At 62.9% G+C, this 68,881-nt stretch overlaps 1 protein-coding gene across 5 annotated transcripts; it reads right to left on the bottom strand.

Moving 5' to 3' along the window:
* Positions 1-15,363: 15,363 nt before the first annotated feature.
* WNT7B (Wnt family member 7B) lies at positions 15,364-65,373 on the bottom strand. Of its 5 annotated transcripts, none has more exons than XM_026019780.2 (4): positions 64,835-65,373; positions 38,890-39,116; positions 23,691-23,962; positions 15,364-17,789 (listed from the first exon to the last, which is right to left on the bottom strand). In XM_026019780.2, the coding sequence occupies exons 1-4, from the start codon at positions 64,903-64,905 to the stop codon at positions 17,310-17,312; spliced, it is 1,050 nt and encodes a 349-aa protein (XP_025875565.1). In that variant the 5' UTR covers positions 64,906-65,373; the 3' UTR covers positions 15,364-17,309. The 5 variants fall into 5 exon arrangements, with proteins under 5 accessions (XP_025875565.1, XP_025875562.1, XP_072599085.1 ...); XM_026019777.2 differs by having other exon boundaries at positions 38,894-39,116; positions 64,835-65,047; XM_072742984.1 differs by lacking the exon at positions 64,835-65,373 and adding an exon at positions 60,637-61,060 and having other exon boundaries at positions 38,894-39,116.
* Positions 65,374-68,881: the final 3,508 nt, after the last annotated feature.

The following is a 68,881-nucleotide window of genomic DNA, read 5'->3' as shown; positions in this document are numbered from 1 at the left end:
TTGGGGCTGCCCCAAGGAACCCCATGGCCACCTCGAGCCAGGCCCACCCCCCTCCAGGCCCCCCTCTGTGCCCTGAGCCAGGAGAGGACAGGGGACATGCCCGTCCCGCGGCACCCCTGCTCCCCCCTGCAGCTCGGCCTGTAACCTTCGGCCCTGACCTCTCCTGACCTTGGTGGCCTCGTTGCCCACACCAGACATGGGCCCGGGCACCTCCTGCTCTGATCATGGTTGTGGACAGTGATGGTGGTGGCTGCGGTCGGGGGTCCACCCGGGTCACCGCCAGGGGAAGGCCCCAAGGAGCAGGGCAGGAAGCAGGAGGTTCAGAATGATCCTAGGCCCACCGGCCTGGTCCAGGGTCTGAGGCCTGAAGGGGGCCATGGTCCAGTCCTCAGGGCTTTCCCTCCCGTCTGCGTCTCCTCTCCCTTTCTCCCTCCTTCCTTCCTGCTTTCTCCCTCCTATCCTTTTCTCACAGAAAACCTTTCAATGTCTCCAAGCCAGCTGCCTTCTATGGACGGAGGGCACGGGCAGGAACAGCCCATTCTCCCTGGCCGGCGTTTGGGTCGGTGACGGGCACTCCGGGCAGGGGAAGGGCGCTCCAGCTGATGAAGGACACACCAGGCTGGTAAAGGGTGCTCCGGGCAGGGGAGGGATACTCCGGGCCAGTAAGGGATGCTCCAGGCAGGGGAGGGGTGCTTTGGGCAGGTGAGGGATACTCTGGGCAGGGGAGGCATGCTCTGGGCAAGGGAGGGATGCTCTAGGCATGGGAGGGATGCTTCGGGCAGGTGAAGGGCGTTCCAGGCAGGTAAGGGATGCTCCAGGTAGGTGAGAGATGGTCCAGGCAGGTGAGAGGTGCTCCAGGAAGGTGAGGGGTGCTCCAGGAAGGGGAGGGGCGCTTTGGGCAGGTGAGGGATACTCTGGGCAGGGGAGACATGCTCCGGGCAGGGGAGGGATGCTTTGGGCAGGTGAAGGACATTCCAGGCAGGTGAGGGACATTCCAGGCAGGTGAGGGATACTCCAGGCAGGTGAGGAGTGCTCCAGGCAGGTGAGGAGTGCTCCAGGCAGGTGAGGGGTGCTCTGGGCCCTCCCCAGCTCCTCATTTACAGCCTGCACTAAAGCCTTGCCTAGAGCCTGGCAGTCCCGAAGTGGTCCCCTGTGCTGGGCCTGGGGTGGGCCCTGAGTCCTTGGAGATGCTTCCAACCTGCCTGGGGACAGATGGGGACAGACATGAGCTGGAGAGAGGAGGTTTGTAGCCCAAGCACCACTGTGAGAGCTGTGTGGGCCGGGATCTCACATGAGAGGCTTGTTTCAGGCGCGGCTTGTCTCAGGGGACACTTGTCTCGGGGAGGCTCTGCCGGGAGGACTTATCCTGAGGCCGGGGTGCGGATGGCGAGGGGAGCCTGCCAGCCAGAGGCGTCGGCCCAGGCACAGGTTCACAAGTGTGTTGTGGCTGGAACGGGCCGGGGGAAGCGTGCCTGCCCAGGGCTGCAGGGGCTCCAGGAGGCCGGGCGGCCCCGAGGCTCACCCTTGCTCTGGGGTATGATGAGGGAGGGGCCGGGGGGCTGAGCAGAGGGGCCTGGAGGGGCAGGGGCGGATCAGAGGGCAACCGGAGGCCCTGCTGGGTTCCCACACCGGACAGTGAGGCAGGTGTGGCCTCAGGGTCAGCGCGCCGCGGGAGGCTGGGGAAAGCCCGGGTGTCTGGCCGGGGCAAGCTGGCTAGAGCCTCAACCAATTAACCTGCAATCGCCCGGGGAGATGCTAAGGGGATTTGCCTTTTGTCTGGCTAATTATTCTGCATCTACACTTTCCCTTTCCTAGGGAGCTCAGACCCTTTGCAGAGCTTTAATTAAAAGGAAGCCGCTTTCTCAATTACCCCAAGGGTGGGGCAACCAGTGAAAACCCCAGAGGTCGCCCTCCCGGGCCCAAGCAGAGGCTCTGGGGCACCTTCCCAGGGCCCGGCTCCAGCTCCCACAATGCTGGTGGGGATTATCTGCCTGGCGAGGAGGAGGAGGCCAAGGCCCCAGAGGGGAGCTTCTGTCCTGGGGCCGGAGGCCCACCAGCACTGGTCCTCCCGCCTGCCTGCCCCTCCAAGCTCCGAGGCATCCCCAGGAGAAGGCGGGAGGCCCTTCCAGCTCACAGGAGCGGGGATGTCTGGCTGTGAGGCCTCACAGAGAGGACCTGGGACTCTCCCAGGCCTGTGACGACAGGGCCACTTCCTGGACCCACCAGACCCGAGGGGCACGAGGCAGGAGTCGGGTCCAGCCTGCGAGACCCCCACACATACACCCACCCCCCAGCCCTACTGGGCACCCAGAAGGCTCAGAGAACGTTCACTGCGTCAAGAGGAAAGATGGGAGGCCACAGAGGCCACATGGCCCCATTAACACTGTTCCAATAGCCGCCATCTGCGCGGGGCCCCTAGGACCTCATGCAACCCTGATGTGACCCTGCAGGGTGGCCACAAGCCCCATTTGCAGATGAAGAAACAGGCCGGTGGGTGTGAAGGAATGGCCGGGTCAGGCTCATCGTTCTGTGTCACCAGGGGCTTCCTCTTGGGGCGTGCACAGACCCCAGGCTGATGGGGACCTGGCGCCCCAAGGGGCTCGGGGCTGCTGGGGCTGGGGGCCACAGGGCCGGGGGCGGCAGGGTCAGGTGCAGGGGGGAACGGCCTCCCATGGGGAGACCTGGCGGCTGCCATGCGTCGCTCACACTCTCAAGTTCCATGTGTCCTTGGGGTTTGAGTGCCCCCTCTTTGGGAAGTGCCTCCTTCACAGCTGCTGCGCCTGGCACTCTTCGTCACCCGGGCCATCTAGGCCTCATGGAACGGAGCTTAGGTCCCCACTCGGCAGACGAGGAAGCTGCGACTTGCAGAGGTGAGGCCGCCCAGCCCGGGGCCTGTGCAGACGTAGAAGGCCGCACACGGACGGAGAGGCCACATTGCCCCGCCACGCCAGGCCCTCGCCCTGGTCCGTCCCGTGGTGCCTCGTGTGCAGGAGTCTCTCCCCTCAGGAGCGAGCCCCCCAGACTCTGCTCTGGGCCTGCGTGGTGCCTGGGGCTGGTGCTGGCAGACTGTGGAGCCCCTGCTCTTGCCCTTGTTGCCACAGCATAGGAGACTTCCTGGAGGAGGTGATGCATGAACGGGCCTTGAAGGATGTGTAGGGGTTTGCCCAACAGAGAAGACTGGAAGGTCACCCTAGGCAAGTGAGCCAGTGGGCCCGGGGGAGCAAGGGGGGCAGAGAAGGAAGGAGCTTGAGGTCCTGCGGGTTTGAGTAGGGGCTCTTCCAGCTGTATTCACAGGCCCTGCAGGGAACCTGCTGGAACCCAGCAGTCAGCGAGGCCCTGCAGATCGGAGCCTGGGCTGAGCCCTGTCTGGCCCCTGGTGCTGCAGGGCTCATTCATTCACTCATTCATTCATTCCCTCATTGATTCACTTGCTCCTCCTTTGGCTCATCCTTCAATATTTTATTCTTTCACTCATCACCCTTGGGAGGCCTGGGGGCAGGTGCTGGGCGTGGGGTCCACGGAGAAGAGGCCTTCCTGACGAGGTTGACCATCAGCAGTGGCTGAAAGCATGCACTGATTTAACCCCCAGGTCACCAGGCCACGGCCACGGTCACCAGGGGTAGAAGCAGAGGAAGCAGCCCAGGCTTGTCGCTCAAGGCCCTGCAGACTTAGAGCCAGACCCCTGCTGGCCTAGGGACCCTGGGGCCTCCCGGGGCTCTCGTTCCCTGGGGGCACCCAGAACTCCCACATCAGGCCCTTGAGCTCTCCGGGCTTTCCTGCCCTCATCTTTAGCTCGGGAAGTCCTTGCCCCATCACTGCAGGCAGATCTCGAGGGTTGAATTCTGCTTTGAAAGCTGGGGGTGGTTCTCCTTGTCTGAGCCCCTCTCCCCAGACGCCTCTCTCTGGGCCCTGGATCTTTGGTCTCTCGCTGGCAGCTACTTCCGGCAGTGCCAAGCCTTTCTCACTCCACGGGGTCCAGACAGGGGGCCTGGGGTCTCAGGGCTGTTGGGTGAGCGGCTCCACTGTCGCCTCATGAGACGGATCAGCATTGAGCCCGCCCCAAGTCACGGGTCCAGGTGGCCAAGCTCCCCTCTCCATGGGACGACACCCAGCAGTGGACAGCGGCAGCCAGACCTCCCAGGAGATGGGAGGTGTGTCCTTGACCGTACTCCCAGGGAAGCCAGCCTGCACCCCCTAGCAAGGACTTCAGTGACCAATTAACATGCCTACAAAGTTCTCGAAGCATTTCTGGAACTTGTTTTTTGTGTGATGGTTTCACTCAGGAACATTCGAGCGCAGAGTCTCCTGGCTTTTTCTTTCCACTGGAACCTTCCCTCCGGACCTGCAGCCAAGTGCAGGGCGATGGGATCAGAGCCCGGCTGCTCCGTCCCCGGCCAGCACCCAGGAGTTTGAAAAGTCCAGCTTCAGGGAGCCTTTGTCTGGGGTGGAGCCGGGGACTGGTGCAGACGGGGTGGCCTCGGGCAGACAGGGTCCCTCCCTCTCTGAGCCCTGCGTACCTTCCATAAAACTACAGGGATGGACTCCCTTTGTGCTCTTCTGACTTTTTTTTTGAAGATTTATTTTTATTTATTTGTGGGAGGAGGGGGAGGGAGAGGGAGAGAGAGTCTTAAGCAGGTTCTGTGCAAAGATGCAGGGCTCGATCTCACGACCCCGGGATCACGACCTGAGCTGAAACCAGGAGTCAGATGTTTGACCGACTGTGCCACCCCGGCAACCAGGTTTTCTGACGTTTATAACAGCAGAGCCCCATTGTCAAACTAACCCTTCTGTGGAACCCCAACTGGCAAAACCAGCCACAGCAGAGGCGCTCAGTGGAGGTGGTCAAGGGCCAGAGCCCCTGCCCCTAGCAGCCCCTGGACACCTGCTCGGAGCCCTAGGCTCCCGAAGCACATGAGAACAGCCGCCTGAGGCACACCCCCATGTGCCAACGTCCCCGAAAAGACGGGCGAGCCCCAAAGAGCTGCTGGTGATTCAGGCCTCGGACTCCTCTTCCCTCCAAACACACGTCCTGTGAGGTGAAGAACACTCCTCGGAGGTCCACCTGGCTGTGTGCCCAAGGATGGCGACACCCCTGCCTCAGTTGTCCTGCCTGGCCTGGTGCAGAGGTCCCTGAGCCCGACAGCACGCCCAGCTCCAGGAGAGGACCTCGGGAAGACGTCCAGCCTCCCGTTCTTCTCCAGAACGACCTCCTGGACCCTGAGGGTGGGCTTAGGGCCTGGTGCAGCCCCCAACCCAGGAACGTCCCTGGATCTGGCACTTGGTACACACGGTTCACTGGACAGTCTTGGCATACAGCGGGTGCTTAATAAATGCACTCATTGGACCAAGGCTCTACCCAAGCTCCTGATCTCGTAACCTGAGTCCAGCCAGGGCCTCCAGGCCCAACCCACCCTCCCAGCCCTGCCCCCCAGCACGGAGGGATTGGTGGAGGGGCCTCACTGGGCCCGCCAGGCAGTCTGGTGGCTCCTGCATTCACTCTGCCAGGCACCACGGTTTCATCTTTACATTGTTTTGTGTATTGGTGGCATTTTCTCGTCATCAAACCAATGTTGGGGACGTTTCCATCCATTGGGTCAACAAAACATGGCTGTGCTTCTGCTGCACCCCAGGCCCTGTCACTGGGACACGATGGTGAAAAGCCAGCAGCAGTCCCATCCAAGGGCACATGTGCTGATGGAACGTACCGGAAGCCCGGGCCATGAGCTCTGTGAGAGGCCTGGGGGACAGACCGCTTCTAGGTTTGGAGACTAGAGAGGTCTCCGAGTCAGTGACCACCAAGCTGAGGCCTGAGGAGCAGGAAGGAGGCCACACAGGGGCCTTTAAAAAGAGCACCCCAGCCAGAGGACACCCCACCTACCCCACAGACAGGTCGGGAGACAGGAGGAATTCCAAGGTTCCTGGGCAGGCCCTAACCATGTAGGTGAACCAGACAGTCCCGGGTGGGAGGGATGGGTGGGGATAGAGAGACCACGGGGATGGTAAGAGCCACCCCTCCCTGAATATTTACCAGGACAACACCTGGAGAGGGGGGCCTCAGAACCATGGACCGTGGCGCCCCCACCGGCTTCTTGCGGGACTGTGAGCGGCGCTAACCCAGGATGCGCCACCCCGGAGGGACCTCGTGTGCAGGGCAGTCTGGGATGCAGCCAGGAGCTTGCGTTTCTCCCCAAACCCAAATTCTGGATGCAGCAGCTTCTGGTCTGCCATCTTCCTTGGTGGATCCTGCCCTGCTCTGCCCTCTTCTCCTCTGGGAGAGTCTGTCCTCATGGACACTTCACGGGGCCTATCAGCCTCAGGGACATCCAGGTCCCAATCCCACAGTCTGTAAACGTTTCTCTCTATGGTCCACACAATTTTTTTTTAAAGATTTTATTTATTCATGAGAGACACAGAGAGAGGTAGAGACATAGGCAGAGGGAGAAGCAGGCTCCCTGGGGGGAACGTGATGCAGGACTTGATACCAGGACCCTAGGATCACACCCTGGGCTGAAGGCAGATGCTCAACTGCTGAGCCACCCAGGCGTCCCTGGTCCATGTGATTAAGGAAGGGTCTTGAGAGGGAGGATTACCCTGATTGTCCTGGCCCCCAAGTGTGATCCCAGGAGGGACCTTCTGAAAAGGGAGCTCTGATGTCCGCGGAGAAGCAGGCCACCGAAGAGGAGCACAGAGACATGGGCAGATGCTGGCCTTGGAGGGCTCCCGAATGACACAGCCACAAGCCAAGGAAGCTGGCAGCCACCAGGAGCTGCACCAGTCCTCCCCTCTAGTCTCAGAGGGAGGTGCACCTGACTTTGGACTCTGGTTTCAGAACCACGAAGAAGTAAGTGTCTGAGGTTCAAAGCTGCCTGGGTTGCTGTCATTCGTCGAGGCGGCCCTGGGAAGGCCCCCAGCACCCAGGGGAGCGAGTTGCCATCCTCATAGGGCATCTCAAACATCCCCATGCCTCTCCCTGAGGTGGGGAGCACCTTGGGGATGGCTGCCTATGGCCGCTTTCCTGGGACCCGTCTCGGAAGGTGACATGGAGCAGTGACAATGGTGCCCCTGCATAGGGCCATCTGTCCCCCCACTCCCACCCCCGCTCCGAGGTGGCTAATGAAGGGCCAATCGGAGGCTACGGGGAGTCCAGAGCAAGGGAAGGCTTCCACAGAGCAGGACTTTCTAGAAGGCTGGACTTCCATGCTGGCCGCCCCATACAGAGGGGCAGGCTGTCAGGGCAGGAGGGACACCAGGCTGAGCAAGGCGGGAAGCGGGAAGTTGCCTGGCTAGTTCAGTGAAGGACAGCCAGGGTGGGTGGGGCCCCAGGGAGGCTCCTGGAGCCTCAGGGTGGGGTCTCGGGGAGGGAGCACAGGGTGGGGCGCGTGGGGCAGGCCAGGCTTCCTCCCAGCCAGCGTGGCTCAACCAAGCGTGTGCTGCAGGCCCCAAACCCGCCACCCGAGCCCTGTTAAGAATAAAAACAAATATTTGTGTTGCATGTTGTGTGTGTTGGGGTTTAGTTTTCTTCTGGAGGCTAAAAATAGGTTCATCTCTGCGTCCCTGCGGGGATTCCACCCCCTGCCCCCACTGGCGCCCCACCCCGCGCCGTGCAAGGCCTGGCCTGGCGCTCTGGGGCTTGTGCCAAGTTTTGACTTAACTGCCGGTGACGGGGTATGCAGGTATCAGAAGATGATTATGGGATGAAGGTGCCCATTACGGCTGCGCAGGAGGCACGTCCTCGCTGGCTGGCCGCACCCAGGTGGGCAGGCGGCAGGGCCGGGGGCGCCCAGTCGTCACCCGACACTAAGAGTAATAACCCACTCACATTTCAGAGTAAAGGAAACAACAGCACAGGCTGAGGAGGGTAGCACGGAGCACCTGGTGCACCCCAGGGCGCCCCAGGAGAAGTGACGTCAGGGTGTCCCGGAGGGAGGCTGCAGGGTCCCCGGGAGGGATCCGTGGAAAATCTGCAGGCCCGTGGGAGCTAGGGGGGAATGCAGAGCTCGATCGGCCCGTTCAAGGGCTCTGAGCGGGTTGGGGGCGCGCCTCAGGCCTCAGGGACCCAGCTACATGAGGCAGCGTTCCAGGGCTGCAGTTGGGACCTGGGATCCTCGCGTTGGGGGTGGTGGGGTCTGCCAAGGAGGAGTCCAGGGTAGCCTGTGGATCAGGGAGCCCCAGAGGGACAGACGCAGCTAGGAGATGTGCCGGGTGCTGACGGAGACAGGAGGGGGGGTCTGGGGTCCCTGAGGCCCGGCCTCATCAGGGGGCCCCAGGAGGAGCTGGAGAGGGAGGGGCGGCCGCTGGATGGAAATCTTATAGACCAGGGACAGGCTGGGGCCTGGGGCTCCCAGGCTCTGAGCCAGGAGATAGTCCTAGGGAAATCTGTAAACTGTAAAGGGCAGTGAACACAGGAGGGCAGGGGGCTGCCCCGGACCTCTCAGCAGCCCTAAGGCCGGCTCCGGTGCCTGCCCCTGCAAGGCGTCTGTCCACAGGCCGACCTCCCCAGTCGGACAGCCCAGCTTTCCCATCAGGGAAGGACAGGAGGGGCTGCGGGTCCCTACACCCCCCTCCACTTGTGAGCCTGCGCAAGGGAGGGGACACGGAGCAGGGGCTGGTAGAGGGCTTCCCGGCACTAATGCTGGCCTGCCGGCTCGGGGGGCACGTACGCCCTCTGCTCCTCAGGTTGGCCTGGATGGTGAGGAGGGGGTGCTGGGCGAGGGGACGGCTGCCGAATTCTGCTCCTCATCACTGGCCATTCCCTGGACCCTCCTCACAGTCCCTAGGCAAGGACTCCCATCCTATCTTACAGAGGGGAAACTGAGGCAGAGTGGGGCCCAAGGTCACCTGGGCAGGAAGTAGGGGACCCCGAGCCCCAGTAGGCTCCCGGGCCCAGCTGTCCTGGCTGCTCCTTTGATTCACAGGCTACACAGGCGAAGAAGGGGCAGGTGCTCCTCCAACCTCCCCGTGAGCAGCAGGCTGGCCCAAGTCCTGGTTCCTCTGGGTGCCCTGTGTGTCCCGGGATAAGTGATCCCACCACTGTCCTCGAGGGACAGCTGGGGTATCCAGCCCGGGCTCAGCATGCCACTGGCCTTCCCTGGCCTTCCCCTTTCTGGGGATTCCCGCCAAGGCCTGAGCTCCCCTCAGGCCATGCCGCTGCTCTGCCTGCAAAATGCCCCCAGAATCCCCTGCTTCTCCCTTGGCATATGCCACCTGGGCTGCCTCAGCTGCCCCCTCACCCCGTCTCCTGGCTTCGGGCTGCAAGGAGGAGCCCCTCAGACTTTCCCAGCAGAGGATCCCCTTGGAGCTGCAGGTAGACCACAGCCCCGCCTGCCGAAAACCTTCGGGTAGGAAAAGCTCAAGACCTCACGTGCGCCATGGCCTGGCGCTGCTGCTTCTGTGCTCTCCCCTCCCTTACTCTGTTCCAGCCACTGGCCACCCCCAGCTCCCCGCCCCACGCCTCATCGTCTCTCCTCCACGCCTCTGGCCTGGCTGCCCCCTCCACCTGGACCTCCCTCCACGTCCTCCCCCCTCCCACCTGGCCCATCCACGTGGCCCACTCTGACCCCACGCATCCTGCCTAACCTGCCCTGGCTTTTTCCTCCTGCCGTGCTGAATACTTCACAGCTCATGATGCTTCTCCCATTCTTCGTAGACGCTTATTGTCGCGTGCCCCCTCCAGACTGTCGGCTCTCCTTGGCAGCTTCCCCGGCACCTGGCATGGGAGGGGTGTACAGTATTTGGGGAATGAATGCACAAAGGTGAGGCAAAGAGATGCTCACCTCCAGAGGGAACTCCAGTGTCAGGACAGGAGGGGAAGGCAGCCTTCCCTGAACCTGCCACAGGCTGCCCTCCACCCCCCGCCCAGGACTGTGACACCTCCCAACCGCAGAACCCAGAGTCCATGAACCCCAGCTATCATGGCACAGACTCTCCACATCTAAGAATCGTGTAATCAGAACAGCATAGAGCAGCACACCCCGCTCTCTCTTCCATGAGGATCAAACTATGCTTGCATTCCTCTAGTCACTGCCATGAACTCCTTCTTATAGCTCTGGCCACGAGAAAGTTCTCCTCATCCGTCCTGAGGCCCGCCCTCTGCTGGGCCTCCTAGGGCTGCCCCACAGTCTCCTCAATGAGGCAGTGGCGTACTGATGGCCTGCAGGCCCCTCCACTGGAGAGTGGCCCTTTAAGTTAAGGGAGCACCTCACCCTGCTGTGGGCACTCCCCTAGCTCCCAGGGAGAGTCTCAGTGACTCAGATATGCTGCCACCAACTTCCCTGCCTCTCCCAGACCAGAGTGCTTATCTCTGAGATCTAATAAATCCCTCTTTCCTGGAAACCCAGAAGGGGAAGCGGGCATTACTCACCCCGCCCATGTCAGGACACAGCGACAAGGCCATCGCCACTCTCTGAGCAGGCAGGGTGCCCCCTCCCAGGTTGGTTAACAAGGAGAAGCTCCAAGTCCTGGCGTGGCCTTGTTACCCCCAAAGAGGGCAGGCTGGTAGTGGCCGGCTCAGGGCTCACCCAGGCCACGCCCATCCCGGCTCTGATGGGGACCCTGGGGTCAGCCAGTACGGACAGATAGAGCAACGGAGGCCCAGAGGAGGCCCACAGAGGCCCCTCCTCGAATATTTTCATTGAGCTGATGAGATCTCATAAAGCAGCCCAAAGGTGGCAAACTGTTGGTAGCCAACAGCCCTGGTCCCTATCCCAGCAGAGGGGCCAGGATGGACTGGGAGTGACCTCAGGAGGGACCTCGCTCCCCACACCCTTCACAGCCCGAGGACTCTTATTTGTGATACTTTTCTACTGGAAAACAGGGGGTCCAGACAGCAGCCTGGGTGTCAGCGAACCAGTTGGCAAACAGGCCCTTTGTCCAGAAGGCATGGGACTATGTTGGCCACAAGAGGTCGGGGGGTCCAGAGTGTCCCCACCAGATGCTGGAAACCATGAGGCTCAAATGCAAGGTTCCCTATGATCTTCCAGAGCCTTCTGGAACCCTTCGGGAGTGAGGCAGCTCTTCAAGCTCTGTGCTCCCTGCTGCCCAGCTCCCCAAGCCCTGTGCTTCACTGTCTGCACCGTTACCCCCAGGCTACGTGGGAGCCTCTTTCTCCAGTCCCATGCCCAAAGTGTCTCTTCCACCTCCTTTCTTTCTTCCTTTTCTTCTGGGCCTCAGCCTGGATGCCAGCTCCTCCTCCAGGAAGCCTTCACTGACTACCCTCTGTGTCCACCCAAGGCGGATTCCACACGCCTCTGCACTCCCAGACCCTACTACTCTCCATTGCAGGGCTGGGTATGGTGGGGTGGTGGCTGAAGGGACCTATTTGTTCACCGTTCTGTCTCCCCATCCTCGCCAGGGGCTATGTCGGAGAAGAATTCATTTCACATTCAGCTCTGGAAGCCCCCGATGCCGCGCCAAGCTCTGGGCACTGAGGAGCTCGGCCAGGATGGACGAGTGGACAAAAGAATGTGTGAGTGAATGGATGCCACATCCTGTCATGTTTGGTGGAAGAGCCAGGGGTTCAGGAACCAGAAGTGAGGGTTTGAGCCAGAAACCAGGGGACCCACCTGGGACAAAGCTTCTCCCCAATGTGAGCCCATATAGGAGCATGGGGTGGGGTGCACAGGCCAAGCCAGCAGAATGGCCCCAGCTGTGGCCTAGCCCCAGCAGCTCAGGCAAAGGACTTCTGGAGCTGCAGACCCCTGGAAAGGCGTCCCCAGGTGTCCTGCTCACAAGTGCCAGCCCTGGCCCCCCACTGGCTCAGTCCTGGAAGGACTACCCTCAGGCCTCGAGGTGGGTGGGCTGGCCACCCACAGGACACCAGTGGCCCCAGGAAGGCCACCTGTGTCCAGCATCTGGAGGGTCCCAGCCCTGCCCCACCAGCCACTGGCCTCTGCCTGCAGGCAAGTAAGCAGACCCCTTATCCTGGACCTCCTCAGCCAGCATCTGGGCTGCTTCCCTGCAAGGCCATGAGGGCTTTCTTTTCTACATCGTCCCAGATGGCTGTAGCATTCCAGCTACGTCCAGAGAGGCGCGAGGCCCAGATCATAAGGCGAAGGTCCAGGCGGGGGACCTGGCCAGGCAGCTTGGGCCGGGGTGCTGCTCACCTCTGGGGTCCTGGGAGCAGTGCTTGCCTGGGGCAGGCCATCCATGAGCCGTGGGCCCCGGTGACTTCGCCAACCACCTGCCCACTCCCCAGGCCTCTGCTGGGCACTGTGACGACTGTCAAGCCTGCAGCCCTCTCGGGCGTCCTGGACCCACAAGGGCCTGGGACTCACAGGCCAGACTGCTGAGTCCCTGGGCCCTGCAAGGCCAAGGACATGATGGGTGGGCAGACGGCATCCCGAGAAAGAAGGTGGGCGCTGCTCAGACCCAGAGGAGGGAAAAGGGCCAGGCCAGCAGTAGGCGAGCTCCAGGCTGCCATCCAGCTGAACTTCCTGGCTCCTGGCAGCCCTGTTCCGGGCTGCTGCTCCACTCCAGGGAACTCACACTTGTCCAGTTTGCCCAAGCGCAAGGAGCTCCAGCCTCCACTCGCCTCCCTTCCCCAACCCGCCTGCCTCCCTGCTGTGGGAGTTGTGAAGTTCACCCAGATGTCTAACCCAGACCTGCCTGCTGCCTTCAACCTGCCCTTTCCTGTTCCCTCCTCGGTGAAGAGAGAGCATTGCTATTGCCTCCTCCCCAGGACTTGCCTCAACCATTCCCTTCCTGCTTGCCTCTATACACCCTCAGGCAAGGTCTCAGGGCCTCAGTTTCCCCTTGTGGGAGGAGGTATGTGAGTTGGGTAGAAGGAAGACCCTGGAGGACAGGAGTTCGAATCCTGATTCTGACTCTGGGCTGTGTGACCTCGGGCAGACCACTTTGTTCTCTATGCCTGGGTTTTCCCATCTGCAAAGTAGAGTCAGCGCTGACCCACGTAGGGAAGGGGTGTTATGAATACTTGTGAACCAGACCCTGTGTCTACAATGACAGGTGGTGGTGGGGTGTTCTGTGTTCCATGGAACCTCTCACCTTTCAGGCCCCTGGGCTGGCCAGGGTGCAGGGACAATCAGCAGTGACACCCATCTCTGTCAGTATAAAAGCTGGTGTGTGTGTGTGTGTGTGGTGGGGGGCGGGGAAGGGGGGTGAAGGAGAGAGCAGGACCCCAGCAAGCTTGCTGGGAAGGTGAGTACTATGGGCAGGAGGGGTGTGGGCAAGGGAGATGGTAGCAGAAAGGCCTTCCTGCCTGAGGGCACTGCTGGAGCAGACGCTGGGCGGGGGCAGGGGCCAGGGTGAGCAGGGTGCAGATGGGCTGCAGGAGATGAAGAGGATGAGGAGGGACTCTGAAGGCCACACCAAGAGTGAACTTCTAGCTTCCGGGGCCACAGGACCCCGTGAGCTCTGACCACAGACAGCAGCACTGGGTTTACAACCCGGGCAGCCTTGGGGAGGGGGTGGCAGGTTGGGGGGGACAGTCCTGGTGCTAAAGCTCAGCTCGTGAGCAAAGTGTGGGCAGGCCACGCAGAAAGAGGGAGGCAGGCTTGGCGGGCGCTGCTTGCTCCCTTAGACCCGCTCCAGAGAGGAAGCACCTGCCCAAAGCCGCCTCTGGGCTGTCAGGCTGTCTCAGGGCAGGAGAGCCAAGTGCAGAGCCAGGGCCCCGGAGGTCAAGGCCAGGCATGAGCCACCAGTGTTCCCAGGGCCCAGCTCAGGGCAGGCCTAGCCTCCAGCACCACAGAACAAGCGGGTGAGCGAGAAGTGGACGGATGGGTGGTCGTCTCCCACAGGCGGCCTCAGCCCGCTGCCTGCCTCCTGGAGCACTGCGAGCAGGCGAGTCTGGAGAAGGAGCATCCCTGGCAAAGGTGGAGAGGCAGGGCAGTGCCTGGCATGCCGGGGGCGGGGGGCAGCTCGGGGCAGGGCGGCCGGAGCCAAGGGGGGTGGGCGCCCGGGTGGGAATGAGCCACTTGGGGGGTGGAGGCTCCCGGGGATGCTCCTGAAATCTTAGCCTCAGAGGCGGAGCCCAGGGCGGGGGGTCAGGTGGGCCCCCAGGCAGGCTGGGCGGTGTGGGCTCCACGCCTCGGGCAGGGCCCCTCGGAGGATGTGCCGGGCGGCCCTGGGAGGCCGGGGCCGGGGTTGAACCATGGCCAAGAGGTAAGTACAGTCTGGGCACCGGGGCCATGGCATTCTCGGAGCTCCTTCCTCATTCCTGGCCCTGTGGGAGTAGCTGGACCCCGGCGTCCCGCTGCAGCCACCACCGCGGATTTGCTTACCGTCTCGCAGGGAACCGGGGCCTCCTGCCAAACGGCCCAACCCAGGCCTGGGCCCCACAGGCCCCACTAACCACCAAGTGCTGGCCCAGGCCACCTTCTGCTCTCAGAGGGGGAAACTGAGGCCAGATATTTGGTAGGGCCACCCCAGAGTTTGTCCAGGCCTGAGTGTAAGATGGGATGGGCTTGGGCTCCAACGTCAGGACTTTTTGCATCCGTCTCCCCATCTCCACACCCTATGGGGACACATCCTCCTCCAAAAGCCCACCAGGTGGCCCCTCCAGTGGGATCTGGGTCCGGGGCCAGGCTCCGTGGGTGCCCCGGCGGGCACAGTGTGGACAGGGGCTTGTTTGATCAGCACCCGATGCCAGGCTGCCGGGACAGCGGGCAGTGGCCAAACCGGCCCCGCCACATGCCTTCCGGCCCTCAGCAGGAATGCCATTCATCCTCCTGTGCTCACACGGTTACCACAAGTGCGGAGGGCTGGTGGCACCCGGGCCTCTAGGGAGAAGCAGCAAGGCCTGATGGCCAGCCGGAGGCTGCCTGGCTCCCAGGGGCCTCGGGCAGCCTTCCCACGCCCAGAGAGGTCCAGGGGCACCCCAAGGGGGGCACCTGGGCAAAAGCCCACCAGACCCACAGGGATCCTGAGACCAGCTGGGGTCAGAAGCAGAAGAGAGACACAGAAGGTGACGGATGGGACCAGGGCCTCCTGGCTGCGGGTCTTCCCCGCCAAGCCCCTATTCTTCTAAGAACAGGCCCCACCCAGCCCCATGAGCTGGCTCTGGCACCACAGCCATGGTCTCCTGTCCCCATGCCCTGAGCCCAGCCTGTCCAGAGAGTCTTCAGGGTGTGCGTCCAGCCACCACCAGTGGCCCTTGCTCGGTGCGGTGGCCCTAAAGGTGCCTCGACACTTGTACGACTCAAGGCATCACTTGGGACCTGGGCGAGGTGTGAGGATGGAGGTCCATGCGCATGGTGCCTGCGCAGCCTGCAGGGGGTAGGGAAGGCAGAAGGCTGGGGGGCCAAGGGGGCTTGGGGCTCAGGACTCGTCCTCACTGCACGGCACCAACATCCCCACCTCCAGAGGGAAGAACCACAGGGGCGTCGCGGGGGCTCCACACACACTCACTTCTGATTCCAGCTTTATTGGAGCCGGGCGCTCCCCTCCAGGGAAGGCGGGACACAGCGCATCGGAAACCCCCCAGCTCTCCCGGGGTGGGAGCGCTCCAGGGACACACAGTGTCCCGACCGCCGCCGGCCAACCCGGGCAGCGCTGACCCCCCCCTTCGCCCGAGGGAAGAAGGAGGAGGGTCTCGGCGGAGGCGCCTGGACAGTGCGCTTGACTCGATGGCATCAGGGGCCCCAAGAGTCTGTTTCAAGCAGAAGGAGGAGCCTGGCTCGGGGGACCGCACGGGGCTGTCCCCTCCCTCCAGTACCCAGTGTAGGTCACAATAATTTAAAAGACACGATAGACACTTCAACGCTATATAACAATATAAGTTAACCAGGTTCCTTAGCAGAGGGTACCCGGCCTGTGGACTCGGGAGTGTCCGGGGACCCGGGGACATGGGGCCGGGGGCAGGACCTTCACGGTGGCCTGGAAGTGCCCGGAACAGCAGCTGGTGGAGCATCCTGGCATCATCGGGGGCACGCAGGGTAGATGCCAGGGCCAGGGCCCAGACAGTGTCACTCACCCCAGGCTAAGGTCTAGCCCACCTGGCTTGTCAGCTGCCTGAGGACACATTTCCACAGGTTTCTGCAAGAAAATGCCCGAAGTGCAGGGCGGGGTGGGAGGGGCCCACAAGCAGTGGAGGGCACACCAGAAGCCGGTGGCACATCATCCTTGCTGGCAAGTCACCTCCTTATGCCTCAGACTCCCCAAGGGAGGGTGGGAATGTTCTCAGGGGGGTGGTGTTCACCTGGGGGAGGTGCCTGGGGGGCAGACACCTGCTGGGACAGCAGGCAGGGCCCTGGCCGAGTGACACCCTGGATCCAGCCTTCTCAGCACTGGAGTCAGGGCCAAAGGAACAGGCCTGGACAGGGAGGCCACTAGAAAAACCCCGGCAGGCGCCTCTGGGGGTGCAGGCTCCCCGTGCAGCTGGCAGCAGGGTAGGAGGGGCACAGCCAGATTCTTCAAAACATGGGCACAGTCTCACACCACCATGGGTGTCCCCAGAGCATGTCTTCCAGGGTCGGGAGCCCTGGCCAGGAGGTCAGGACGTCCGAGCCAAGGCAGGAGCCTCCGCTCATAACTTCGGGGTCTCTGGCTGATTCTCGAGCCATCCCAGGCCTTGGTGCGGGTGGACACCCCTGAGCCGCCCCCACTGACAGCCCACTGCCAGCACAGAGCTGTCCTAGGGCTCTGGCTGGCTCCAGGCCGGGAGTGGGCTCTGTAAACTGAGGGCGCCAGGCTGGCGGGGGTGCGGGGAGGGTGACAGCCTTAGGAGACAGGGGACTCCTGGAACCTGACGTGGGTGACATTTGGATTTGATAGGGTTTTCAGAAAAAGGGTCCCTGTCCATGGCTCTCCTCGGAGGCCCTCTCGGGTGCAGGGCCAGAGGGTGCTGTGCACAGGGCTGCTCCCTCGGGTCAGATGCAGGGACAGGAAGCAGAGGGCCACGGGGTGCACTAACACGGAGTACAGTCAGGACTGGCTATGCCTTAGTGCTAAGAATTCTTTTCTGATACTAAGAGAACATAAATAAACCTTGTCAACATCCGCCCAGACCACCCGGAGGCCCGGCGGCTGCCACGGCCGGAGAAACAGTCCCGCGTGGGGTGGGCCGGCTTGGCATTTCCAGGTCCCTCGGGCCGTCGGTGCCACCAGGTGGGGGAAGGGGACGCTCGGAGTCTCGCCACTTGGCTTTCCAGGAGGGTTCACTTCCTCGGAGAAAAGAACAGAGCTCACTGGGCCCCAAGGGACAGCAGTGCCATCGGCATCGCCCTCTCGGCTGGCCGGGTCTCGGGGACAGCTCTGCCTGGGGAAGCGATGACAAGAAGGGTGGGAGGGAGCCCTGGGGGGCGGGGGGCCAGCAAGGGGGCACCCTGAGCGGTGTGCCGAGCCGAGCAGGGCGCTCACTTGCAGGTGAAGACCTCGGTGCGCTCGCTGCAGGTGTTACACTTGACGAAGCAGCACCAGTGGAACTTGCAGTTGCACTGCCACACCTTGGTGTACTGGTGCGTGTTGTAGCCTCGGCCGCAGCACATGGTGTCGCAGCCATCCGCGCCCGGCGACGTGCGGTTGCACAGGCGGCCCTGCGTGCCCACACTGCCCGTGGCCGCGTCCTCCTCGCAGTAGTTGGGCGACTTCTCGATGTACACCAGGTCCGTCTCCATGGGCTTCTGGTAGCTGCGCAGCTGCTTGATGCGCAGGAAGGTGGGCTGCCGCAGGCGGCTGGCCCGCACCACCTCCACCTGCACCGCCGCGTTGTACTTCTCCTTCAGCATGTGGCCCACCTCGCGGAACTTGGGCAGCGTGGTCCAGCACGTCTTGGTGGTGCATGAGCCCGACACGCCGTGGCACTTGCACTCCAGCTTCATGCGCTCCTCCAGGACCTGCGGGCGGCAGGGTTCAGGGTGTGCAGACCCCCCATCTCCCACCTGGATGCCCCATTCCCACCCCTCCAGGACCTGCGGGCGGCAGGGCTCAGGGTGTGTGAACTCCCCCCTGTGTGAACTCCCCCCGCCAATTCCCACCTAGTTGCCCCACCCCTACCTCTCCAGGACCTGCAGGGACAGGGCAGGAGCTCAGGGTGCCTGGGCGGCCCCCACCTGCCCTAGCCTCCACCTGGCCCGGAGCTGGCTCCCCGACTTCCAGCTGCAGGGCCACACTGAGTGCCTCCCCTTCCTAAGCCTCCGTCTCCTCCGTGTAACAGGGCTGCTGACCGCAGATCCCTACTGCAGAGGACCCTGTGAGGGTCCGGTGAGAATGTCCAGAACTTGGCAGATCACAGCACATGTTTACCAAACCTGGTTCACTAAATTCTCAGAATCCTTCCCGTCGATGCACTGAAGGGGAGGCTGAGGCTGGGGAGCCCCGGCGTGCTGCAGCTCACAGGGCAGCACATGGCGAAGCTGGTGCTGCACCAGCCAGGTGGGGAGGAGGGGCCAGACGGTGATCCAGGCCTGGCAACAGTGGGTGCTTACTAATTGCAGATCTCCTCCTCTCCATATCTGTACCCCCTGCCCTCGTGCCTGGGGTGGGGCCTGGCATGTAGCTGGTGCTTAATAAATGGCTCTTCAGTGAAAGCCTGAGGTTTGCACGGAGCTCTGTGCGTGTCTGCAGAAGGACAGAGGGGGTGGACCAGCAGGGGCTGAGGGCACGGGTCAGCGAGGCCCAGGTGTGCCACCTGCTGGGAAGCCGGCCCCCGACACTGTTGTTCTTTCTCCCCAGCTCCCTGAGGGCCCGCCATGGGCGCAGCCGAGTGTTTTCCTTGGGCCTCCCTCCATGCTCCCGGAAGGCCGATTCCCAGAGCCAGCCCTGACCCCAGGTACTCATTTACCTGGATCGAAAGAGCCCTGCCAGCCAGTCTGATTAAAGATGGGGAATCATTAGCTGCCGCCCCACGGCTGCAGAAGGGCCATTTGTCAGCTGTCCGGGCTCCGCTGGCCTCACTTGGGGTGTCCAGCCCTGGGGGATCTCGGCCACCCCCTGCCCCCTGGGCCAGAACCCCAGCCCAGCCCGGACTAGCAGCCCCACAGTGAATGAATGGATGAAGAGTGAATGAATGAAAGGAACCTCCCCCTGGACGCGTGAGGCTCTGGTCCTCAGCAAGGACCTCAGGGACCCATAGCCTAGCACGGGGAACAGAAGGGGAAGCCCATGCACACCAGCAAGTGTGGGGGCCCTGGGGGCCGCCCCTGCCATGGGATGGGGGCTTCCTGGAAGAGGGGTGCCTGCATCGGGTGTGGATGGAGAAGGGGGAGTTCATCAGGCAGAGAGGAGGGTGTTCCTGAAGGGTCCAGGGCAAGCAAGGTCTGCAGAGGTGCAGCCCACCTGAGCATCATGTGGGTGCTGGTGGGCTCAGTCAGGTGCCCTGGATGTGGGGGCTGGCTGGGATTCTCTGCTCCAGCGTCCTGTGGGTGATGTCCTGGGGCAGGTGGGGAGACCCGGGAGGCTGGGATGGGGATGGGGAGGAGGAGGGGGAGGCTGGTGGCTCACCAGGGGAGGGCTGAGCTGGGGAGGGCCCCAGCACCCCTAGGAAGGAACATTCCGAGCTGGAATTACAGGGGTGTCTGGGTAGGGAGCATGGACCAGAAGCCCACTCTGGGGTGGGGGGTCTAGGTGAAGGGTAGGGCCTCCCTCCAAGAGAAAGCCTCCTGCCGCTCTCCCCGCAGTCCTGTCCATCTGGGTCAGACCTCTCTTGCTCCTCCCTCCCCCTTACCCCACGTTCATTTTGCTTCACCCTCCCCCATCGCCAGCAAGACCCTCCCCCACCAACAGCCCCTTCAGGAAGCTTCTCTCACCCCGGCCACACTGCCTGCAGACGGAGAGCTGACCAGAGGGATGCCCCTCTCAGAGTCCCCGCATGGGGAGCAGAGCACCCCACCCCAGGCTGCTGGCCCAGACGGGCCATGATGGCCTGAGACCCGCCAGGGCTGTCCAGGCCGGGTGGTCCCCGCGCCCCCACCACCTGCCTCCTGCCCACCCACCCAGGCACAACCAGACCCCGCACAGCCAGGCCCGGGACAGCCGGCAGGTGAAGCCGATTGGGCAGCTGTCTGCAGAGCAAGGAGCCGCATCCTCGCTTGGCTGGGTCCCCCTGGGCCCGAGCCTCTCCTGGGAAGTGATCACAGGATTCAAGAATGTGCCGTTTCCGTCTCCAGCGCCCTCGAGATAAGAGTGACAGCGATGGTGGCGCCAGCCCTGCTGCCCCAGGAGACCACCTGGGAGGGTGCAGAGTGACCCGGCCTCGCCCAGAGGAGTGGAGCCTTCGTTTCCCCCCGACCCAGGTCGTGTGGGGGTGGGGTGGGGGGCTCCAGGAAAGGCCAACCTGGCGTTCTTTCTGGAATAAGAGCGTGGTCCGTGCCCTGAGAACAGTGCTCAGTTGCCGGCCAGGCTGGGGGGTCACGGCATCCTGGCGCCCACGGAGGGCACTTCACACCCCACTCAGGCAGCAGCCTCGGGCCATGGAGGGTGGTGGCGCACACCCTGTGCCGTGGCCTGCCTCACACCCTTGTTTCTGGGTGGTGGCCTGGCCCTCCGTGGGTGTGTGGGGCCCTGGGGGCGAGGCCCACGCCGGCTTCACCCTCTCACCCCGGCCGCAGTGTGAGATGGGCGTGGGCATCAGGTGAAGCACCCGGGCCGTGGGGGCCCAGGGGGCCAGCGGCTTCTTAGCTGAGGACTTTGCACAAGTGACCCCTCCTCGGACCCTGGGTGCTCATTGGGACAATGGGGATGATGTGCCCCCTGGGGCAGGACCAGCCTGGAGCCTAGATGTCAGGTGGGGCCTGTGCCCACCTGACGGGGGTCCTGCCCTAGCTCCCGATGCTTGGGGCCCACATCAGCGACGGTTTGAGACCTCCATCCCCCGCGAGAGGAGCCCAGAGCCATGCTGACCACAGCCCAGGCCTTCCCAGCTGGGCAGGCTCCTGCCTTATGGGGTCAGTCCATAGGAAGATCTGCTCAGATATCATCTCCTTCCGTGCCTGCTGCTCTCGCCCCTCCACTCAGGCCCACACAGCAGGGCAGCTGCTCCGTAAAGGCCACACTGCCCACAGCGGGGCTGGCCAGCGCAGCCAAGGCCTCGATCTCGCAGAAGCCGGTGTGAGCGGGTCTCCTGCTCAGCCCATCTGACCCTGGCCCACCGGGCATGTGGTGGGCTGAACAGTGTCTCCCCATTTGGAACCTCAGGATGTGACCTCATCTGAAAATAGGTTTTTGCAGGAGTATCTGAGGCTCGAGATGAGGTCATCCTGGGCCCCAGGGCGTCCTAACCCCAAGGACACATGTCCTTGTGAGGAACAGAGGAGAAATCACTCAGAAGTGGAGACCTTGTGCAGGTGGAGGCAGACAGGATGCTGAGGCCACACACAAGCCGGGGAGCCCCTGGAGCCCCCATGAGGCCAGCAGGGTGCTTCCCTGGAGCATCAGAGGGAGCCAGGCCCTGCTGACACCTGGATCTAGGGCTTCTGGCCCCAGAGCTATGAGAATAAATCTCTGGGGCTTTGAGTCATCCAGGCTGTGAGACTTCCTGTGGCACCAGAGGGCTGGCTTCCCACTCAACTTGCTGAACTCTGGGACCCTGGAGGGGCAGGGGGGCCTAGACCAACTATGATGGGGACCAGGGCTCCCAGCACCCAGGTGCCCAGTGAGGATCTGGACTCAGTTCTTCCGGAAACCTCAAAAGCCGGGCCCTCCAGCCCACCCCAACCACCATGATCAGTGCCTCTGGGGGCAGAAGGACCCCTGCCCCCCAGGGTCACTGCTGCCACCACCAGTGGTCCCTGCCAAGGCCTCAGGCCACATGTGTGCCCTAGGGCTCTGGGAGGACAGTGGGGGGCTGTTGGAGGACAGGGGGTGGGGGGTGCGAGGTACATCACTATGCACATGAGCAGAGGAGGCTCGGAAGGGGCCTCGCAGACAGGGGCAGCGCCAGCACCAGAATCCCATCCTCGGACTCGGGTACAGCCCTTCCCTACAGCCCCCCTGCCCTGATGGGCCCTGACCCCCTCCCCGGCTGCTCCCCTACTCGCCATCTCACTTTACAGCATCACGGTTCAAAACCTGACGTGCTACACTGTATGTTGGCAAATCGAACTTAAATAAAAACAAATGTAAAAAATAAATTAATTTTAAAAAAAAGAAACCCCGACGTGCTGATCCTGCTACACTCAGGCCCCAGCCCTCGAGCCGCTAGCGAGCGTCACTGCCTCGGGGACCTGCCGTGACACCTGTCGCCCAGAGGCCCATCCAGCGCGCCAGCCTCCCCGCCTGCCCGCCCACCCTGAGCTGGGCCAGAGGCCTCCCTGCACGACACATGTGACCTGAGGCCCTGCCCGCAGCCCTGCTCCTGCTGCGCTGGTCCCCCCGCTGCCCGCAGGGTCCCTCCCCACATCTCTGCTGCCCATGGGACGCTCCCCCACCAATGCCTCCAGGAGCTCAGGCCTCTGGGGGCCTCTCCCGTGAAAGGGAGACCGCGAGCCCCTCCTCCCAGGGGTGCTGGAGAGCCCCATGCCCCTGGGACCTCAGCCGCCACAAAGGCTCAAGGGCAGTGGTTCCATCCAGGGCCTCGGTGCACCTCCTCCTCCAGGGAGCCCTCCCCACACCTCCGGGGAAATGAGCCTCGCCTGCACGCGGTGTGTGAGCCCCTTGGAGGCTGCGTCAGGCCTTCCTTTACTCGTCCGCCATCCACTCCTTCCTTCGGCAAAAGTTTAATAACCACTGACTGCTCTGCATCCAGAGGATGAAGTCGATGCCCTGGCCTGGCGTTCAAGGCCCGCTCAGAGCCAGCCTGTGCGGACCCCTTAAGCAGCCCACCCCGGGCCCGCTCCCTCGGCCTGTGCTCCTGTCGGCGCCCGCTCATCCTTCGAGGCTCTGCCCCGATGGCAGCACCCCAGAACTTCTGCTCCCTCCCCGGGGTCTCCAGCCCCCACACCCCCCTCCCCGCCCATCATGGGTGCGGCCCAGCAGGTGCTCCCACCGGGGCTCCCAGCCCGGCCAATGCCTGGCACAACCCGGGGCCCAGGAGCATTTGTCGAGCGACCGAGTGAGCAGCTGGTGGCCTCGGCTCGGGTCCCGGGGCAGAGGGCAGGCAGGAGTGTCCCCCGCCTGCAGAGACCCACAGGCCCTGGGGTCGTGGGCGCGGCCCCCGGGGCTGGGGAGCCAGGCCTGGAGAGGCGTTCCGCTCCGCTGGCGCCCTATCTCGGGCCATCTTGCCGCCACGGCGGCCGCGCCTCCCCGCCCAGTATCTGGGGCCCTCATCTCCCCGAGGCGGGGCCGGGCTCGCCCCGACATCTGCCCCAGTGTGGCGCTGCCCCACCCCCCGGGGGACGCTGGCTGCTCCTGGGGAACCCCCCCCCACCAGCCGGCACTTCCCACCCCACTGAGAACAACCCTTCCTCCAGTCCGTCAGCACACTGGGAGCCAGAGGCCACCTCCTCCAGGAAGCTTTCCGGGCCTGCTGGTACAACTCGTCTGCTCCCAGGGCGGGGACACGTGGCCCCGGGGGCCTTCCCCACACCCCACACCAGCTTCTGGTCTCAGCCCTGCGGCCCAGTCTCTGGGGGCCGCGTGCGTGTCACCTCCCTGCTCCCAGCCTCTGGAGTGGGAAGGGTCAGGCCGGGTCCTAGGGCTGCCGGGAGCGTCAGAGGGATGCCATGCCCAGCGCCCCCACACATCTCTGGGGTCCAGGCCCCCAGGGAGCCCTGGGAGAGGCTCCAGACAGGGAGAGAGCCCAGGCCAGGCCGCCCCCCCACGCCCTGCGCCCCGCATCCCGCGCCCCGCGCCCGCCCTACCTTCCTGCCGGCCTCGTTGTTGTGCAGGTTCATGAGGCGCCGCGCGTTCTTCTTGATCTCACGGGCGTCCACGAAGCGCCGGGAGAAGTCGATGCCGTAGCGCACGTCGGCGGAGCAGCCACCCCACTTCCAGCCCTCGGCCTGGTTGTAGTAGCCCTGCTTCTCGCGGTCACAGCCGCAGTTGCTCAGGTTACCCTGGCTGCAGGCGGCCGTCACGGCATGGGCCACCCCGGCCGCAGTGATGGCGTAGGTGAAGGCCGCCTCGCGGCTCCCTGCGGGGCAGAGGGGGCGCCGTGTCAGGCCCTGTGGTGGGACCCGGCCTCGCCGCTGGCCCTCCCTGAGCCACTGGCACCCCAACGCGGGGCCCACGGATGCGGATGCTGGCCGATGGACAGCGGTGAGGACGCTGCCTGCTGTGTACAGAGGGCGCTCACCGCACACCGGCTGGAGAGGCGCAGTGCCCCCAACCCTGGGAGGGGCAGGTGGGTTTGTGCCCCTTGCCCCTCTGCCCTCTGCTCCTCTGCCCCCTGCCCCCTGTCCTCTGCCCCCCTGACTCCTGCTCCCTTGCCCCTGCCAGCCTCCGGGCGCTGCCCCGCGGGAACAGCCTCTTGTGCTCATCTCCACAGGGCACTCACCCACCTGCCCAGAATCAGCAGAACCAGCAGAACCCACGCCGCTCAGAGCACCCCAACTCCAGGCTCTTCACTGCGGCCTCCCCGTGTCTGACCACCACCCACTGTCACCCTGTCATCACCAGGCCCCAGCTGTCACGGAAGGTGACATTAGGCCTTAGGAGAGGGGGGGTTTCACGGTCCCTGCACTCTGCACACACACCTCATGTCCTCCTCTCCTCCAGCACCCCTGCCCGGCGCAGAGGCCCCCCTCCCCAGATGCCTAGACTTGGGCACTAGTCCTCCCCAGCTCCCTCATGCTCCATCCCCAGCCAGGGGGTGCAGAGTACAGGTGGGCACCTGAGCTGGGGAGGGAAGGCCCTCAGTCCCCCGCCCAGCTGTCTTTCCCTCCCTCTCTCCCCGTTCTCTGCTCCCAACAGCCACCCTTCCCTTCTGGTGCTGCTCCTGTGCTCCTGGGGGGGGTCTCCTGGTCTTCATAATGGAACTTCCTTCCCTTCCCAAATCCTACTGAGCTTCCAAGGCTGGTTCAATGCCTCCTCTTCCAGGCAGGCTTTGCAGACTGCCAACCAGAAGCGGGCCCTGGCTGGCCCCCTCCCTCAGTCACAGATCTGACTCTTGCTGCAAGTGATGCTGCCCACCCCAATACCCTGCTGCTCAGCCCTCCTGGATCCATGGGGGCCCCTGGCCTCCTAGGTGGATGGGTCCAGGGCTGATTCTCCTGGGCACCCCGTCACCCCAGCCTGGCCTCTCTTGCCTACAATCCCCAAGGTTCCTGGCAGGCCACAGGCAGGTCTGAGTGGTCCTCAGCAGGTGGCACTGTGGGCATGGAGCTCAGTGATGTCCCTGTGATGGGACAGACCCCGCACCTGTGACCTGGAGGCCCCAACACGCCACCCAGTGTGGCTGGCCGCTGTCCCTGTGGGGCAAGAGTGATCGCCCCAGACTGAGAGAGGGCTGAAGGTCAAACCATATCCCTTCCATGAGCATCCATGAGGCACCACCTGCATGCCTGCTGGGAGTGGCCTTAGTGTGTGCTCTGGGGTCCACTTGCTCACCTGCCAGTCTGCTGGGGGAACTCACCCACAACCTCCCGTTCCCCTGGGGGGCTCTCCCTCTGTCCCTGGGAGGCTCTCCCTCCTGGGCTGAGGACCAGGGTAGGACTTGCTGGTCTCGGAGGCCAGTGCAGAGGAGGCTTTGGTTGACCTCCGCCGCCAGGAGGGGCCCCAGCCTCCTGGAAACGTCCCTCCTCTGACAAGAGCTCAGGGAGTCTGGTGTCAGGCATTCCTTCTGCCCCAGCAAGACCGGGCTCTGCAAAGGACACAGGCCGCCATGGCCTTCTGCCCAGCTTCACCTCCTCTCTGGGCCCTGCCCGCACCTGCCCCCTGCCCCGCCTGGGGTCAGTGCACAGCCACCCGGCACCTGCCAGCCGATGGCCTGAGGCTCAGCTCTGGGAGAAACCTCTCAGGTACAGTTGCCTCTTGGGGAAGGGGCACCAACCTCTGCACCGTCGGGCCGGTTGGGGGCTTCCAGGCAGACATAGGGTCGAAGACAGGGACAATCTGGGGCTTGTCCTCCCCAGCTCTAGATTAGACCAAGGCGATCTGAAGGGAAGGGCTTTGGGCTATAGAGCTCCCTGCTGTTGGTGTTGCTCAAGCCCAGCGGGGCCTGCCAACACGGGCACATGAGGCATGCGGGCCAGGAGGGCGTGCGGTCAACTATGTCGGGGGATCCAGGAGAGGAGGTGACCACAGGGCTCTGCGAGAAGGGGCGCAGGGGCCATGGAACCTCAAAGGATGTCCCCAGCTGCCTCTAGGAGGGGGCTAGTCAGGGAAGGCTTTCTGGAAGGGATGACACCTTAAGTAAAGCGAGTCTTCACAGGAAGTTAGAGTTAACTCCCTGGGAGTGTATATGAGTGCGTGTGTGGTGTATGTGAGCATGTGTGCATGTGGCATGTGTATGGGGACTGTCCACGTGGCATGTGGCTCTGGGCAGGGGGTGCGTGCCCTCCTGGCGGTGGGCATGGCAGGAGCAAAGGTGCAGGTGTGAAACAGTTTGCTGATCTAGTTCCAGAGCGATGAGCTCGAGAGTAATAAGGAAAGAGGCCGCCGAGATCTGGGGGTCAGGGTCAGTGTCGTGGGTGGCCAGAGACATCCCCTGAAGCAGATGGTACTTTCTCTGCGTGGCCTCTCTGCAGCGAAGCGACTTTGGGCAGAAGAGACAGGAGAAGAGACGCAAACAGGCGCCCCTGGGGAGGAGATGCCGCCTTTGGACCACCTGTGGACCCGCCGGCAGGTGGATGCGGGCCTCACAGAGGGCAGGTCACAAGCTCGGGGCCCAAGAGGTGGGGTGGAAACCTCAAAGGTTGTGCAATCACATCAAGAGGCCTGGCCGATGGAGCCACAAGTCCCAGGACCCACAGCTAGGACGCTGTGGGCGTTCCCTCCGAGGTGCTGGACCTGCCACCCAGCCTGCCTCTGCCCCAAACTCCCACGACCTGCTGTCCCGAAGCCCCTGGGCAGGCAGGCAGGGAGGCACAGAGCCCCCGCCCGTGCGCTCGGAGGATGTTTCTCGAAAGCCGCCCTTGCACCCTCTGTGCGAGTTCCTGGCGTCCCCCGGCTTGTACCCATGCCCGGCACAGACTCCCGGTTACTCATCAGTTACTCACAGGGCTGCCACTCCTACTAATTCCTTTTTTATTTGGTTTTAATGAGCCAAACCCTCTGTCTCGCCGTGAAGACAAAGGCGGAGGTGATCAGGGAGCCAGGGGTAGTTTGCCGAGAATCACGGAAGGTGACGTTAGGCCTTAGGACGGGGGGTTTCACGGTCCCTGCACTCTCCACACACACTTCATGTCCTTCACACGACAGCCCCCTGGGGTGGGGGCCACTGAGCCCTTCCGCAGACCTGGATGCGGGCTCGCAGTGTGTGCCGGTTTGGGGGCCTGGGGACCGTCCCCTCCCGCAGTCCTGCCTGGGGCCTCCTGGCCAGCCCCAGGGGCACCGCCTGGCATCCTCCTCCAGAGGAGAACAAGTGGGCATTGGGTTTAGGAAAAGCCCCTCCAACCTGTGGTCCTTGCTCAGCGACCACTGGTGGCTCCAGGCCTCCAAGGTGACCTCAAGCCCCCTGAAGCCCGGCCCCACCCATCCCCACCTACCCCACCCCCTGCAGCCTAGCTGGGCCAGGCCCCCCCAGGGGGCAGATGCAGCTGCCCACAGCACACGCCACTGTGCCTGAGTGCAGAAGGCCCCCCTGAGGTGGACACTAGTCCGCTGCTACCCAGAACACCTGCCCAGGTCCACGTGTCTACACCACCCCGCGCTCTGGACGCAGCAGGGACGCACTTGCTCCCAGGAGCCCCGTCAGCGTGAGGCACCCTCCTCTGGCCGCTTGCCAGGCCCTTGCCCTCAGGCTGTAGGGGTGGTGGGCAGGACCCATGTCTGATTACTTTGCGTGCCCCCCACATTGCCCACAAGTCCCACACTCAGGCAGGTCTGGGGCTGGGTGCTTTACACGCTTTGCCTCCTTTATCTCCACAGCCATCCTCTGAAATCAGTCCAGTCACTCAGACCATCTCAAGGAGGGGAACACGGAGCCAGCCTCAAGGCAGGAAGCGCTTTGCTCCAGGTGACAGGGGCAGCGGCCATCAGAGCTCAGCAGCTGCTTCAGGTGTGTCTGGTGATGGGGAGCCGGGTAGAGGCTGCACGGGTGGTCTCTGGGGTCCAGCAGGTGTCCTGGAGGGGCGCCCCTTAGTCCCGGGAGGCCCAGAGGCCCCTCCTGAGATCCAGAGCCCACGTCTACATGGATCTGCACCCTCGGACACTGGAGCCAACAGCAGTATCCAGCAGGATCCCTGGAAAATTCTAGGAGCAGGCAGGCCTCACAATGGCTGCCCCCCCCCCCCGCCCCTTGCCTCGTAGCCTCATGAGTCCCGGGCGGCAGGGGGGGGGCGGGTCCCTGCACGCACCGGCCCTGAGACAGGCTGCTTTTCTTTCCGTTTCTTTGCTCGGCAGGTCAAGGCGAGAACCAGAAGCCCTGCGAGGCCCAAAGTTCCAACAAAGCAGAGAGAATAGCGGGACACCCAGGGTGAGACAGGCAGGAGAGCCGTACCTGCTGTATGGCTCCAGGCAAGTCACACACCCTCTCCGAGCCTGTGTCCCCCTCTGTAAAGCCCAGGGCTTCCAGGACAGGCCTGGACATCACTCTACTCCGTCCCAGAGCCTGTCAGCCCTGCCCAGCTTCCCCCTCCACACATATTCTAGAAAAATCCAAAATATCTAGAGCAGTAGAACCTTCAGAAACCACTGCCATGTGGGTAAACTGAGGCACCGGGCCACCACCACCCCCTCGGGGACCATCCAGCACTATTCTTTCTTTTGTATGGGTTGTTCAAAGTCAGGCCCCCACCGACCCTGCTGGGGACCAGGCTCAGAGAGGGGGGAGATGCAGCCCCCCACCCGCTTCATGCCCTCACGATGCCAGGCATGCCTTGACACCCAGGGTGAGGGGCCTGCCCAGGACAGCAGGACCTAGACCACCCTGTCAGCCCCTCGCCTGACCCACGGGAGGACACTCGGGGCCAGGCGGATCTCTAGGAGCAGCTCCTGGAGGGGACAGACGTGCCTCCTGAGCAGAGCGGGGCAGACCTGAGCTCCGGCGCCCTCCCGAGGCAGAGCTGAGGGCCGAGCCACCCCCCGCCAGGCCACAGATGTTCCCCTCTGTCCACTCAAAGTTGCTGCCACTTCGGGGTGTGGCATTCTATGTTTAGAAGGCTGTAACTGAGCTCAGGGTGACCTGATTAACTGCAGGTCTGGGAGGGAGGGTGTGGACGGCACTGGGATCACTCTTGGAACGCGAGCCGAGACTCTGGGCCCCCCCGAGCTGAGGACCATCCAGCGCCGTCCTCTCTGTCCCCACCTGAGAGCAGCTCACACTCCCAGAGAAGAGGTCAGAGCCTGACACCTCAAGTTCACGTCTAGACCCCCAAACAGGCCAGTTGGGAGACCTCGGACCAGTCAAGGGGCCCTTCATACCTCGGTCTCCCCACCTGCCAAATGAAGATAATGCTCAGATACAGCCAAGTGGCCGTGCCAGAGGGCCCCAGGGACAGGCCTGCCCCCCACAAGTGATACGCCACACCAGGATCTCCGTGGGTGTACCTCTGCCCACCTGCACACACGTGTGGCCCTGGGCGTACATCTGGGCTTGCACACCACCATAGCTCCCGTGAGTGTGAGCGAGTGCGTGCTTCCACGTACATCCCGTGCTTGTGGCCAACACCGTTCAGTTCCCCTTGCCCCTCTGCCAACCTGTACCGGCCCCCCCTTAAATACGGCATTCTCTATAACTCAATAATAAAAAGGCAAATAACCGATGAAAAATGGGCCGAGGATGCAAAAAGACGTTCCTCCGGATGGTAAACAAACACCAGTAAGCTCGCGGAAGATGCTCAACGTCACGAGCCATCAAGGACCCACAGTGAGATGTCACTCCACCCCCACCTGGGGTGGGGATGAAATAAGACAGACGACAATAGTGTCAGCGCGGACGCAGGGACACCTGAACCCTCATGCGCTGCCGGGGTCGGGACCCCGGGGGGTGACAGATGACAAATGCCATAGTCCCTGTGGAAACACCTAGGCAGCTCCTCAAAGGGTTAATCATAGAATTGCTACAGGACTCAGAAACCCCCCGAAGGGTGCAGCCCTGAGGGAAATGAACAGGTGTGTCCACGCAGAAACTTCTACGTAACTACGCCCCAGCGTCCATCAGCAACGAACAGATAACCAAGAGGTGGGCTGGCCCCCAAACGGAGGAACCCCCAGCCATGGAAGGGACTCAAACACGGACACACGCTGTAGCACAGAGTGAAAGACGCCAGTCGCCAAAGGCCATCTGGTGTAGGATCCCACTGGCGTGAAGTTTCCAGAACAGGTCCATCCCTCAGGCACAGGAAGCAGATTAGTGTTGCCAAAGGCTGGGGGCTTGGAAGATGATAGCCAAGGGGCGCAGCGTTCCTTTTTGGGGTGATGAAAATGTTCTAAAACTGAAGGCGGCGATGGGTATGCAATTCCATCAAGAGACTAGAAACCATGGAATCGGACACTGACACTGATGAATTGTGGGGTACATGGATTGTGGTCCCACAAGCTGTCAGGAAGACACACAGCCCTTAGTGGTTTTTAGGGGTTGCACATGACCTGTCCTCTATTTAGACACTCACAGTTAGGATGCTGGGCTCAGAGGAGGCAGGTGACTGGCCCAAGGTCACACTGCAGGCCAGCCATGGAGCTGGGATCTGAGCCAGGACCCCAGAGTCACACTCAGACTGTTCCCCACCAGCCAGATGGGGAAGGCGCACTGTCCTGCCTCCCACCCCGGCTGGCCGGCGTCAGCCCCTGCTCTCCTCTGTGTTACCGTCTGGCCCCAAGACCAAACACAGCCTGCCCTCCTGGCCAAACCCCCAGAGCCCCAGGGGTGAGGCCCCAGCTCAGGGCTGAGCACCCAGCCAGGGCACCAGCGGCTGGGAGGGGGTCCCCCGAGAGCATAGGCAGCAGGCCGCAGTCAAAACCAGTGAGGGTCAGCAGGACAGGTGACTGAGGCGGGCCAGGGAGGGGGAGACCCCACATGATGAGAGACACGAGCCATGCACAGGTGCAGGGAACAGTGTGTGGGCAGAGGGCACTGCCATGCTAAGGCCTCCAGGAGGGAACGGGATGGGCATGAGCGGTCGGACCCCGCAGACAGGGTCAAACATGAAGTGGTCCCCACCGCATTGACTTGGGGAGCCCATGGGAGGGGGCTGGACTTTAAGAAGAGGAGGACAGGGGACATTGAAAAGTCCCCTCCTCTGACTGTGGGTGGCACAGTGGGCACAGGGCACCAGGGTCTGGGTAAGAAACACAGGTGGCCTGCTAGGTGGAGGTGAGGACGGCTGGGCTTGGGACGTAGTCTTGAGGCTGGAAGCGAGATCAACAGTTGGGCTGGGTTAGGGTTCAGGGAAAGACGTGTCCGGAAGTCTCCCGACGTGGGGCCTGGGCAGCTGGTGGGCCGTCACTGGGAGAGTGGGGCAAAGGACCAGGTTTGGGGGAAATCGGGAGCTGCCTCAGAACCACAGGCTGGGGGGCCCCAGGGTACAGCAGAAGGGAGGCCGGGGAAGCTGGGCGCCCAAGGTGGATGTTCATCACCATCACAGGGGCCAACCCAGATGGAACCATGGCTCCTGGGTGACCCTCCCTGGCCCCTCACTCCCCTGAGCCTCAGTGTCCCCCCATAACATGTGAGGCCAGTGCAGTGGGTTCCAAACATCTTTAGCAGGGAGCTTTGGATCTCCCTGAGAAGCAGGTCAGAACAGGGGCGCCGGGCTGAGATCCGGCAGGGACATGGGATGAAGGCCTGAGGCCTGGCCGGTGGGATGCTGCCGGCTGGTGAGTGCATCTGAGCCCCCACTCCTGCCCCACGCAGCCCCCAGCCCTTCCCAAGCTCAGAAGTAGGTGCAAGAGTACCACCCCCCACACTCAGCATGTGAGTGGAGGGACTGAGGCGAGGGAGGCCAGGAGACGCCCCAGGCCACGCAGGTGTCACCCAGGCAAGCAGGTGCAGTGCCCACGTCTGGGTTTTAGGGGGCACGGGAGCTGGGGGCAGAGGCCCAGGGACCCAGGGTGGGGCCAGCGAGCCGCCAGGGGCATGTAACTCCCCGCCTGAGCTGTACCCCAGCACACACGCGGCTCAGGCTCGGGGGCTCCAGCGCCAGAAGGGACGACAGGGGCCAGGCAGCCTCAGAGACGCTGCTAAGCCGGGCAAGGTCCCAAATCCCTATTTGTGGTGATGAGGAGTGGGAGCCCAGAGTCCTGGCCCGCCAGCCCCCTCCCCCTGCCCCAGCCTGGCCTGTGGTTCCCCTGGGGGCCTGGCCTGGACCACTGGGGTCCGATGCAGGTTCTGCCCCGTGACAGGTGGGCAGGCTGCCCCCCAACACACCTGTGTCTGCACCTGTCTGGGGTGGGGGGTAGTGAAGTGCCCTCCTCGTAGGGGCCCATGCGTATGAGTGAGTTAGCACAGGGGGGCAGCTTGCAGAAAGTGCTCCAAGCGCGTGGACGGCTCTCACCCCCCATCTCAGAACCGGCTGAGACCCTGGGCTTGGCACAGGTGCACATGGATGCGCCGAGGCTGACTGGGTGCTCTGGGTGTGCCTGTGTGTGTGTGTGTGTGTGTGTGTGTGTGTGTGTGTGTGTGTTGTCCTCTGTCCCTCCGTCTGTCCCTCTTTCTTGGGTTCTCTGCCTCCCTTTCCCGCTGTCCCCATCTGTCCCTCTGCCTCTCCTCCGCCCGCCCTGCCCTGGCCCCCACCCCAGCTCACCTGTGGCTGAGTCAGTGTCTCCACACTAAGCTCTTTCCTGCTCTTGTCATAAACACAGCACTAGAAAAAGCCACGCCAGGTCCGAACACGCCGGCACCCCCGAACGCCCGAGGCCTTTGTTCTGACCCAGTGAGGCCCTCACAGGCCACGCAGCGGGCCTCCCAGTGGGCCGTGCTCCCCTGGGGCACAGGGTCACCAGGCCCAGAGTGCGCAGAGCCTGGCTTAGGGCCACACGGTGAGGGGCAGCATGCGCCTGAGCCTCAGGCTCTGTGTCCCCAGCTGGGACCTCCTTCCAGGAGCTTTTCCCCGTCCCCGGAGCTCTGGGGAGCCTGGGAAAGCCTCTCCTGCAGCCCTGGCTTCTGGCAGCCCCTCTTGTTGGGGAGGTCAGTCTCCCATAGCCCGCCCTCGTGAACATGCCCTTGTCCTGGCTCGTGGCAAATCAGCAACTGCTTGTGTGGGGACCTGGTGGCATCAGAACCCTTCCTCCCCCAGGTAATCCTATGGCCTCCAGGCACCGGAGTCCTGCCGGGACACAGTGCTGGACTGCTGGGTTCAAATCCCTAGGCCCCAGCAGTCTGTGACCTTGTGGGTGTCATCAGCCCCCCACACCCATCCCCGAGCCTCCGTCTCCCACCTATGGTGCACGGACAGCAGAACCTGGATGAGCTCTATGGAAGGGTCCGCCCGCAGCTGGCCTTCCGGGGGGGGGCTGCAGCCATAGCAGAAAGGAACGATCCGGGGATCCCTGGGTGGCTCAGCGGTTTGGCGCCTGCCTTTGGCTCAGGCCAAGATCCTGGAGACCGGGGATCGAGTCCCACATTGGGCTCCCTGCATGGAGCCTGCTTCTCCCTCTGCCTATGTCTCTGTGTTTTTCATATGAATAAATAAATAAAATCTTTAAAAAAAAAAAAAAAGAAGAAGAAGAAAGGAACGATCCTCTCAGCAGGGAAGCAGGAGGAGTGGGGCTTGGAGACCAGCTGAGGTCGGCCAGGCATTGGCTCTCAGAGGCCAAGGGTGAAGGCCCACCCACACTCAGAGGCCCAGAGCCCAGAACCCTGGACCCCGTGGGCAGAACCCCAGTGTGGGCGCTGAGGAAGTGGAGGATTTTCCTGCCCCCCATCCCCAGGAGAGACCCCGCGTCCCAGCAGAGCCCTGGCCCCAGCCTCAGCTCCCGGTGCGGGAGGGCACGAGCCCGTGTCCAGGTCCCGGGTGCGACCAGGACACCCTGCGCACGAGGTTCCAAGAGCAGGGCCAGTGGCCTTCACTCCACCTGCCGGCGCCCGGCCCCCAGGACCCACGTACAGCGGGCACTCAGTGCATGCAGGCCGAACACCAGGGAGCGCCAGGGCAGTCGCCCGCACACTCCAGCGCTGCCCCAGGGAAGCAGCCAGCGAGGGACCCTCTGCCCTCACCCTGCGCCGTCCCGCCAGAGCCAGAGTCAGATCTGGGTTCAAGGGTCCACGCCTGGCCTGCCCAGGCTGACTCAAGAAGTCTCACAGGCGCCACGTGTGTCACTGAAGGGAACCGAGAATAACCAGGTGGACTTCATCTTCACGACATGGTTTATTTGCCCAATATGTCCAAACGGGACCCCTGCAGCATGTGCGCGTTGTGAAGATGATTTAAGAGAGATTTTGCTTGGACAAAAGATTTTGCCTTTGGATGGCTCCAGAGCCTGTTGCGTGTCTTACACTCACGGCGCATGTCAGCTTGCCCTCCTCCCCCTGGGCACCAATGTCACACGTCACCTGAGCCTGGCCGGCAAAACCCCGGGCAAGGCGCCCCGGCACATGGCCGTCACCCCAGAGTCAGGCCTCCCCTCTGAGGTTCCTGCCTGAAGCCCCAAGACCTTCCCTCCTGTCTCAGACACTCGGAGGTAAGTCACTCTGTGCCCTCGGATTGTCCCAGAGCCCAGGGCCTCGGCCGAGCCCCTACCGCAAAGCAAGCCGCCAGCCCCAGGCAGCCACATGAGCCAGGATTAGGGGCGGCCCCTATGCCTGGTCATGTCTGAGGCTGCACATGATGGGCGGGACTCAGTGTTCCATGGCAGCTCAGGGAGGCGGGGGTTCTGGAGTGCACAGAGCTGTACCCCCTGTGCCCGTGCCAGTGGGTCCCACAGGGCTCAGGGGTATGCTGGCTGGAGGGTGCCAGCGTTCTAGGGAAGTCCCTCTCCTGCTCAGAACCTTCCCCACCTTCCGCGGGGCCCTCGGGGTCACTGCACCCCAGCTCCGCCCCTGCTCTGGGCCCAGATCTCCCAGCTCTCTGGTGTAGCCTCCTGCAATTCCTGGAAAGTACCATCTGCTTTCTGGCCTCTGGGCCTTGGCCTTGCTGTTCCCTTTGTCTGGAACCCCCTTCCCTGTGCTCACCCCAGGCTGGTCTGGGTCACTCTGATTCTCTCTCGGGTCTCAGTTTACATATATCACCCTGTCAGGGGAGCCCTTCCCACAGTCCCGACTCGAATACGGTGCCTGTAAGAAACGCTCTACTTTGCTTGGGGTCATGGGGGGCCCAGGCTTTTAACAAGCATCCCTGGAATACAAGTGCACCCCCCAACTCTCGTATCGTGCCCCTGCCCGCCCCAGGGCAGAAGACAGCTGAGCTGGGGACACATTCACCCTCCCTCCCCGAGCTCACTGCCAGCTAACAGGAGAGACAGGCCAGGAGGAACCTGGCTACAAGCAGCCCTCGCTAAATGAGGAAATAGGCCCCAGGGTGGGCTCCAGAGGATGGAGGCCACCAGACATGAGGTGACACTGTGTGGGGGGTCCTGACTCCCTGAAGGGAGCTGGACAACTAGCACCTGGAGGGGGTGGGGCCTCAGAGCAAAGCCAGTGCAGCAGCATCATAAGAAAGATCTAGCTCATCTGGAGTAGTGAGCTCCTCGTCCCTGGAGGTATGCAAGCAACAGCACCAGGTGCTGGAAAAGGGGATGGAACTTTGCACAGGGGTTCGTTTGCCCATTGAAAGGTTTTCCCGTCAGTTCTCAAGATTTAGGCATGGCCCAAGGTCACAGGCAAGGCCTAAAGGGGGCCGTCCCCACCTACCCAGGCCATCCCCCCACTTGGGGCCAATCATTAATTGGCACCGCTTGAGTGGCCGCTCCCACGAGTGCCCCCGGCTGCCTGCCAGCTCATGGCCCATCTCCCGTCTCGTGCCCAGGGCAGCCGCATGCCTCGGCCCCACTTCCTGCTCACGACTCCCAGCACCGAGTTCTGGGAGGAGCAGGTGCCCGCCGAGACCACCCTCCCGGCTCAAATGGGGGCCAGGCCGGGGCCAGGGAGGGCAGGAGGCCTCAGCCAGGTGGCAGGAAGCCCCCTGGGGGCAGAGCAGAGGCAGGTGCCCAGCTGGCCTGGGGCTGAGAGACCCTGAGGACGAAGCACCAGGACGAGCCCGGCCGCGGTGGGCAGGAGCCAGCGAGGGCGCAGGGGCTCAGGGGGTCTTCTCCAGGGAAATCAGACGCAAATAAGCAGAGCAGAGGGGAGGGCCTCCCCGGGCTACAGGCAGCGGGGACAAAGTCCTGGAGGAGAAAAGGGGCGGCTTGCTCTGGGAAGATGGTGTCAGCCAGGCAGAAGCCCTGGTTCCCAGAAGGGATGAAGAGGGGCCGGGGTGATGTACGGCAGGGATTACTCAGGCTGCAGGCTGAGGAGCTCCCTTTATCCTGGGGCAATAGGGGAGCTGCTGCAGGTCCTGGAGGGAGGGAGTGACACGGCCTGGCCAGGGCTGGAGGGGAGGCAGCTGCCAGGGGAGGGCCAGAGAGACAGGTCCTGCGTGGCCGTGGGGCAGGGTGGAGGGAGGGACGGGAACAATGACACCAGGCTTCTGCTGAGACGACAGGTGCTCAGGTCTGGGGGGGAAGGTCAGGGATGGCAGATTCCAGCAACAAGATGCTGAGCATGTTGAGTCAGAGGTTCCCACGGGCCAACCTCGCTGAGCGGTCCCCGGGGAGCGGCCACACTGGGTGTGGCCCCATGGAGAGCAGACTGGGGCTAGGGCTCAGGGCTCAGAGGAGCAGCCGGGGAGATAAGAGGAAGAGGGGATGGGACGGCCACATGAGGGTCACTGATGGCCGGGTCAGGGGCTGCGGGAACAAGAAGGTGAGGGGTGGGGGTGTTGGGTGCCAACAGCTCCGCCGGAAGGTTTGCCTCTGAAATGCTCATGGAGGTGAGAGGAGGCGCCTCGGGTGGGCTCCCGGGAAGCGGAGCCTGAAAGCAGTGCGGAGCACCCCCCAGCCTCACCCCTGCATCAGTGCCTCCTTGGTCGTGGCTGACCCTCCCCGTGGGCCAAGCTGCAGACCCCCCAGGCCCCTCCCTGCTGGGCTAGTGTCCAGAAGGAACAGCGGTGAGCCATTATCTGGGACCCAGGGGCTCCCCAACGGTCAGTGCAGGTAATCTGGGTGGGCCCTGGTAGGGTCCACTACGGTCAGTGCAGGTCATCGGCAGGGCCAACGCCACTCCTCTCGGGCTCCTTATTGGCATTTATTGTGCACCACTGGTGACCCCCTGCCTGGGACCTGACCCTGAGAAGAGGCTCAGAGTGGCCACGTCTCCCTCACTGCCTGTGTCTCGTGGTCCTCTGTCAAGCCATGGGACCATCTCCACTGCCCGTCTCTCTACACAGGGAGGAAGCAAGGACTAACAGACATGGTGGCAGATGGGGATCTGGATCTGAACCCAAGCTCCGCCGTGTGCAAACCCTGTGGCCACAGGTGACCTTGCAATGCAGTTGTGCTGTGGGGGTGCTCACTGCTGCCCCCAGAGCCTGGAGTCTCGGGGGTGAGAGGCCAGGCAGGCAAGCGGACACCTGGCACGAAGCAGGCCCCGGTGCCAACGCCCTCCCGACTGCGGAGGACGGGGCGGGCAGCCCCACCTTCCCCAGCTGGCACCTGCAGGGAGGGAGCTGCACTTGGGTGGTGGGGCCCCAGGGAGGGGGCGGTGCCACCCTCCCGCTTGTGCCAGGTGCCACCCACAGCCTGCTCACCGCAAAGGGGCCCTGGGGGCTTTCCCCTGCACCACCCCCAGCCCTATGCCAGGCGTTCCAAACCTCGCAGAGCTTGGCTCTGGCCTGGGTCCCGGCAGCTGTGGCTCCTCAGCCCACTGGAATCGGAAGGACGTGTTGTGCCTACAGGCTGGGGTCTGAAGTAACAGGGCACCCCCTGCACACCTGGCGCTGTGCCCCCGAGTTATCGCTCCCCCATCTGACCCTCCTGGAAGGGCAGGTTACATCACCTCCCCACCATCACCAGTTCATCGGCAGTTTAGTGAGTACCTACTGCGTGCAGGCCCAAGAGAGGCTCGAGGAACACAGATGAGGGCCCCCGATGCTCAGAGCTCGTCAGGACCGAGGACAGAAAGGCCTGGGCAGCCCCAAGTGCTGTGCCCCAGGGACACGCAGCCGGATTCCAAGATCTCAACCTAGATGGGGCTCTGGAAGCCCCACTTCTCCCTTCAAGCTCCCCACCCCTATAAAATGGGCACCACGGGGCCTCTCTCGGGGCTGGGAAGACGCAGAGATAGAGCATGTGGCCTGGGGACTGCACGGCCATGCAGTGGGGCTTGGCCAGCAGACACCTGGCCACCTCTGCTTGCCAGACCTCGGGAGCTGCCACTGCTCACAGAATTGGAGCCCCAGCCCCTTCCCCAGCCGGAGTCCACCTGCACACCCGTCCCCCGCCACCCTGCCCTCCAGCCCGTCAGGCTCCTCGGCGCTCCCACACACGTGTGCACAGCATTCCATTCGTCTCTGCTTGCGCCTGCCCTCGACCTGGAATTCCTTCCACATCAACGGCACCATCTGCCTCGAGCCCTCGCCCCAGAACCCCATGCAGGAGCTCCTGTTCTCATCCCATTTCCAGCTAGAGAACTGAGGCAGGAGAGATGAAGTGGTGCGCCGAGGTCCACGTAGCTGCCGAGCGGGGTGCATCTCTAGCCACTGCACCTTGCTGCCCACCACCTGCCCGGGCCTCACAACCTCGCCTGAGCGACGTCCTCCAGCCCCACGGCCCGGCGAGATGCCCCTCATCCACTCACACGGTTGGGTCTCCCTGGAGTGCCAGGCCCCCAGCAGGCCAGGCCTGGAGTTGGACGCAGGGCAAACCGCTCTGGCGGAGGCACTGGGGACAGTGCGGCCCTGGAGTGGGGGGCGGTAGGGGGTGGGCGGGGGGTGGCCTGGCCCCTGAAGCCCTGGTGGTGGGTCCCTGCAAGCCCGGAGGCGCCCTTACCTACTCGGAGCTCTTGCCCGAAGACAGTCTTCTCGCCGAGGGCGGAGCAGTTCCAGCGTCCGAAGCGGAACTGGTACTGGCACTCGTTGATGCCCATCTGTGCCCCCTCCCCGATCACGATGATGGCATCGGGCCGGCTCTGGCAGATGGCGCGCTGCCGCGGGGCCAAGCCAGGAATCTTGTTGCAGATGATGTTGGCTCCCAGGGCCACAACGGATGACAGCGCTCTGTGGAGAGGCGAGGGGACACGGAGAGGTGAGTGGCTGCGCCCGAGACCCCTGCCACCCTGCCCTGCCCAGGCCCCCAGTCCACCAGGGGCTTCCAGGCGCCCCCCACCTGCCGAGCTCTGCTGCCGCCGGCCACCAAACAGCTCCCGCCCTCGAGAATCCATTTCCCGTTGGCCAAGAGGCAGGATCCTAGCTTGAAAAGGCACTGGCGCCCGGGCCTCCTCGGCCCGGGGGGGCAAGAACCATGGGTCACGCATCCCGGGAATCAACCGCCGTCCCACGGGATGCGAGAACGACAACCCCCCATGCCTCTGAGTCAGACACACAGACCCATCGGGTCACCCAACCTCATGCCTGGGATTCAACAACCATCAGCTCCAAACTGTCCACAGCCAGCCCCCAAATCCTGACCACTGGGCTTCCCCATCTCTTGTAGCTCCGGGCTCCGCTGGGGGTTCCTGGGCCCGGCAGGCTGCTGAGCTGGCTGGGAGCCAAGCCCACAGGGTCCTGACTCCATTTGCAGCCCATCTTGTAATCTTGGGGAAGGCGCTCTGCCTCTCTGAGCCTCAGTATTCACATCCGTGAAATGGGAGTGTAAAACATCTGACCTCCACCCCTACCACCACCACCACCACCACGACGTAAGCTCAGACCAGACAATCTCAGGGAGAAAGGCTGCATCCATGGGGACAGCTGCTGCTGTCAGTCACTCGCTTCTGGACAACCAGGTGGACTCGGGGAGGAAGCAGCTGCTGGCATGCACGGAGCGTCCACCCTGCACTGGGCTGGGCAGGGTCCTCCCTGCAACACTGTATCCTCAGAGTAGTCCCCAGGGGGGTGCCGTATAATTAATCTGGCACCCTCTGCCCTCTGGGCACTGGCCAGAGACAGGAAGGCACCCGCCAGACTCACTCTCTGTGCACAGAGGTGGCGTCAGCACCTTCATGTCACAAGGTGACATTCGCATATCATGCAGCTAGGGGATCCCTAGGTGGTTCAGGGGTTTAGCGCCTGCCTTCAGCTCAGAGTATGATCCTGGAGTCCTGGGATCAAGTCCCATACCGGGCTCCCGCAGGGAGCCTACTTCTCCCTCTGCCTGTGTCTCTCATGAATAAATAAATAAAATCTTAAAAAAAAAAAAAAAAAAGATCATGCAGCTAACCATTTTTAAAGCGTTCAGTTCTGTGGCTCTTAGACATGCAACCACCGCCTCTACCACATTCCAGGATGTTGTCACCACCCCCAAAATGAAAACCCCATGCCTCTCAGTAGGTACTCCCTACCCCCTTCTCCGCCACCACCCCCCCGCCCCCCGTACCAGGCCCTGCAACCACAAATCTGCTTTCTGTCCCTGTGAATTCGCCTGTCCTAGACATTCCGCAGAGATGCAATCACATAGTAGGTGACCTTTCCTGCCTGGGTCCTTTCGCTCAGCGTCATGCTTCCCAGGCTCAGCCACATTGTAGCAGGTGTCGGTGCTTCCATCCTTTATATGGCTGAATAATATTCCATTTTGTGGAGGGACCACCACCTGTGTATCTACTCCCCCGGTGGCAGGGCACTGGCTTGCTTCTGCCTCTCGGCAATTGTGAACAGTGCTGCTACGAACACAGGTGTGTGAGTTTTTGTTTGAGTCCCTGTTTTCAATTTGGCGGGGGGGGGGGGGGGGTGCATATTCCCAGGAGTGGAATTGCTGGGTCATAAGATCATTTGTTGAGCTTTTTGAGGAACCACCAAACTGTATCCCTCAGAAGCTGTACCAGTTATTTGGTTTTGAGCACCCAGACTAGGGCAGACACTGTGCTGGAAGGGGTGGGGGGGCTGGCTTGGGCACACCCGTGGGCAACAGCTGAGTTTCAGAGTGGCATCTGGCTCCCAAACAAGAGGCCAGGCTGGCTGGGTGAGGGACAGAGTGTGGGAATGAGGGAGACCACGAGGAGCTCCCCAAAGCTGATGCCCACAGCCCTGGCCTCCTGGCGCACCGAGTTCCCTGCTCCTGCCCGCTGGCTGCCAGCCCCTTTCTGGAGAGAAACAAGTCAGTGTTTTTCCAGGGCAGCCAAGCACCCACAGCCAGCTGGGAAAGTCCCCGTGTGGCGTGAGCCCCGGCGACACTCAATCCCCACGGTCTGCCCGCCCCACTCGCTAATCTGGCCAAGACCCCCCTGGGTCTCCCACGGGCACAATGGCAGAAATGCCCAAGGCTGGCATGGAGGAAGAGCATCTGGGCGGGTTGGGCTGGGAGCGGGCTGGAATCTGGGGAATTCAGCCCAAAGTAATTGTAGATGCTCAGAAAACCGACCCGGGGAACTGAGATGGATGGGAACCAGCCTCCACGCCTCGGGAAGGAGCCCGCTTGGGATCCTGGACGCTGAAAGCAAGCTCCCCGGACCCAAATTCTTGCAGCAGTCTCCAGGCTGCAGAGCCCCCCGCTGCCTGGGGTAAGAACCCTGCTGGGGGAGGAGTTGGGCAAAGGGACCCCATTGGACTGAGGATGGACCCCAAGGGCTGAAACAGATCACTGCAGCCCTGGTCTCTCGCCTCCAGGCAGTCCCCTGCCAGCACCCAGGTCTGACCATGTCACTCCCCTGCTCAAAGCCCATCCATAGCTCCCCAGGCTCCTTGGCGTAGAATCGGAGGCTTCCCGGGATCTGGCCTCCCACAACCCAGCCACCTTCGCTTATGTGGGTCCCCCTGCCTGGGATGCCACTCCTTCTCCCTTTTTCTGTCTGGCAAACTCTACATGTCACGTGCCCAAGTGCAAGTCCCCCGAGCTCAAACCTCTTGGCCCCCAGGCACCGAGGAAGCACGCAGTGGGCACCTGTCCCGTGAGTCCCAACCTCACCCGTGGGCTCTCACCGTGGCTCTTTCCACATCCAGCCTCCCCAGCAGACCACAAGCACCTGAGCGCAGGGCCAGGTCCGGGCTAAATGCAGGGTTCCCGGGGCTGCCCACCCCCTGTAGCTGTGAATGGCCGGACAAATGAGTAAATACTCAAAGATCACATCCGAAAGAGCTCCTACATCTTCACAACAAGAGAACAATCCAATTTAAAAAACAGTCAGAGGACTTGAACAGGCATTTCTCCGGAGAAGAGCAGGAAACGGCCCACAAGCGAGTGAAAAGACTCTGAATATTGCTCATGAGGGAAATGCAAATCAAAACCAGTGCGGTGCCACCTCACACCCGCTAAGATGCCTACAGGTCAAAACAACAGAAAACTCCAGGTGTTGGCAGTCCGTGGGGAAACCGGAACCCTCGCGCATCGCCAGCGGGAGGGGACACTGGGGCAGCCGCTGTGGACGACGGTCGGGAAGTTCCTCAGAAAATGGAACATAGAATTCTAGAACCCAGCAATTCCACTCCTTGGTCTGTGCCCTGAAGGACTGAAGACAGGTGTTCAAGCAAGAGCTTATGCACGCGTGCCTGTTCACAGCAGCACTATCCGCAGAGCCCGGGGTCAGAAAGAACCCACGTCCCCACCAGTGGCTGAATGGGCAGACAGGTGTGCTCCATCTGCGCCATGGAATGCTATTTGGTCAGAAACGGGGATGAAGTGTGGCTCCCGGGGAGTATCTTACATGAAAGAAGTCAGACACAAACACTGCACATCGTGTGGTCGCATTCACATGAAGTGTCCAGCAAAGGCACCACTGGAGAGGCAGAAAGTGGACCCGTGGTCGCTTGGGGCCACAGAGAGGAGGCATGGGGAGCACCAGCCTCATGGGGGTGACAACGGTGACTATTACGGAGCCCCCAGCAGGGGGAGTGCACTGATGCGCCTCCGAAGGAAAGAAGATGTGGTCTATGTATACAATGGAATATTCCTCAGCCATTAGAAAGGACAAATACCCACCATTTGCTTTGACGTGGATGGACCTGGAGGGTATTATGCTGAGTGAAGTAAGTCAATCAGAGAAGGACAAACAGTGTATTTCCTCATTCATTTGGGGAATATAAATAATAGTGAAAGGGAATATAAAGGAAGGGAGAAGAAATGTGTGGGAAATATCAGGAAGGGAGACAGAACATAAAGACTCCTAACTCTGGGAAACGAACTAGGGGTGGTGGAAGGGGAGGAGGGTGGGGGGTGGGGGTGACTGGGTGACGGGCACTGAGGGGGACACTTGACAGGATAAGCACTGGGTGTTATTCTGTATGTTGGTAAATTGAACACCAATAAAAAATTAATTTATTTTTAAAAAAATGGTTAAAAGGGCAAACCGTATGTGATGCATCTTTTAAGCACAATTTTTTATTTTTTTATTTATTATTATTTTTTATTTGAGTTCAATTTGCCAACATATAGCATATCACCAGTGTTCATCCCGTCAAGTAAGCACAATTTTTTAAAATTCTGTCAAGCCTGGGTGGCTCAGCGGTTGAGCGTCTGCCTTTGACCCGGGGGGGCGATCCTGGAGTCCCGGGATCGAGTCCCGCGTCCGGCTCCCGACATGGAGCCTGCTTCTCCCTCTGCCTGTGTCTCTGCCTCTCTCTCTCTCCCTCTCTCTGTCTATCATGAATAAATAAATAAATAAATCTTTAAAAAAAATCTTAAAAAAATAAAATAAAATTCTGTCAATACACAGGACTTCTGCACGCTTGGACATCGGGGGGACAGGTAGAAAGGGACTGATCCTGGCTTGTAGGCGTCCCAGGACATGTGGGGCTGATGGAGTGGGACACCCAAGAGCACCCCGCCAGCACCCTGCAGCCAGTGAGTGAGTCAAAGGTGAAGTAAAGGCATCAGGGAATACAGTCACACGGTATTTTGCACCAGGAGCATAAATAACCGGATACGGCCGCTAATTCAGAAATCATTTCAGAATCGTCTGCCTTACAATGGAGGGGGTCTCTCCACTCACAATATTAAATGTGCCCATTCTGAGCACTGGGCGCGGACAACACAGGCCGCTGCTGGGTCTCAATCCTCTCTCCTTACAGCCCCAGGTTACAGCCGTGCAGACTGCAGCCCAGAGAGGCCAGGGCACAGGCCTGAGGCTGCACAGCCAGGCTCAGAGCCCGGTCTCCGCTTCCAGAACTCAGGCGGAGGCAGTGCTGTGGTCCGGTGCACAGCACACAGCAGGTGCATAACAAGTATCAGAGGACGGCCTAGAGCAGACGCTATGCCCACTTTCGAGTCTCGAAACACAGCTTTAAATGCCTCTCTTGCTTAAAATACTCCAAGGTCACTCATTAATTCATTCCAGCTTTATGGACAGCTTCCACTGCTGGAGGGTGAGGTCTCAGCCACCGGCCCCTTCCCTCGCCCGCAGCCTGCGTTCACGAGTCTGACCACTGCCTTCCGAGAGGCCTCGGCCGGCCACTCCCCAGGCCTTGGCCACCCTGCTTCTCCCACTGGGAGGGCGGAGGCAGCAGCTGTGGGCCACCGGCCCCGTTAGGGAATCTGCCAGAGTGGAAAGAGGCAAATATACCTGAGAACTAGAAATTGGTTACCTCAGGAGAGGAGAAGAGGGTGGGAGGAAGAGGGCAAGGAGAGGAGAGGGGAGGAGGGAGGAGGGAGGAGGGGGGAGGAGGGGGAGTGCAGGCCGCATCCTGGAATAAGTGGCAGTCTTATTCCTCCGCAAGCCGCCCTCAGGGTGGGCCTGGCTCTCAATCCCAAGAAGCAAGGGCCCCCTGGGTGGCTTCTGGGCCCCCAGCTGCCCACCCAGGTGCCCCGGAAGAGCCAGCAAGGAGGTTCTGAGTGGCCCTGATCACAGAGAAGCCGACTTTGTCCACGGAAGATTCTGCTCCAGGCTCATCTCCTCGTGCTATTCAGGGGCCTGGCAACAAAGGCAAGATGCCAGGAGGCGTGGGCAAAGCCAAAAATCTGGAAATGTTCCTCACCCCTGGCCTGGACCAGCGTCACAAAGGGAGCTTGCAGGAGAGGGGGGAGCAGGAAGCCTGGGACTGCTGACCAGACGGGTGTCCAATGGAGAGCAGAGATGTTGAAGGCAGCAGGGGATGGGGATGCGCTTTCCTGCTGCGTCCTGGCACCGGGCACTGGGTGCCATCAGGGGCTACCAGGGACAACAGGAAGCTCTTCCCACCTGCCAGAGGTCCCAAGGGGTCAGCACTGCCTCTCAGACTAGGGGATGCCAGAGAGTGAGGGGCCAGGTGACCACCGCCAGGTGAGAGATGGCACAGAAGTGGCCACGAGGGTGGGACACTTGCTATGGCATTAGCCGGGTTCCCCGTCACCCACGCAGCAGCCCCATGGGGCGGAGGGTCGGCATGTGAGCACTGGAGCCGGCCAGCTTGGTTGGAACCCTGGCCCTGCCTCCTCCTGGCTGTGAGACCTTAGGTAAGCTCCTTAACCTTTCTGTGCCTCAGCTTCCACATCCACAAAGTGGGAGTAGTGACAGCCCCCCCAGTCTGTCGGGCTGCAGGGAGAGCACACGATGCTGGGCCTATGAGGAGCGGGCGTCACGGTTGTCACCGTTGGCCACTATTAACCCTCACGGGGGACTCATTACTGACCTGCACTCATTGAGCCCACTGGAGACTTCTGCACTTTACATAAGTTATATCTCAACAAAAAGCAAAATAGAGCAATCCAGAACTTTGTAGGGCTGGCAAAATCAGAAGGAAAAGTTTTCTTACAATAAATTAAGGAAAGCACATTTAAGAAATACAATAGGAACGTTAACAGTCATCCCCTTGCGCCTTGTCGGTGTGCGCCCGGCCTTGAGGGGTGCTGGCCCCTCCTGCAGCAGCAGGTCCTTGGGGAGGCCTCTGCGGGGTTGGGCCAGCCCCCCACCACCACCTCCCCCCGCCCCGGCTCCAGGCAGAGCCAGATAGGCCAGGGTGCAGCCCAAATCCAGGCTCACAGAGGCCCCAGGATCAAAGGTCATTCAGTGGGCACCTGGGTGGCTCAGTGGGTTAAGCGTCTGGCTCTTGATCTCAGCTCAGGTCATGATCTCGGGGTCATGAGTTTGAGCCCCACATTGGGCTCTGCGCTCAGCACAGAGTCTGCTTGTCCCTCTCCCTCTGCTCCTCCCCATCCTCTTTGCTTTCTTTCTCTCACTCAAATAAGTAAAAACAAATAAATAAAATCTAAAAAACAAACAAACAAAAAACCAAAGGGCATTCACAGCCTAGATCCACTGCAGGCTGCCCACCTGCCCGGTTCCCCACCCCCATCCCGGCCAGGCTCCACCCACAGATGCAGCCAGCCTGTCCCCACTGGGCCCTCAGCCTCTGTGAACCCCCCTCCCCAAAGGAGACATGCTGGAGCACCGGGGTGGCTCCGTGGGTTAAGCATCCAAATCTTGGTTTCCATGCAGGTCATGATCTCAAGGGCCCTGGGATGGAGCCCAGTCATCGTCATCGTCATCATCAGTCATCATCATCGTCATCATCAGTCATCATCATCCCACTCCGTGCTCAGCAGGGAGTCTGCTTGAGATTCTCTCCCTCTGCCCCTCCCCCCACTCTCTCTCAAATAAATAAAATAATTAATTTTTTTAAAAAAGAGGAGAGAGACAGGCTGCTTCAGCGGTTCCTGGGGCAATGAGGAGGGTGGACAGGACCCCCTGGGGGCTGGCGTGGGGGTGGCGGGCTTCATAATTGGGCCTGTGCCAGACGGTGCCCTCCCGCTCTCAGCCTGTACCCTCCCATCCCTGAAGGCCCATGTGCAGAGCTGCGCACCTGCCACCGTCCCTGTGCCCAGAGGAGCCGGGCCACCAGTGGGGCCAGGCCCTGCCAGGCAGCCTCCCAGAGCTGCCCGAGGCTGGAAGAGGACAGAGCGCGGGGCCGCGGCCACTCTGGCTAAGACCCTGTGTAGGTCAAGCCCCCCCTCCTGCCGAGGCCCAGCCCAGGGGCTCCTTGGGGCAGCCTCCTTTCATCAACTTCCTTGAAGAATAGCATCCAGGTCACCTCATGGTCAGAGACCCCGAGACCCAGAGAGGAGTCCAATGGGAGAGCCAGCGTCTCACTTACGCCTAGGACTAGAGCCATCCTGCCCTCCCTCGTCCCACACAGGACACCCCGGTGTCACTCAGGAGGTAATGAGCCTCCAAATCCTGTCCCAGCAGCCAAGAGTCTAACCTAGACCCCCAAGCTGTTCAGAATTAGCGCATCAGGACAGAGCGAGCACCTGGCATGTGCTGGATTCTTCCCCTCAGTGGGAAGGTGTTTTATTATTATTATAATTATTATTACTCTCTCAGAATAGGAAGCAGAGGTCCAGAAAGATCCAGCCACCTGCTGAGTCGCTCAGGGAAGGAAAGTAGGGGACAGGGGCTGGGACCCACACTTCTGCCCCCGGACTGGCCCGTGCCTCATCATCCCTGTCCCTGCCCCTCAGAGACAGCTGGGGGGTGGTCACTCGTCTACCTGGAGGGCCATCCTCCCCTGCTGGTCCCCAGGGGGCAGAAGGCTGCATTTAGAGGACCCCAACTCATGCCAGGGGCTGAGTCACAAACTCTCTCCAGCAGGCCAACCCCCAGTCCCTGCTGCTGGCACCAGGGTGGCAGGGGCCTTGTCTTATTCCCCAGAGCATGCGGCACCAGGCCAGGCACGGCCGACCCTCGGCGGTCAGCATGGAACACGGGAATGAATGAAGGACAGAGCGAATGAGTGCAATGTAGGAATGGAATCGTTCACACCCACTGAGGGGGCCCTTCCAGGGACAGAGACCCCAGCTCGCACGGGGAGCACAACGCCGCGGGGACGTCCTCAGTGAGGCAGGCGGCCGCGGACACTTGTGGCAGGCCCCCACCTTCACTTAGACTTCTACAGGTTGATTAAAAATTAGTTTTGGGGGGGCATGCTGGGTGGCTCAGCGGTTTAATGTCTGCATTTGGCCCAGGGTGTGACCCCCGGGTCCCGGGATCGAGTCCCGCTTAGGGCTGGGCTCCCCGCAGGGAGCCTGCTTCTCCCTCTGCCTGTGTCTCTGCCTCTCTCTCTGTGTCTCTCATGAATAAATAAATAAAATCTTTAGTAAATAAATAAATAAATAAATAAATAAATAAATAAATAAATAAAAATTAGCTTTTATTCCTACTTTACATACGATCGTGGAAATGTCAGCCTAGGGATCCCTGGGTGGCGCAGCGGTTTGGCGCCTGCCTTTGGCCCAGGGCGCGATCCTGGAGACCCGGAATCGAATCCCACGTCGGGCTCCCGGTGCATGGAGCCTGCTTCTCCCTCTGCCTATGTCTCTGCCTCTCTCTCTCTCTGTATGACTATCATAAATAAATAATAAAAAAAAAATTAAAAAAAAAGGAAATGTCAGCCTTCCCCGTGAAGGCCCAGCACATCAAGCTGTGGGAGGTGGGCAGAGAGAGCAGGGCTGGGGCCCATGGGGTAAGGCCACCCCGAAGTGGACCTCCAAAGGGCTTTGCTCCACTGGCATCACCAGTGACGGCACAAGCTGTGCCTTTTTAATTTAAGAGCCAGTGAGAAAGGGCATCATCGCAGGCCCAGGCCACGTGGCACATATGCCTCTCAGCCCCCAAGGAAGCCTCTAGCCATCTGATCTGTGCACAGGGCCCTAAAACCATGGGCACTGATGTGGCCGTGTGTCCTAGGAGCCACCTCCACCTCAGGATCCTGTTTCTCTTACCAACTCCCCAGCAACCGACCCCACAAACCACAGCCCAGGATCAACACGTCCCAGCAGATGGGAAATGGCCTTACGGCAGCGGGACCCCGACCCAGCCCGGCCCTAGCTCTCCTTCTGCACCCACCCTCTGGGCCGAGCACCAGCCGTGATGTAGACGCCCCCACTCCCAGGCTTCTGGGCAGGAGCAGCCCCTGCCCCGAACCAACCACAGAATCCTGGGAATGTTCCCTAGGCTAGGACCAGGGCAGCACTCCATGGGGCAGACGCAGCATCCAAGTACTTCCCAGAACTCAGACCTCATGACTGAGCCTACTGGACCTCAGTATCCCAGACCCCCTCCCCCACAAGCCACAGGAACCAGAGGGGGCCACGGGCGGGGAGGGGGGGACATGTGCCCCTCCCTGCCCCCCCACCCCCCCTGCTCAGGTGGCACATACCACTTTTAGGGAGGTCGGCAGTGATGACAGAGGCTTTCCCCCTGGGCAGCCCTCTGTGCCCCCTCTGCCCCCTGGAGTACCCACGTCCCTGCCCGACACAGCAGGATTGCAACCTCGGACCTGAGCCAGGCCTCCAGCCATGAGGTTGGCCCCAGGCCCCCCTTATCGCTCACCATCCTCCCACCGCACCCCACCCCTGCACCTTTGTGCTCCTCCCAGCCCCGCTGACCTCCCCATGGCAGAGCCCGTCCTCCAAGGCCTTTTCACCCACCCGCCCCCCAGGGGGGCCAGGACTCTGTGCTTGACCCCCTCGGGCCTTTCCTACGGCCGTCTGGGGTAAGCTTTATCCACCCTCACGAGCTGTGAGCTCCCCAAGGCAGGGATCCCCAACACGGCCCAGCACCCACCCGGCCCCAGCTCCCTGGGAGGTGGGGACAGGCTGGTAGGGCTCGGGCCAGATCCCCGGTCTCTCTCTGGGGCCCCATCCCTGGCCCTGGCCCCGGCTGCCCAGCTGCCCACAGCTCCTGCAGCCCACGCTCCTGGCCCCGGGCGCTTTATAATTCTTCCTTCTCGGGCATCCTCCGGCAAAATATTTGAAGAATGTTCTAATTATCTGCGATCAGCCAGGGAGGCGGGCCTGGGTCCACTCGTCCAGGAAGTAACTGGGCAAATACCTGGGAAGATGGCAGCTGGCCCCCACGCCCACCCACCCCGCCCCACGCCCCACGTCCCACCAGCTTCTCCGTCAGTTGGGCGGGGGGCCAGAGCTTCCCAGCCACAGGTGGGCCGGAAGGGGCTGTCCCCCAGCCTCTGCGGGGCCGCAGCTGGTGGTGGCCTCACTGCTCCTGCCTGTCAAATGGGCATAAGGATGTCTTCCAGGTCTGGGGTCACTCTGCAGACCACCCCCCACCAAGCCACCAGCATGGTGCTGGAGCTTGGCACCGGCTGGGTCCCTGCAGGCCTCCTCTGTGGGGCAGGACAGGGTAACAGGTGGGACAGAGCTAGACATAGCTACACAAAGCCCTGGGGAGCATTGGGCCCACCTGCCCTCCTGGTGGTTCCTTTAGTCTGCCTTCTCCTGCCTCTGCTGGGGCCCTCGGCCCTGCTCAGCATGCCATGTGGGGCCCGGGGACACCCCCGGACCTCAGGAAGGCCACCCTCAGGGTCTGTTCTGAGCCTCAATCTTCCCATCTGGAAACAGGGACCATGAGCCCTGTTTGGGCAAATGGCATCTCCCCCTCCTGGCCTGGGCCGGAAGAAGTTGGAAGGAGGAGGATGACCACCCTTCCCGAGTGGCACCCCCTGCCCCGTCCCACCCCGTCCCTGCTGCGGCTCCTCGGGGCGGGCCTGGCCGGCCTAACTGACAGACAGGGAGCCACGGGGGTGGCAAAAGGCTGTCCCCAGCGCAGGTGCAGGTGCAGAGAGAGGGCGAGAGGGCGGGGGTGGGAAGGGGCCCTGCTGGGAAATGAAGCCATCCCTCTGCCCCACCCCCAGGCTCGCCCCCCACCTGCAGGTAGTGAGGGACTGAAGCATTACCTGTGTCTGTTTCCTAAACAGTGTTCCCGGGGCTTGGGGTCCTGCGCTCGAGGTCTGCGCGGCTGCATGGGCCTCTGTTTGCCCATCTGTCCAGTGGGGAGAGCAGCCCCTGCCCGCGGGGGGGGGGCTCCTGCGGGCCGGCTCCCTCCTCCATGGGGCCCGCCTGCTGCAATCTTTCCAGCCCACTGCCCCGCTCAGCTCACTGCCCGCAGCGTTCCCGGGGAAGAGAGCGCAGCGTCCGCTTGCTCCCTCGCGCCCCCGGCGGGTGCTCGCCGCCCGCCCTCCCCACATAGCTGGCATTCCTGGCCTGGCATTCTGGGACCCCACCCTGGAGGGAAACCAGGCAGTCCTGGGAGGAGCAGGCCATGCACAGGGGGCTGGGGCACGGCTGGGGCTGCTGGAGAGGGGCAAGTGCGGCCGGGGGGCTCTCCCCCGTGGATGAGGGACGCCCGGGGCCAGAAGGGCCCATCGGCCCCCACATCTGGTGGGTCAGTGAAATCGGCACCTCATCCAGTCACTGTGACTGCAGAGCCCCAGGTCATTGACCTCCGACCGCAGCCACTTCCAGACTTTGGTTGGGCATCCAGGGCCCGTAGGGACACTCCTGGGTTCAAGCTGCACTGACCAGCAAAGACAGAGGCCCCAGACCCGTCTGGCAGCTGGGCGAGATCCCAGGCCCAGCTTGGTGCCTCTTCCTCCGAGAAGCCTTCCCCGGTCTCCCCTCTGTCCCCACTCCTGGCGCGGTCACAGCTAAGCCAGCCACCTGAGGAGGCCACAATCCTGTCTGGCCAGGCCGTGGACATACTCCTGCCCCTTCCGCTATACTCAGGACCTTCCCAGCCCTTACCCCTGAGCCTTCCCACCACTGCCCATGGGACAGGTAGGGACACTGACACCTCAAGGTGCGTGGCAGCTGAGGCCACATGCTGAGCTGAGGCCCAAGCAGGGATGAGACCCCCTAGCCATGGCCTGGGCCTAGGCCCTCATGCCCCAGATCTGCCAGCCACTGGGCCACCTTGCAGGCCTGGGTGACCAGGACGTCAGCCTGAAACCTCAGGGCAGATGGACAGACAGACAGGCAAGGGGAACAGGTGGGAGGAAGCTGGCAGGGAGTCTGGCCAGCGGCCAGGCTGGAAGTCTGGGCGCCTGATGTGCCGGGCAGGACCTCAGCCTTCCGGGCTACTCCGGACACGGTGTGAGCAGTGGGTTCGGGGGCCGTGTCCCCATAGGCAGGGGACACTGAGTCGTCACCTCTGAGCAGAGGGCTCTGGGTCCTGAGACCGTGCCCCAGGCTGGCGTCCTGGGGGGGGGGTGGCTTCCAGGAAAAGATGATGGATGGCGGGGGCCTGCCTGGGCCACAGGGCCTCTCAGAGCCTAGTTCAAGTCCAGCCCCACCCAAGCTCTCCCCAGCTCTGCGGCCCTGCCATGTGCCCTAACCAAAGCTGGGGTGAGAACAGCCCGGGCACAGCTCCTTCACCGCGCACCGCACTGCTCCCCCTGAGAATTCCTGGGCCACCAGGGTGCCCCAGCCAGCTGCCTCAGCTTGGATGCTTTATGGGACAGGGTGCTCACTCCCCCCCAGGAGCAGCCAACTCCAGCCCTCACCAGGCTGGCTGCAGTGACCCACAGGACCCAGCAACCCCCCTTCCACCCCAAGCCTTGCCTCAGCGGCCTGGAGTCCTGAGCGCCGCCCTTGCCTTCCATAGCCGGGCCTCCACCTCTCATCCAAGGCCACACAGACACAAGGCAGAGACTGGGAATCAGGGCCAAGAGCAGGACCAGCCCCGCAGCCTTTCTTCCCCACTCCTATGCTCCCTGCCCCAGGCCCTAAGGACCTGTCTTCTCAGCCTCCCCTTTTCCTCGCACCCCCTGTAGGAATTTCTACCTCTGAAGGGAGGCAGGGAGGGGGAGCCAGGGTCGCTCAGGGCTCACACTCAGACTCGCCTGGAAGCATCCACTCTGCCCACCTGTCTAGAAGGGACTGGAAACAACGTGTGGCTGAGGTCCCCTGGGGCAGCAGGAGCCTCCCCTTGCCCCCCTGCTCCCGGTCAGAGTCTTCTGGACAACAAAGATGATGTCCCAGCAAGTGCAATCACCACACCTCCCTCCTGGCCTCGTGGCTCTTGGAGCTGCTGGAAAGGAAATCACGGGAGAGGGGTGAGGGAGGGGTTCCGTCCCACACATCTCCGGGCACCACGGCCTGGAGTGAAGCCCAGCTGGGTCACACAGCCGGCCAGGGTCTGAGACAGAAGACCCACAGGAACCTGGGGCCGCTCTCAGCCCTCAGCCATCAGCCAACAGCAGCCCCGACCTGGCACTTCCAGGGCATGTGCCCTTGGGGTCTCCCACACCCCGTGCTCTGAGCTCCTGGAGACAGAGTGAGCAACCAGGGCCGGGCTGCTAACTCCCTGCCCTGTGCTCCCTGCCAGCCCTGGTGCCCCCCACAGGGTGCTGGCACCCTAACCTATGTCGTGGGCCACGGCATCGTGCTCCACCCTGGGGCAGTGCCACCAAGGTGGGAGGGGGACGACCCTACCGGGATGGGATGGGGGCCGGGTCTATCCGTATGCCACCTGAGCCCCCCACGGGCCCTGACACGGGTGGACGGTCCACAGGATGGGCCCCCAGGGAAGAAGGGATGGGGGAGGGGGCAGGCTTGTCAGCTGCACCTGGAAATTCCCGGTGCTCCCCGCCAGCCATGAAGTCACCCCAGGAAGACTGGAGTCCAGGGGCCAGGAAGCCATCCAGCCCCCAGCCCAGCCCTGCGCCCACCCCCCACCCTGGCGGCCTCTGGCATCCATGGGGCAGGCGGGCCCCCACCAGGTCAACGGGCCTCGCTGGGGCCCAGATGCAGGGGCAGCTGACTGCCCACTCAAGAGGTGTTTACTGGGCACCAAGTTAGCACCAAGTGCTGTGCCGGGCGCCAGACTGGGGGCAGGGAGCTGGGCCATCCCGCGACCACTACCACAGCCTGGCCTCCAAGGGCTTTGTGCTGATAGCACCCCTCACCCACGCTCTGCCCCCTGTGCACCCTGTGGGTCCTGCCTCAGGGAACCCCCCCCCGATGTTGGTGGGGGGCCAGGACCCGCCCTCTCCCCATCTCCCCTGCAAGGCCCTGTCCTATCCAGCATCCTTCCTCAGGTGGCAATGAAGCCACTCAACCCTGCTCCACCTGAGACCTTCCTTCCCGGGGCTCCCTTCCACCCCTCTGACCTCCCCTCCCACGGGCCCACCCCACCCAGATGGCTTCTGCCCACTCCCCAAGCCCCCTGCCCGCCCCATAACTGTCCCCCGGCCAAAAACACCACCCTCTCGGGGCTCCCAGGCCGGAGGCCACCTTCCGTGAGAGGCCTCCCCAATCGGTCCACCCTCACTGCCGATGCGTGAGGGGCCCCTGCCCCGGAGGACACCACAGGGCTTTGCGAACGTGACGGGGAAGGAGGGGATCTCCCAGGTACCCCCGCACACGTGGCCAGCCCCAGTCACCGGCATGGAGGCTGCAGGAGCTGCTGGGAAGAGCGAGCTCAGGGTAGTGATGAGGCCGGGCAGGAATGGGGAGAGGAGGGGCCAGAAGCATCCAGACCCATCATCCACAGAGACAGCCCACAGCAGGACAGGAGGCCCTGAGGTCCACGGCACAGGCAGCCCCACACACGCAGACCCAACCTAGAGGGTCACGAGCTGGCCTGCTGGGACCACCTCCTCGCTCTCCACTTGAGCCAGTGTCAGCAGGTTAGGGCCCTTGGGTTAGGGCCCAAGTTAGGGGGCACCCAGGAGCAGAAACCTGAGGGGTGCCTGGTCCCCTCACACGCCTGGAGGGAAAGCTGCCTGTCTGGTTCCAAGTATAAATTTGGGGGCGGGGGGCAGAGACAGAGAGAGACAGAGGGAGAGAGGGAGAGAGAGAGAGAGAGAGAGAGAGCCCTCACTCAGAGCCTCATGACTCCTGGGCACCAGACAATTCTAACGGGCGGGAGAAGTTGGTTTCATCCCCCGTGAGCTTATAGCCAATGAGAAGGCGGCAGCAGCAGGGCCCCGGGAGCCAGACAGACCCGTGTTCGAGTCCGAGCTCAGCCACCTCGAGCATGACCCAGGGAGTTACTCGGCGCTCTGCCCCCCCGCCCCCGTACTCCTCACTTCACCCCCTACCCGAGGGGGTGGCCCTTCTTCGGGGAGCTTTCCCAGCAGCCAGGGAAGAAACAAACCCGGAGCAGACCCCAGCTGGCGCGCACCCATCCATCCTGCGACAGAAGGCCTCTCCAAGGCCACCGGAGTCTTCCAGAAGTGGAACGCAGAGCCCTGTGCCCCCAGGCAGGGGTCTGGTGAGCGGGCCAGTTCCTTCTGGAGGCACTCCCATTCAAAGGGGCTTGTAGTCTGTTTGCCACTTGGGAAGCGAGGGCCTAGGTCTCAGCTCCAGACCCCCGGGCATGCTGGCCCCTGGCACCCTGGCGGCACCAATGCCTGCCTCAAGGAGGGCAGCCGAGACACCACCCACGCTTGTCCCAAGGCTCCTTCCTGCACAGCTTCCGCTGGGCCCAGCACAGGAAGCACCTCCCATCTGGGAGGCCATGGAGGAGGGTCGGGAACAGAGGTGGCCTTGGGGGGATGAGGTCTGAAAAGCTCTGGAGGCCCACCGCGTTACCAGGATGGGACTGCCAGGGGACGCTGGCTCGGAGGCTGCGGCTGATGCCCGGGGAGCCACTTGTGGCCAAGGTGGTGTCATCTCCATCCTGCTCTGGGCACCTAGTGGGCTTCAGGGTCCACAGAGGATGGCCACATGGGCTGTACAATTCTAGTGTGTTCCACTCACGTCCTCAGACCAAATGCTTCGTGGCATCTTCAGAGCTCAGGAGCCACCTGCTGTGGCGTGAGGCTGAGGCTGGGAGAGGCTTGCACCGAGCTCGAGCTCGCCGCTGCAGCTGCAGGATGGCCTGCGCAGGGCCTGCGTGCCCTCAGTCACAGAGGGCCAACCACACCGCATGGCCACACTGCACAGAGGCCCCAGGAGTGCTGGCTCCCTTCCAGCCAGGGACCCGGCCTGGCATCCCTGGCCCTCGCTCCTGCACCTGCTTGTATGCTTCCAGGGCTGGAGAGCTCACCGCTTCCCTACCAACCACTGGGCTGGCCCAGGCCTGGGGCTCCCCACTCGGAAGGAGGGAGGAGGGCGAGGACACCCTGCGTTGAGGGCAGGACCAGGAGGGGCCCCAGGCAGGCTGAGCAGCTCTGTGATGGAGACGGGAAGATGGAGAAAGGGAGGAGGGAGCGCACCTGTGCCCACCCCCACCCTGCTAGCCAGCCCAAGGGGAGGCCCCAGCCCCGCGCCAGGGAAGGAGGACAAACGGAGGTTTTGTCCTTGGCCAGCGGGCGGCCCACACCACACAATGACCCTTTCATCAGGCTGAGGGAGCCCTGGGTCGAGGTTTCATCTGACAAGAGAGAGCTCCCGGCCTCTTGTCCCTTGCTGGGGGAGTGGGGGGGGGGGGCTGAGCCCCATCTGAGCCCGACCCCCGGCCATGCAGAATGGAGGCTCCAGGGCAACTAGCTGAGCCCTTCCGTCTGTCCTGGGGGGAGAAAGGCCCCCAGAGGTTAGGTGACTGGCCACAGACCGCACAAAAAGGGGCCCTATTCTGGGTGCCCCCCAAACCTGAGTGGAGAGAGGGTCTGGGTCTCCAATCAAGACTTCCATCCCATCCCATTCCCTCCCCTACCACCATCCTCAGGTCTGACCATAGAGCCATGGCCCAGACCCCCAGGAGGAGTTCTGGGTGCCCCACAAGCGATGCAGCCCTGGCCCCCTGACCCCCGAGGCTGGCATGAGGGGCGGGAATGCAATTTGCTAGGTCTGTGTCCACGGCATCCCCAAAGAAGCCCAGGGTGGAAACAATGAGTGGTCAGGGTCTCAAACACCATCTCTCTTGGTGGTGGTCTCCTTCCCACAGAGCATCTCATACCTGCCTAGTACCCCGGGTCCTGTGTGACCTCGAGAGAGCCTCTCTGCTTATCTAGGGGCCACTTCCTCCTGGAAGCCCTCTGAGACACCCCAGGGGAATTCAACACTCACCCCTGAACAAATACAGCCGCCAGCCCTCCCTCTGCATCACAGGTGGCCAGCCTCCCCCTCCCAATGGCTGAGAGTGACCCCATCGCTGGAGCACCTACTGTACAACAAGCACCCAGCTGGGCACGTCTCCGCATTTGCTCCCCGAATCCCCATGGCCACTCCAGAAGTTTGAGTCCCACTGGCCCTGGTGGCACCCAGGCAGCAGGAGAAGCGGCAGGGATGGGAACCCTTGATCAGCGAGGACTCCCAGGAAACTCTGTCCGAAAAAGAGCCATTCCGCTGCGGGCCTCAACGCGGCTGCGGAGCACCCCAGGGCCAGGAGGAAGCACTTGAGGACCTGCCTTCCCCTCCTGGCCCTTCCTCCCCTACACGCGGGGTGGGAAGAAGTCATCCCCAGAGCGCACCATCCCTGCTTTGATTAGTCAGACCCACCATGTGGCAAAGGTTCTGGGAGCACTTTGTGATTCGAATAAGGATTTGTGCAGCCCAGGCCAGGGGTCCCTGGGCAGCTCCGGCGCTAACCCCCTATGTGCACACCACACTGCCCCCGTGTGCACACCGCTGCACCGAGCCACGCACGCCCTGGAATCCCAGTGTCTTGCGGGTCCAACCTGCGCCTGCAGAAAGGAAGAATCTCCATCCCCCAGTGACTGACGAGGGTACAGTGGCCCAGAGAAGCCTCCAGGACACACAGCAGAGCTCCAGCACCTGGACGTCCGCAGCCTGCAGGCTGGGAGCTGCCGCTCCCAAGGGAAAAACCAATCCACGCTAAGCTGGGTGGCCCCGTTCTGCTGCCACTCAGGCCTCGGTGCCAGGGGAGGGGTCCTGATTCAGCAACGCCCGCCCTCCGGGGTCATGCCCACAGGGTTTCTGGGACTGCGGTTGGCACCACCAATAAAGCCACAGCGGCGGAGCCGGGAAGAGGCCCAGCCTCGGCAGGGCAGTGGTGAGCGCCCCCCACCCCCCCAACCCCCCCCCCCCCCCCCCCCGCAGCCAGGTGGTCGGTGAGTAACCACCCCGTCACCCATGACTCACTCAGCAACCCAGAGCGGGCGGTCACCATGAGAGCTCGTACCGGAAGACCTGGGGGGATCATTGCAGCCAACCTCCACATCTGGGAGAAGGAAACAAGACCGGAAAGGACCTGCCCTGGACAGTAGGCCAGCCCGGTCCTGGCACGAGGCCCCCGTGCCAGCTGACCAGCACTGCAGCCTCTTCATGGCCTGTGGGCCCCCACCTGCTCTCCCTTGGGCCCTCACTGACCCCCCCACTGGCCCTGGAAGCTTCTGCTCTGACAACAGTGGCACAGAGAAGCGCAAGGCTGGCCAGAGCTGCCTCACCCGGCCAGCCAAGCTCAGCATCAGGCGGGGGCTCGAAGCCCTTCCAGGCCAGCACACCCGTCCGACCCAATCAGTGGCAGGGGCCCAGGCATGCATCTGGGATTCGCTATGCACGGACCACAGCCCAAGACAAGGAGCTGGGAGAGCAGCCCAGATGGAAAGGGCAGGATCAATTGTCCACCAGTGTCTGTGATCCCAGCAGTGGGATGCCTTCTGGAAAGTTCTCTGGAGCAGAAAGAAGCCTCCGCCCAGGGCCTCTCCTGCCCCTGGCATCCTCAGATCCCACAGGGCCGACCTTCCTAAGTATTCCTTCGGACGTGAGGTGGGCTTACTGTTGATTCCCAACTGCTCACAAAGCACTTTTGCACAGGCCACCTCACCTGCATCCCGAGCATGGGCACATAGCCACCCACGAGGGTCTTCCCACCATTCTCACTGTTGTCTGCATCATCGGGGGCCCTGCTTCCACCCGCGGCATCCTCCACGCCCCACCAGCCCTATACCCACCAGACAGGGCCAGGGAAACCCCAGAGCCTCCCTCTCTTGCTTTGGGGAACAACTAATATAGTCTGCTCAGGACAGTCTGGCATCAGCACTTTCTCCCCGGACCCCAGGGGCAGGAAGAGGTGGGGGGCTGAAGGTCAGGCTGGGCTGGTGCTGGGGCAGGGGGCACAATGTGCTTTGCTGCCCCCCACTGCCACCCTGGGACTCCATGCTGGCCCAGGAACATTTGGAAAACTATCGCCCTCGGAGAATTTTTCCCAACAAAGCTGGCAGTGAACATGCAAGGAGCGAGCCTGTGTGGGCGCAGATGGTAGTTACTGCAGGCCAGCTCTGTAGGTCTACGCATGCATCCTGGCCACCACCTGCCCCAGAGCCCCTCACTGCTGCCTTGGGCCATCCTCTGTCCTCTCCAGCCCTCGAGCACCTTGCCCACCTCCTGCTCTCAGATTCTTACTCCAGGCAACCCCCGGAGGGCTCCCGGTTTCCTACCCTTGGACTCCTCCCCATTGATGCCAAACCTCAGCCACCTAGCTCCAAGAAGGATTTCGTAAGCCATAGTAGCTGTGGATTCTCTAGCTTAACATTGAAATGCGCAGTTTTCAGGGGAGGGGGAGGCTTCCTGACCTCTGACCTCTGAGAACTGGAGGCTGGGATTCCAAGGCCCCCCTAGCTCGATCCATTTCCCAGGAGGGATGCCAGAAGCAGGACTCTCTGGCCCGGCACTTCCCTAGCCTGATTCCCCAACTGATGGGGCCGGCCCAATCTGGCCCCTGCCCTGCCTGGGGCGGCCTTTCCCCCCTCCCCTTCCCCAGGCGATGCCTCTGCTGCCGGGGCTGCCCGCCGGGCCTGGAGCACTCTCTGCGCCTGGACCTTGTAATTATGTCCCACAGCCCGGGAAACCGCGGGCCTCGCAGCATCTGGCTGCGGTTGCGAACTTTTGTTTCAAGATGCGCGACTATTTATAGAAGGAAAACTGGTAGGATAGTAATTTCCTAGGAGCTGGAGGAGAAATTGGCTGCGCCCCTATTAAAAGGGGGGGCGGCGATTTATTAGGACTGTGGCCGCGCGGGAGGTGGGGGTGGCGCGGGGAGCGGGAGGCAGCGCCTGCCCCCTCTGGCCGCGTGAGGCGACCCCGGACGTGGCCCGCGTGTAAAGGAGGGGGAGGAGGAGGGGAGGCGAGTGGGGAGGGAGAGCGAGCTCTGAGGTTTAATCAGTAGCATCCAGCTTAAATTCCCCCAAACGGCGGTTCCATAAATCAAACTTCTTTTTAAATCGGAGGCCAGAGCATATGCGTCCCATTAGGAATCAGGCGAAGCCACTGCAGCGCCGACGCGCCCCTCGGCTCCCTGGGCCCGGCCGGGCCCTGCCGGGAGCTGCCCGAGCCCGGGGGGCGCTGCCCGACCCTGCGCACACGCGCGCCCAAGCTCCCTCCGCGCTGCCTCGGCCTGGATCGGGGCGCACCCCGGCCAGCCGCCCCCGCGCTGCGCGGCCCCCTCGCCCCCAGGTGAGGAGTGGGCAGCCGCGGGGCCGGGCGGCTCAGCGCAGCGGGAAGGCGCGACAGGCAGCGGCCACCCCGGGGGCCCGCTTGGGCACTGTCCGGTGGGGCGCAGTGTGCACGTGTGCGCCGGTGTGTGCGCGGGGAGCGGGTGTGCACGGGCGGCTCTCTCGAGGGCTGCACTGCCGGCCCGGCCCCAAGGACGTCTACAGGGCAGGGGATCCCGCTTGTCCGAGACGCGGGTGGGATGCGCAGGGAATCCCCGCGCCGCCGCGCGCCCTCCCCTCGTGGCGCTCGCTCGGTGCGCGCAGTCCGGCCCCCCCGGGCAGCAGGGCCTCTCGCGGGCCACGCGCTCTCGGACCCCAAAGCCGTCGCTTCTCACTAACGCAGCCGCCCCCCAAGTCCTCCACCTCGGTGCCTTGGGCAGATAAGGACACGCAACGTCCCCAGCCCACCGAGCGCGTCGGGCGCCCGGTGCCCCGCCCAGGGACTCCGCTGAGTCTCCTGCCCGCGCGGCTCCCGCGCTGGAGGCCGAGGAGCGCCCCCCCCCCCCCCCCGGGCCCCGCGAGCGGCCGCCGCACTCACAGGTAGCTGCCGCTGGACAGGATGAGAAAGATCTGCGGGCAGTACACGGAGAGGAGCGCGCCGCGCGGCGACAGCAGGAGCATGGTGGGCCGGCGGGCAGGGCGCCTGGGCCAGCTGCGGCCGGGGTCTCCGCGGCCCTCCCCGCGGCGGGGCGGCCACACCAGGCGCTAGGGACCCGGGCGCGCGGGACCCGGCGCGGTTCTCGTCGGTGCCCCGCCGCCAGGGCCGAGCATCGCGCTGGGGCTGGGGCCGGGGCCGCGGCGGGCGCTGGGGCCGGGGTGCGGGGCGAGGGCACGGCCGGGGGCAGCGGGTGCGCCTCGGCGGCCGTCTAGCCCTCCGTCCGTCGATCGGTCGGAACCGGCTCTGTCGCTCGCTCTGGCTCGAGTCTCCAAGTCTCTCGAGGCGCGCAGCTGCCATTGGACGGGCCGCCCCTACATCCGCCTCCTCTGCGGGCGGGTTTTTTAAAGGGGAGGCTGACCGGAGCGTGCGACAGGAGCCGCCCCCAGGGCCTGCCCGAACCGCCTCGGCCCGCACCCGTCCACACACACACACACACACCCGCCCAACTTCGGGGAACCACACAGCTCTGGCCTGCTCTGGAGGGTGCACCTGGGGGGAGGCACCGCGGCGCAAGCGCGCGGGGGCGTGCGCTCCTCTTGGGGGGGCTGTGCTCGGGAGTCTGTTCTGTTTGCCTGCATGTGCCTGCATGTGCCTGTGTGTGCCCGCGGGAGCGTGGGCGCGTCTGCGAGGGCGCAGGTGTGTGCGCACAGATGCACTGTGTGTGCTGCACCTTTGCCTGCGTGCGCCCCTGGGTTTGGTTAGGTTGGCTGTGAGTCGCAGGCTCTCACCTTAGCCAACCAGGCCCCGCCAGGCAGGGCTCACCTGTGCACATGCGCACTGGTGTTCCTGTAGGGTCCTGCCTCAGGGCCTCTTTGGAGGAGGCGGCGAGAAGGCACCCCTAATTGGTTCACAGAGGTCCCCAGCTTTGGCTTCCCCATCGCACTTCTTTTGCTCTCCTTTGAAGGGTTGGTTGGGATAGGTGTAGGGAGGAACAGATCCGCAAGGACACACTTCTAAACAATCCTTCCTCTTCTAGTGATTTTTTTTTTTAAGGCCAGAAACCCACCTCCTATTGTCTGCCAAGCCTGTCTACCTATGAATGATCTTCCAGATGCAGTGTAGACCCTCTCAGCTGGGGGGAAAGCACAAGGCAGGGATGATGACAAGAGAGGTCCATATGATATGGCCAGTGGCCCAGGGGTGGGGTGTTTCCCCAGCTTCTAGACCTGGCATGGAGACTCATGCTCGGCATCCAGAAGGAAAGAGCTGCCTGCTTCACCTTCATCCCGCTGGGCCCTCTGCCTCTCCCAGGGCAGGAATGGAGCAGGGCTGATCCTGGGACTTCTTGACCCCACTTCCTGTGGGCAGAGGGTGCCCAGATCCCAATGGCTTGTTCCTGCCCTGGCTTAGCCTCTTCCCGAGGGCCACAGCCTGGAGGCTGCTCAGTCCAAAAGTGAGGAACTGTGACTCCCCAAAGTCATTTGTTTTGAAATTGCTCAAAATTCAAGGCAAGCCTACTCTTGGGGGCCCTGATTCCCCCAAAGGGATTGTGAGGTCTGAGTTCACCATCCCTGCTGGTCTGGGAGCTCCCCCCAGGGGCTGCACATCTGTGTGGTGGCTGCATGTGCACCAGTGAGGGAGGTTCCTGGTGTACATTCACAAAAGTGCACACACAGGTGTTGGCTGCGGGGGGCATGACCCCAGAATATCTCCCCAATACATGCAATCCCTGACATTGGTTGGAACTGCTATGGCCCTAAAATCCACTATCTGGAGGAGTCCCTGGGGTGGTGATGCTAGAGTCATTAACAGTGAGAAAAGCTTGGCTGGCGCATGCAGGTGTTTATGGGAGCCCCACCTCTCCCCCCAGGGCACAGTCACCCAGAACAAATCCTCACAGTACCCGATGAAGGATGAGCTACTGTGACCCCACTTTTCGCATGAGAGAGGCAGAATGGGAGCACCCACCCAAAGCCACCAATAAGGAGTGAGGGGGAGGAATGAGTCCCAAACCTCATCCTTAACGCACTGGGCCCCTAAGTCATTAACCCCTCAGGTCACATCTGGGCTCCGCTCCTGATCCTCCCTGCCCTGTGCAACCAAGATGGCTTGCAAAGAAGGCAAGCCCCTTGCTCCAGGGTGGGCAGGTGAGCAGGCAGGCAGGCAGGGGCCGTGGCGGTGGCAGAGGCTGAGACCCGTCGCCTGAGCACATCCCAGGGCGGCTCCCTGGCTTTTCCCAGATGTGGTTCTGCAGGGGTGTTTGGAGGCTAGGTTTTCTCCTCTCCCCCCAGGAGTGTGTGTTTTAGGGGGCACAGCAGGGGAAGGATCGCCCACACCAGGGTTCCTGAATGGAAGCAGAAGGCAGAGCCTGGCTCTCTTGCACACTCCCAGAGAGGTGAGTACAAGTGCCTGGGCACACAGGCTGGGTCCCACTCACTGATCTCTACGCAGACACCAGCCACCACCGCGTTCACGATGGCCAGAGCTGCACTCCCATTTACAGAAGGGACAGGGAAGCTGCCTGTGTCTGTAGGTCGGGGGTTGGGGGGTCCCCTAGGCCTCTGAGCCCCTCAACCAGCCACAGGAGACCAGGTTGGGCACCAGCGGGAGCTCCTTTTGCTGCCTGGGTGGGGAGGGAAAGGTCATAGAGCACTTCCCACAAGTTGTGGGGGGTGAGGGGGGAGTTCTTTTCAGTGACTCCTGTTGAGAAATGGGTGCTAGGGTGCTAGGCTGAGTGGTTGGCTCTGCCTTTTACTCTTGAGGACAAGTGACTTGGCCTCCCTCACTCAGTTTCCTGATCCTTAAAACGGGAACTGACTCTAGGACTGCCAGGAGCGGACAAGTGTTGAAAACCAGAGAGAGCCTCAGGAGGGGCTGCCCAGTACTTGGGGGAACAGAGAGAGGAGCTGCAGGGACTGCTGGAGATCCCAAGCCATGCCTCCCTCCCAGCCCCCACCCCCTGGCACCCTCACCTCCATAAACAAACACCGAGGGACTCAACCTATAGGGACCCACAATAAACCAGGCGCCCAGGCCTGCAGAGTGAGGCTAGGACGGGGTCTTCCAGCCCTGCCTCTGCAGCCCCCACCCTGCCTCAGTTTCTCCATCTGTAAAATGGCGGAGGGGGCGACAGAAGGGCCAGTGAGAGGCGAGGTGAGTCTCAGGTGGGGCTTCTACCTGGCAGCCGGGGAAGCCGCGTCTCCGCCTCCGGCGGGGCTGTTCACCGGCTGCGCTCCGGCCGACTGCTCCGTAGGGGCGCGGGGTGCGGGCGCCCGGGGCGAGGTGCACCGCACCCCCTTCGCGGTCACATCGCCCCCCCACCCCCACTTCGAGCGAGGCCGAGACAGATTCTGTCTAAAGGAGATCGCGGCTCAACAGGTAAGGACTCGGCTGGGTTCAGGAATGTGGAAATACGACTCGGAGCAGCTACTGCAGCGAGCAGCGAGCGCGGCCCGCCGGGCGCCCGCCCGCCCGCCCGCCCGCCCGCCGGGCCGCACAAGGGGGAGCGCGGCCGGAGGGGGCCGGCCGAGGGCCCAGGGCGGGCGGGGGCGCGGGCCCAGGACCGAGCCCCAGGCGGCCGGGCCCTCCGCGCGGCCCATCGCGAGCCAGCCGGACAAGTTGTCAAGGCAATTTCAACACGTCCGGGTGATGGATAGGGTCGAAGGGCCCAGGCAGGTGTCCGGCCTGCAGGCTCGGGCCCGGGGCGCTCGCCCCCCGCCCGCCGGGGCCTTCCCGGCCGCCCGACGCCCCCGCTGCCGCCCGGGCGCGCCCTCCAGACGGCGAGCGCTCGGCCCGGGCTCGGCGCCCAGCACAGCCCGGGGGAGGGAAGGCGCGTCCCACCCCCGGGGCCTGGAGCCCAAACAGGTGAAAGTACGCGCCGGGCACGCTCGCCGCTACCCGCGAGCCCGGCCGCCGCCGCCTGCGCGCTCTGCCCTCCTTGGAGCGGCCCGACCCGGCGCGCTTCGCGAGGACCCGGCGCTCGGGGGTCGGGCCGACGGTCCCACGCACAGGCCAGCCTCGGGTCCCGGGAGCCGCCTGCGCCCCCTCAGGCCCTACGTGTCCGCGGAGAGCCCCTGGAGCCCGGTCCTCGCCGCTGCCCCCACGCGGGGCTGTGGCCCCTGCCCACGGGGATACTCACCCGAGCTTCACGTAGAGGACGCCAAAGCAGAGAAACACGTAGAAAATCCACTTGCGAAAGTTTCTGTGCATGATCCAGGGAGGGGGGCTGCGCCATAGACAGCGGCGGCCGGAGGGGACGCGCGGGCCGGGCGGGGGGCTGGCAAGGGCGGGGGGCTCCGGCGGACCGCTCTCAGCCAGCGCTGCGGCTCGGGCGGCCGGCGACGCGCGGGCTCTGGGCGCGCGCTGCCACCATGGTGAGCTGGGCGCCGCCGCCGCCGCCGCCGCGTGCGCCTGGGCAGTGACCTGGGCCGGGAAGCGCGACCTCGGGGCCGGGCTGAGAGGTCGCTGGGCGCGCTGAGCGCCGGCGGGGCCGCGGCCCGAGCACTGCGGGCGGGCGGGCGCTGCCTCCACGGGGCGCAGCCGCCTGGGGCCGTGCGCGCCTCGCCGAGCGCCGCGGCGGCCAATGTGTCCGCACTTGTCCGCCTCCCCAGGTGACTCGCGGCCCCTGCAAGCGAGCTGCGAGAGAACGAGCGCGGCCCAGGTAGGAGGACCCGCCTCCCGCCCGCCCTCCTCGCTCGCCGCGCGCTCTCTCTCCCTCGCTCGCGGGCTCTCCCCTCCCTTTTCTCCTCCCTCCCCCGTGACACACAAACACATCCACCCCCCCATCCACACCCCCCTGCCCAGGCCCGCTCCCTTCCTATTGCCCTCCTGGGACTGGGCAGGGGGAGGAGGATTGGGTGCGCGGAGTTGGGGGGGGGCCGCCGGGGAGGGTGCGGCTCGGAAGAGACACCTGCAGTGGGGCTGGCCGCTCCTCTGCCCCAGCAAGGGGGGGTGTGGCACAGAGGAACGTCCTGTACAGGTCGTGGTGGCCACTCGGCTTCCAATTTCTAGTGGGGAGGGTGGAATGGAGACCACCCACCCCCACAGCCGTTCTTGGCGTGCTTCCCCCCCCTCCCGGCAGCAACTATGCACTTGGGGTCCCCCTAGGCCACACCCTTAGCCCAAGTATGGCTGCCTCCCTTGCAGACCTCCATTGGAGCCCTCCTCCAGCACCCAGGGTCACCCCTACCTGTCAGCACTGCTGCCAGAGAGACTAACTCAGAGGGAGACAGGGAAGGGGCAGAGGGTGCAGGCAGATGGCTCGAGGACCTCCTGCAGAAGCCATTGGGCTAATCACCAGGATGGGGACGGATGGCAGGATGTTAAGGGGCGTCCTTGGCTCTGGGAGTGGCCCCCCTGCCCCCAGGGTTCTCTGCTTCCCTCCACTGCCTCTGGTCCCCCCAGCCTGCTCAGTTTCCTCTGCAGCTAGGGGCCCAGTGTTCACCTTCAGAGCCCAGAACAGGAGCTCTCTGGGCCACGGTGCCTTGCATACCCAGAGCGGTCCAGTTTGGCACAGCCCCTGCAAGTTGGTGGCCGGGCTGCAGACCCTGCTGGGCCCTGCTCTGTCTGTCCTGGGGCGCACCAGTGACCGCCTCCTAACGGCTGTCCTGCCTAGGCTCCTCTCCTGTTCCGCAGGGTCACAGCCCTGGACGCCCTCAAGCTGGCCCCTCTTGGGCGAGTGGATGGAACTGGGAAGCACTTAATTCCCGAGGACCAGGGGCCACCAGAGACTAGCTGGGGTGGGTGTAGGGCGCCCCGGGGGGCAGTTGCTTCCAGCCACCCTGAGTCCCAGAGAGCCAAGCCCAGGGTGGGGAACAGTAGCTCAGAACCCACCTACCCTCATCCCCCTGTCCCCACTCAACTCACTGCCCCTTAATCCTTCTCAGTTCCCTAAAGCTTGGCCAGGACAGGGGTGGGGCAGGCCATTCCTCGGCTCCCCATCGGAGGCCCACGGGTGCAGCCTTGGGAGCCCCCCCATGGGAAGGGTCCCCAGATGAAAAGGACGTTGGAGATTAGTCACAGGGGGGGAAATTGAGGCACAGAGAGCAGTGAAGGGTGGCAGCCTGCCTCACAGTGTCCCCTGCGCCCCAGCGCCCGGTCGCCCAGGTCAGTGCGGCCAGGGCCGGGAGCCGCCCCGCGGGGGGTGGGGAGCCCGAGGAGCCGGGCGCGCGGGCGAATGCTGCCACCCGGCGGCCACAGCGCGGACGCCCGGCGGGGCTGCGAGGTGAGCAGCGTCCCCGACCTGTCGCGGAGTCCGGGGCGCACCCCGCCCCCCCACCGCCGCCAGCCCGAGTCTCAGGGGCGAGGACGGCGCTTCCCGGCTCGGCTCGGGTCTGCGCGGACCCCCAGCCGCCCTCCCCGGTGGCGTCCCGAGCCCCACACCGGGTTGGCTTCCGAAGCAGCCCGGGGGGGCGAGCGTCCCGGCGGGCGAGCGGCGGGGCGCCTGGGTTCGTTCTGGATCTCAACCTGTCGCTCTGTGCCTCAGTTTCCCCCGGGAGGACGGGGACGCAGCGCTGCGCTTCTCCAGATGCAGAGGGACCGCGGAGCGGCGTCGTGCTGCCCCCTGCCGGCCGTGGCGGGGAGGCGACGCGGGAGACAAAGGGGCGCAGCAGGCGTCGCTGGGCCTGGTTCAAGACCTTAAGTGGCTCCCTCCAGAGTGCGGTCTCCCCGCCGCCACTCCAGGGGAGTCCCTGAATGGCTTCCAGGCTGGGGGACACCTGGGGAGGGAAGAGCTCTATGAGTCCCCTCCCTGTGTGTCCACCGTCAAACACATTTCAAAACCCACAACTAGTACCTACCCCCAGGCCTTTCCACTCGCCACCCCATCTTCTTGCTCGGCCCCTGCTTCTGTGTGACCCCAGCGTAAATATCTCACGTTGGAGGAGCCCACACAGTCCCCCTCCCAAACATATTCACTGGTATTCTCTATGCTAACAATCTAGCGTGCCCTTTGTGACACTAAGGATAATATGCCATGATTTGCTTCCTATCTCCCGCCAGCCTGTGGGCTCCATGGGGACCATCGTCACATCTGCTTTGGTTCTCACTCAGTTAAGTGCTCAATAAGCAATTGTCAAATGAACAAATGATTTTCCAGGAGGCAGCCGGCGTCCACGACCTGTAAGGTTACAAGGCAAATACTTTTACTCCCTCAAAACCTTGAGATTGAGCTCAAGCACATCTCCAGCATCGGCCACACCCCGTTCTTGCCGCCTTGCTCCTGCCTTGCTTCTGCGTCTTGCCGCTGGCTTTGCTGACAAGTGTCTCCTGAACCCCCGCAACTCCGACCCAGGTTACCCTGAGTGTGCGCTGGGCACAGTCTGGACAAGGAACAGGTGCCCAACTACGGGACCTCACACAGCCTTATGCAACGATGCTATCAGACTCACTGCACAAAATGAGGAACTGAAGTAGAGAAGGAAGTGCTTGGCCAAGGTCACATAGTTGGTAAAACTAGAACTCAGACCCAGGCCAGTCAGGCCCGGAGCTTGGGCTCCTTCCGCTGCACATCTCAGCCTCTAGGGAGACGGGGCCTGTGCTTGGTGAAGTGGAAGAAAGAGGGCAACCATCCACATCCTGATGCTGGGAGTCCCCAGTTCAATGGGGGAACCTGGTGTGATCAGAGGCCAGAGGACCAGAGGCCTTGAGGAAGATGCCAGCGGCACTGGGCAAATCCCTCGGGTAGTGGGGTACATGAGAAGGGCCTGGAAAGGAGTGGATTTGTGGTAGCAGAATTCTGAATGGCCCCCAAAAATGTCCTGCCCTAATCCCAAGGACCATGAATAAGACAAGATATTCTGCCCATTACGGTTCAGAGCAAAGGTGTAATGAGGTTACTCATCAGTTGACTTTGTTTTGTTTTAAAGATTTTATTTATTCATTTATTCATAGAGACACGGAGAGAGAGAGAGAGAGGCAGAGACGCAGGCAGAGGGAGAAGCAGGCTCCACGCAGGGAGCCCGATGTGGGACTCGATCCTGGGTCTCCAGGATCACACCTCGGACTGCAGGCAGTGCCAAACCGCTGCGCCACCGGGGCTGCCCTCATCAGTTGACTTTGAATTCATCAAAAGGGGTCATCCCAGTGCACCTGTCCTAATCACACCAGCCCTTTACAAACAGGGAAGGAATATTCTCTGGCTTGAGGCACAAGGAGCAGCCCAGGAGATTTGAAGCATGGGGAAAAG

This window comes from Vulpes vulpes, chromosome 16 (assembly GCF_048418805.1).
Source record: "Vulpes vulpes isolate BD-2025 chromosome 16, VulVul3, whole genome shotgun sequence".
NCBI lineage: Eukaryota > Metazoa > Chordata > Mammalia > Carnivora > Canidae > Vulpes > Vulpes vulpes.
This window is presented reverse-complemented; position numbering and strand designations above follow the sequence as displayed.

Coding starts and splice junctions, on each gene's coding strand:
- WNT7B (XM_072742984.1), bottom strand. CDS start 61,053: ATGGCAGCTGCGCGCCTCGAGAGACTTGGAGACTCGAGCCAGAGCGAG. Junction 23,963..38,893: donor TCTTCGGGCAAGAGCTCCGA/GTAGGTAAGGGC, acceptor TCTGCCCCGCAG/GGAGCCGCGAGGCGGCCTTC. Junction 17,790..23,690: donor ACAACGAGGCCGGCAGGAAG/GTAGGGCGGGCG, acceptor TGCCGCCCGCAG/GTCCTGGAGGAGCGCATGAA.